Below are 72,089 nucleotides of genomic sequence, written 5' to 3'. Positions count from 1 at the left end.
TATAATGACACTAATATTAATATCAGTTACCACATCATTTTAATATCATTTCTTTAGCATTCACAGGTGCACTGTTGCCTAATCAATCCTTGCTCAAATGCACTGTTGCAACCATATAATTGTTCCTCTAAATATTTTCCATGGATGGATGCTTTCGGGTCAGTCGGCATCGAGAGAAATACAAGTTGTTGTTTTTTTAACTGTTGTATTTCAAAGTGTTGACGTACTTCCTTCATTCTCATCTTCCTCTTTATAAAGTTCAGATTCCCATAAACCTGCGTTTACGTGTAGGACGAAATCGAGAGCTAGTTTTGTTGGTCCTTTTCACATTTCTCGCTCACATGGACCCGTGATTTAAGTCGGAGCTTTTCCGTCAGCTGTCGGCGCCGCGCTCCGCAGAGCGAGATAAACGCCTTCATTTTTTATTCAGGAAACAACTTTGATGAAATGTGCTTTACTCAGTGGTGCTTGAATCAAAGTGCAAATCAGGGACACTGAGAAGCGGCTGCAGGTCGATGATGGAGATGATGGGAAAGACATCTGATCAAGAAAAATCTAAGTGTGGCTGCCTCGCCTCTCAGGAGGAGGAGAATCAATTCCTCTTGGCTCCTGATGATGATGATCTAAATATACCCTTTTTTTAGTAGAGAATAATCTGCATCCTCTGTGTTATATGACAAACACGCAACAGATTTGAAATACCTTTTTAAAAACGAACACGTCCTCCTTTCTTCCTCCTGTAGCTCTTCCTGTTGAGACGATCGCCATCCAACTCCAACAGGAAAAAGTTGAGATTTTGTCGCAGTCAGTTTGACTCCAGTAGCACTGACGAATGATCCTGTAGAAAACAGAAATATCAGTGAGTACTTTCTCTTAGACCCTCTTTCATTCCTTATTATTTACGATGAGGACTATGAGGAGAAACACAGACATTTTTATTTTATCCTACAACTTTTTACCTTCAGTATCCAGAACTGGCTCATGTAACTTCATGCATATACTTGCAAAAGGAAAGTTTACAGTGTGAGCCAGAACTTTTCTGGTGGAAAGGCAGCTTGAGGGACAGATTTGCTCCTCCTGTGAGGCTCCAGTTAAGGTTTGGGCACAAGTCTAAAGACTAATCAGTCTAAGGCTGGATCACCAACTGGGCAAACGGGCCACTGCTCAGGAGCCCAAGAGGCCTCTGGTCCATTTAGTTGATATAATTTGATTAAGTGCTCCAGTTCTTTTCTTTGATTAAAGTATTTAATACCCAGAGATATAGTAAGCTGCAATCAACACTTATTTTATTAATACGACTACTAATGTAGAAAAAAAAAGTCAGAAAATATTTAAAAGCATTGATTATTTCTCCCAGAATCCCAAATAAACATTCAAATGTCTCACCAACATGTAAAAAATGATTTTCTAGCATTTTGGCTAAACAAAACGACTTTGGGACAGTTAGTGGTTGGATTCTGGCTGTCTTAAGTGCTAATAATGGTCACTAAATGGAGCGAGGCTAAGTTATCCCAGCACCCCTCTGTTTGAACTGTCGAGTTAGCCAGGCAGGCTATTGTTAGCTTAACACCACGATGTGACGGGTTTAAACATGCTAACTTTGCTAACAACGTAACATTTCTGGTTACTTCAGCGTTTATAACGACATAAATCACATTATTAATTAAGAAAAAAAAAAAAACGGCATATGCATATCCTATTAATACATTGCGACCCAGTTTCAGTTACCTAAATGTTCGGAACGTGCGCTCCTGGTCACGTTCCGTACAGGTGAACGTTATTTTAACAACTTTTATTGAATTGTGACATTTAACCTGCAAATAAAACATCTAAAAACAAAAACTTTTTTTTTTTTTTTTTTTTTTTTCTTTTTTTTTTTTTTTTTTTTAATAAATTGTCTTATTTAAATCTATGAAGCGAACATAACAATATACTGTTGAGAGAGATTTTGCTCGAAGGTAGAATTTTTAGCCACTTGTGTTTTTTTTTAATTGAATATGGTTTTATTATTTGGAAGGTGCAGTCTAATGTTGGTTCTCTGTATTCACATTTCTCATCATGTGTTCTCTGTCAGCCCCGTTTTAAATGGAGATTTAGCCACTAGGCTCACAGGTACGAGAGACCCTTCAACATTACAGGGTCTGATTTAATATAGTTTTAATACCAATGAAGTAGAAATACTAGATTTTCCACAACAGAGTCAGAGAAAATCAAATCACCTCATCAGATTCTCTTTGAGTGAGTTCACTTTCAGACCAAAGCAGTCCGGTGTGAGGACGGGTGGAGGCCCCGTCTGAATCTGCCTCAGTCAGCTCCAATCAGCTGCTGGCTGACGGTTGTCAAAGCAACGGGTTGAAAAGGTGTTTGATGTGGGGAAACACAACAGTAAAGCTCCCCTCGCTTACCGGGCTGACCAATCGGCTGCTGCCCTCGCCGGTGACATGTGACAGCGCTTATGGCCCCGCCCGCCAAAAGCAGAGGCCTGTCCAAGTGTCACGAGACTGTTTAATCTGACCCAAAGAAAAAGAGAGAGAGAGACTGTAAATAGGAAGACAGACAGCATGAAAACAAGATGGAGGAGCTGAGGTAGGAAAAGGAGTGTTTCATGTAAACAGTGAGGAGAAGAAGTGGAAGAGGTCAGGTCCAGCGTCTGTAGCGCTGGGGTTTCATTTCCTATTGTTCAATCAGCTCCTTCAGTCAACACGTTCAACACTCTTTAACTTCAAGGTGAATTCTTCAAGTTTGTACAGAAGTTTTAGGCAGTTTAGATGTTTTAATTTTTTTAGACAGCAAAAAAAAAAGGCAAGTTTATTAACCTCGGGGCCATCTGACTGTCACAAATTTCATTCCACTGCAGGACAACAAGTTCAAACATCCACCTATAGAGTCATAAAGATCTGCAGTCACACAAAACCAAGATTTTAAAAGCAAGTCCGGAGCAGGTCTGAAACCAAATCAGGACCTGAACTGAGTCCAAATGAGTCCAACACCAAGACTCAAAACATCATAAGTCGGTCTGGATTTCATGAAGAGACAGAAGACACTGAAACAGACTGAGTCCATGCAGGAACTGCAGTAAGTTCTCAGAGAAGCTCCAAAAACATTGAGAAACAAAAGTTCTTGTTTGCAATTTGCCATTATATGTACAGACATCGATCACTGGATTACTTTGATACTGAAGAAAACAGACGTTCTGTGGAAGGAGTGTCTTTTGCTGTGTCATTTCAGCAGGTAAATGGATGGGTGTCCGTCCGTGTGTTCTTGACACAAACAGCAATCTGACAGTATTTTTTTTTTTTTTAAGTTTTAAATGATAAAACATGCATAGAATAGAAGTCAAATGTTTTAATAATTTGTTGAAAAACTACAAATGTTTACATTTAATTTTCAAACTGCACGAGAGAATAGGTCATGGGATCACCCAACTCTAAAGATTTTGTTTATGTGTACTGTGAATATTTGCTTAATATTACGCAGACATCTCAAATGGAATAAATATCACATATTGACTGGAGGTTTGTTGTCATATGTTTTATATCTGCAGGTTCTTTGGGGCCAAACGGGGCCAAACATGATTTGTTCTGTTGGCTTCTGGCACAAAACAAATCAACCCCAAATTAAACAAATAAATGTAATATTTTGTTCTTTATTGATGTCTGATCTTTACTGGAGCTAGTGACAAAATAGTTTGTGATTTAAAGCTTTATTGACTCATCTGCATCTATTTTCTTGTATCATTTTGCTCCCCGGTAATTCATATGTTCAAATACAGCAAATTGAAAGAAAACATATTCATGACTTCACATTTACTTATCGCCAGAAAGTTTAATTTTCTGCAGAATTACATGTTCACTATTTCTCATTTGAAAGCAAAACTTAATAAATACATGCATAATATTGTCAGTGGGATTTTAAGATACTCAAAGCAGCAGTCTGCAGTCTGGTGTAATTAGAGTCTAATTTCCACCAAGCACATTCTAATTGAGTGAGAATAGGAGGCTGCTGGCGTTTTAATGATTGTGTTGTTTTTCCTTCAGATGCTTTTTAAAGCCTAAATTTGTCTCTGAAATTACTTTTCAACATTATTTTCAGTTAAAGTGGAGAAACACTGAAATATTCAACAAAGTGCATTCAAACTTTTCTCAGAGAGAGGAGATTTGGCACTCAAAACCTACGTGTTTGTTTTTCTGTTGCAGCAGAACAACACTGTTTTCCTAAAATATATGTGTGAGAAGCAAAATAAAGAAAACGGATACATTTGAGAAAAGCAGGAGTACTGACACATTATGCCATCAGAACTTTTTTGGTCTGCATCAAACTACTTTGTTCAAACTTTCTCTTTTTACATGTGCACCAAGAGACACAACATGACAACAAAGAGGCACCAGACGACTGCAAATAGGTACAACATCCCCCCAAAGATGGATATAAAACAACCAGAAAGAGGTGCAAAGTTAAAATAGACATGTAAAATGACCTCAAAGTAGTGAAACACATTCACAACAAGACACAAAATGGCTGCAAAGAGGTGTAAAGCAACAAAGAAGCAGAAACAAAATAATGTAAAATAACTACAAAGACACAGAATCATCTGCTCTGACTAACTGATCCCAGAAATGACAGCAGAAATTTCAGTTCTTCCTCATGATAGAATCCTAGTTTAGATCTTAAGTGCATTCTTGCCAAAAAAAAAACATTTGTATGAATTTAACGAATATTTCAATGCCAGAAACATATTGGTATTTAAATGTCAGCATTAAGTGTGAAGCAGGTTTATAAGATTCTTATCTGTTCAGCTTCTTTTTGCTTCCACGGATAAAACTAAGTTTTCGGATCAAACACCAGCAGATCTAAATGACCCTCGAAGGATCCGAGCACTGTCCGACCTTACCGACAAAAAGAAAAGTCATTACTTTTTATGCAACTGAGATCAAACGGTGTGTAACAGTCATCTTTTAAAGCACACACACACAGCAACACGCAGACACCCAACATCATTCAAAATGTCAAAGCGCAGTCGAGCGAGGCGAGGCCACGGACGGCCACTGATCGGAGAAGTCGGTCCCGTTAATTTCCCTCCACAGATCAGCTCCTTGTCTGCGTGTTCTCCGTAAAGGTCACATCCAGTCGCTACAGTCTTTTGAATTATTTTTCACCCCAGCAGTCTCAGAAACACGGGGAGCGACAGAGAACTTTAATCATCCCCATCTGCTGTGAACTACCTTCGTGCCGCATGCAGCTAATTTGAAACTGTGATTTGCTGACAGTCATGTGAAGAAATTGGAACGTCGCACAAAAATTATGGTCTTTTCTTTCTTTTTACATATTTGGACGTGTAAACATTTGGTCCTATTTCAAACATTTATTCAATAAAATAGATAAATAAATGTAATATTTTTCTGTGGAAAAAGTTATTACATCCATAGCATCGAAGCTAGTATTGTCGCTTCTAGGCTTTGACCAGGTCACTTCATAACCCTCCATTTCTTCTTTTTGAGATCATTATCCTGTTGGTTGTTTCAATTTCAACTTTCAGACAGACGGCTTTACATTAAATACAAGCACTCTTTGACAAAATGCAGAAATTATTGCCGAAAAAAACCCACTTCCACCACCATGCCGTTTATCATGGCAAAGCGTGAAATAGACACGCCCGTCCATTACAGCGAAACGTGAGATAGCCACGCTTCGGGCTGTCTTGGTGTGACAGTTACGCATTTTCCTGTAGTGGATGAAAATGAAATGTGGTTGGGGTTAGTGACAAACAACACTGAGTTCCACACATACAAAACGTGTAACTTTCACGGCTAGACAGCCCAAAAGCGTGGCTATCTCAGGTTTTGCTGATGTGGATGGGCATGTCTATTTCACGCTTTGCTGTCGTTTTCAGGTAGTTGGGTCTGGTAGCAAGAAAATAAGCTTTTTTTTTCCCAATTTTAATCAAAGTCTAAAATTGAACATTCTTTAAAAGCAACATTCCTGTAACAGAACCTTGAGTATCAGCACTGTTGCTGTTTTTACATGCAGGTCAACACTGTATATACCTTCAGCTTTAGATTGATGGAGAAACTAACTAACAGAAGTGTACTTTAGTTGTCCAAATATAAAGAGCAACCTGCCAGCGAGGGTTAGGAACGACTATTTTCCACAGATGTGGGTACAAATTGAACCGTAAACATAATCCACAAAAATAGTTTAACTAATGAACACTAGTAGCACACGAAGATAATTCCCAGGAGAAAAGGTTACATTAGATTTCTAATTTAGCAACCGGCACCTCTGATTTGTCGGGGGAGCGGAGTCACCCGGAGAGACAGAGAGACAATGAGTGGTTTAATTCCCTCAGAGAAGGCCGGAGCTGCATGAGGAACCAATCCGAGAGCTATTATCTTCCCTTCTCTCATCAAATTGGAAGCAGGTCTGATTTGGCCTTAATCGAGCTAATCTCCCCTGCTGCTCCTTCACAAAACTGGCTGCGGCTCAAATCATTTCCCTGCCTGACGAAGAGTATTGGTCATTTTCTTTTAGCACCAGGATTCTTATTAAGAGCCATCTCTAATTTTCTCTCTGTCTCACTGAGGGGTTCATGGGATGAGGAGAAGGAGAAGGAGAAGGAGAAGGAGAAGGAGAAGGAGAAGGAGAAGGAGAAGGAGAAGGAGGAGGAGGAGGAGGAGGAGGAAGAGGAGGAGGGGGACCGGGCGTCGACACAGTGATTACAGTTACCTAGACAACGGTCCGGCGGTGCTCCCGGGATCACGGCCGGGCGGGGTGATGGAGAGCAGAGGGAGAGCTGAAATTGCATTCCATTAGTGCTAATATGGAGACATTAAGAGTCTGTCTGAAGCACGGCCGCTAACGATTACGGTCACTAATTCATCCAATGAGCTCGCGAGCAGACACTTCATGAAGTCATAACGACCTTCGCCGCCTCTCCTCACCGGCTATTACCCGTGTGATTGACAGCAGCCAACGCTTTGTTTTAAAAAGAGCGAGAGAGGAGAGAAAAGGCCAAGAGGAGAAACATCGCCGTCACTCCAAGAGAGAGTTTTCCTGTTTGATTTCTCCTCCTTGCAGACAGTTCCTTTAGATTAATCACCGTTTTCTTTATGCGTTAGCTCACTAACCATAACTACTGGTCGTTGTCCAAAATTTGTTTTTTAATTTAATGCAATGTAAACATTATACAAGTATGTAAAGGTAACCCCTTAACTCCCAGACAAAGAAGCTCTGTTTTGAATGACATCAACCAATACCGAAACCATTTTGAGAAATGATAGCTACATTGGTGGAAAGCACAAAGCTTAACAATTCAAAATAGTGTAAATCATTTTAAGCCACCGAAAACAATTTGTTTACTTTGTAGTAAAAGTGACTCCACGGCAAAATGTCAGTTTCTGATCTTTTTCTGATCTATAGGGGCACATACTTGTTGAATCATCGCAAGGGTCCAACAAACAATATGCTTCCAAGCTCTTAGTCTTTCGCAGTTAAAAAAAAAAAAGCATTAACCTCGTAAGCCATTGGTTATTTCTTTTTTTAAATTTACAACTGCAAGAAAATCCCCAAAAATGATGTGTTGTTTCTGCTCAAGTCACAAAACATCACAAACAAATGTGACAACAACACAAGTTCTGATGTTGTTTAAGTGATGTAACTTGACATACGTACTCACAAAGGTCATTGCTTACCCCAGTTCTGTGTACATCAGCGTGCTGCGCTGCATTCACACGCTACAGGAGCAGTCTATTTATAGTTTCCTCTATTTTAATAAAATAGTGTGTTGTATGTTTTGGAGCTGTCACTGACAGATTTAAAAACAATATCAAATTAGAATAAATTTCAAACCGGCATGTAACTCTGGTCTTGACTGTATATTTTCTTGAGTCTCATCACGCATTGTCTTTAAAATCTTGCTATATCATACGTCCTATCTTACCCATGATGGCCATTTTTGAGCTGCTGGCAGGAGTCCTGAGCATGAGTGTTTCAAGCAGTGAGCATCCTGACGCCGTTGTACAGCTGGCGTTACTCCACTCATCTCCAGGGCCTCCGCTGCCTCATTTGAATGGCAAACTAGTCTTCAGATTCATTATTGTTGCAAAGTCTTTTACCGTCTATTAATCTATTAGTAAATATACAAATCAGGAAGTAGTTTTCACCTGTTTCACCATCCACTCTCTGTGTCTGTCTCTGTCTCACACACACACACACACACACACACACACACACACACACACACACACACACACACACACACACACACACACACACACACACACACACACACACACACACACACACACACACACACACACCTACAGGTCTGCAGTGGAGTTGTTGTGGCGAGTAAACAGCGTAAACGGTTGGTCGATGTGTATTAAAAAAAAACAGCGAACTCCTTTCAAATCCTCCCTCGGGAGCAAAAAAACAGCAGCGGTGACACAAAATCGATGTGGCTGACAACATGAAAGAGTCGGACCGGGACAGAGAGAGGCCACATGTCAGTCGGACTCAAGAATTTTCGGCAGACAAACAGGAATAATCTGCTCAGAGAGGTCAATTTGGCTGCTGGGGGAAAAGAGAACTTGTGTATGTTTTGGAGGGGAACTTAAAGCCAAGTTTAGCCACATTTTTGGCCTCCATTTGCAAACAGTTGCATTCAGAGGCAAATTATGGACCGTGGGCCTCCAGAAAAAAAACGTTTGACCCCTCCAAAGCTGTTAGAGAGCCAAGTATAAGATACATTTTTACATTGTTGTTTTGCTAAAAACTTCCACATGCCTCTTTAATAAATCTGTAAATAGAAACGTAAATACAAGGCTCACAAAAATCTCAATAAATAAGATATTTTACCATCTAATACTGCCTACCTTCAAGTAAGTAATCTTGTTTTTTGCCAAAGAAATATTAACATGTGCTGCTATATCTCTGCCAGCCCACGGTAAAAATGGCATCTGCCCTCAAATACAATCTTAGAACCACCTGTTATGAATCAATATTATTGTTCAATGCATTAAAAGGAGTGAAAGTGAGGACAAAATTAAACAAACAGACATGTCTGCGTTGCCACTACGCTTGGAAAACGTTCCAGTGAACTATACTTAAAAAAAACTGGCCTGTGATTGCCTACTCCATGAAGATGTAGGAGCAGATGGTTTGGCGCCCCCGGTTCCTGCTGTAAAAAGTACCGTTTATTTTTCCCGTTAAAAAAAAAAGTAGTGAGTCATAGTTGGAGCTCCCCTGCGGCTTGGATCAAAGTGAAACTCTCCTGGTTCAATCATCAGTGCAAATGATTAACAAATTCATAAAAAAAACATTTGGGTGATCAATAAGAAGTGGCCTGTTAGCAAATGTACGGTTGATGCCGTTAGCTATGATCGCTTTTGAAGTCACTGCTGCCCATATTTGGAAGGTCCTGGCTCCAACCGGAAAAGATTGTGTCGACCATAAATCAGAATCAGATTTATTGCCAAGTAATTTGTCTCGGTGTGCTGGTCAACCCGGTATCACGGCAAAGGGTGAAGTAGCCACGCTTTGGCCTGTCTAGGCGTGGAAGTTACACGTTTTCCTGTCGTGGTCGAGAATGAAACCTACTGCATTCTTTGAGCTACGTGACTTTTTGCAACAAAAAAAAAAAAAAAACACGGTTGGGGTTAGGAAACAAAAAAAACAAGTAAAGAAAAACTTTGTCACCTCCCAGATTCGAACTTCATTGTCCTGCATGGCAACCTGTGACTAATGTCCTTTGTAGTTGGTCTCAAAAGCTCTTGCTAGACTCACATTATCCCTCGTCACATGACATTTACACGTGTGTAAGTAGTTTAACACTTACAAAATGTGTAACTTTCACGCCTAGACAACCCCCAGCGTGACTATGTCACGTTTTGTGGAAGTGGACAGGCGTGTCTATTTCACACTTTGCCGTGATACTGGTTTGTGCTGGTACTTACCAAAAATGAGCAACTACAATTAACACAAGACAGGTAATCAGCTCCACTGCAAACCTGTGGGTGACATCAATGCTTAGCACTTCCGTCTTTACAGTATATTCGAAAGTAAAAAAGTACATCTGATTGGTCCTACGCTTGTATTATGATGTAACGGCAGTACATGTCAAGGTTTAGGACGGTAAGCAAACAGACGACTCTTATCAGAGTAAAAAGTTGCCAAATGAGTCCAGAAAACTTAGTTGGAGCATCTCTGAAAATAAGAGGGTTGTTAGTAGCGGTGACGAGTACCCATCGACAGTTTTCAGAGGAGGGACCTTCCAGGAACTTCACACAGGGTGTGAGCAACAAATCGGACCAACTTACAGGACGGATGCCAGATATCACATGACACCTCCAGAGGTCTTGTAGAGTCCAGGCCTCAGTGGGTCGGAGCTGTTTTGGCAGCACAGCAAATCAGGCAGGTGGTCGTGTTTTGACTCACTGGCCCCCACAGAGCCCTGATCTCAACATCATGTGTTGGCTAAGACATTGCGGTGCGGACAGTCTGGAAACATTAAGGCACTTATCGACGCGAAATACAAGCACACACGAGGCTGAGACGGAAACACAGCATCGTCTTCATTTTCAGTTGTTTAGGGGGCAGATTGTTGCCTTTCGGCGTGCCCTGTCTTGTCTTGTTCTCCATCATTTTCTTTGTCTACCTGCGGCGATCGATAACGTTTCATTTCATCTCGGTGAAACAACAAACATCTGACGGGAGAAAGCCGCCGCGGATGAGAAAGACGAGACGGCAGCGGGGCGATAATTGTGAGGCTCGGTTCATTTGTTTTTACTTGTCTGTTGTCTTTGCTGGCGCCGTGTGTAATCAACATGCGAGCGAGCATGGCGGACAGACGGATGGATGAGGGAAGGACGGAGGGATGGATGGAGGGAGGAGAGGGAGTGGGGGGTGTTCATGTTGTCTTGTCTCATTTTGTTTCCTAACAGACACAACTAAATCACTTCGACGTGGGAAAACTGTTGTATTTGTATGTCGTCATTGGGTGATGTGGCTGGTGCCAACAGATAGAGGCTGAATGGAGGAGTTACTACGGCAACAAACCCATCATACCCCTGTCTGCCAGAGAGAGAGAGAGAGAGAGAGAGAGAGAGAGAGAGAATAGACAGTGACAAGGAACTGGAGATTCAGAGAGAGAGAGAGAGAAGTGAAAGACGGCGAGAGGATGAAGAGGAGGGAGAGAATAAAAGATGAAGACAAAGAGACAGTGGAAGAGAGAAATTGTGTGAGACAGCAACAAGGAATAAAAAACAGTGAAATGAAGAGGCTGAAAGGTGCTGAAAACTGAGATAAAGAGCCAGAGAGAAAACAGTTCTGTGCTGTTTTTTTTTTTCTTCCCTTCTCCCTTTGTACTGCAAATGTTTGTTTCTCTCAGAAAAAAACACGAGAAAACAATAAAAGTGCTGTTACAGACACTTTCTACAAAGTGCTTTCAGTCCTGAATTGTAAGGTATCACATACCATGCATGCACGTTTAGTTTGTTACATAGACGCACGAAAGGCGGCAGAACAATTGAATTACTGTTACTTTTGTATTTGTACAGATTTCAGGAAAGATTTTTCTTTAGTTTAGCATTCGTGGGAATCCACGATTCGCCTCAGGATTTTAAGTTCAACACCGATGGAGGAAAAATTTGGGGAAAGAGCGGAAAAATAAGAGGTAGTGAGAGAGTGTTACATGCTGCGGAGCAGGTCGCAGCAGCAGCAGCAGCAGCAGCAGCTTCAGTCTGGTTCCGTTTCTGGTTCTTGAGCCGTTACAAGGAGCTGAAGTGCCCACATCCTCACCAGTTTTGTAGCGGAGCATCTGCGTCACCCTAGCAACCATAAACAAACAGGTCAAGGAAAACCAAGCAAAATGGCGGGTTGTATTGCTTACCGGCAGCTTTTAGCTTTTTTTTGTAGCAAATATTTACTCACGCACTTTACGCAGACAAAAAAAAAGGACACGTTAAAAGAATTCTATGTAAATATATTTATTAGCATTATTTAATTGTTTATCCCTTTTAAATAGACACGTACCGTTTTATGGTTCCCAATTTTGACCGTTTTTTTTTTTCCGGAAACACGTGAAGAAGTTCAAATTTAGGTTCATGAACCGCTCAACACCGTATTAAATTTAAATTAAGCTAGATTTTGGCGACGCTCACAGACAAATGCACAACTACTGCAGTTAGCGTGTAGAAAAGAAGCTACACAAACGTGTTCAGGTGACGTTAGCGTAGCCGCTCCTCTAGCTCTTCCGTGTTCTTTGACTTTTTAAACATGTTTCACATCCCGACAGGATGTTAGATCTGTTCACCTGCAGGTTTGCTAAATGTATTAAGTTTTAGCAGGTTTGCACATCAGTTCCTCCGCGACCTCTGGTCAGCTGCAGCTGTCTACACCTCCTGTGTAGACAGTTGCATTTTTTTGTGTGCCTTTTTTAACCATATGAATAAACACAGATGTCAATCGAAAGTCGTTTTAAAAATGGTGACATTCGGTGATTAAAAAACTTTTACAGAACTTTCTAATATTGACATTCTGACTCCATTTTTTTGTTCTCGTGTGTGCGGTTCACCTCATTAGATCGAAGTGTTTATGACCTGCGTTCAGCGTTAAAGACGTTTCCTTCATAGCAGAGTTGCTTTAATTAAAAATAGTGTCTGCTGTGTGTACCACAGCCATGATGACAAACAAAGTGGGCAACTGCCTCAGACCCCGAGGGGTCCTAAAAGCCCTGGGTTCACCGCCTGTCAATCAGTTTTGGTAATTTGATTAATTGCAAACTTGTTAGGGAATTTACACCTCTTAAGCACTATATTAACACAGTGGGGTCATGCATTATTGGTTAATCTGGTGGCCTCGTGTCAGAATTAAGAGCTTTATTATTTTAAGTTCATATTCTGCATTGTAAACCAAATTATTATGTATTCACTTCAGTAGTTTGTTTGGGAGTATTTCCAGAAGCAGATTCATCTTTTTTTGTTGTTTTAGTGAGCTGTAGGTGAGACTGAGTCATGAAAATAGTAAAAAAAACAAAAAAAACAAAAACATTGATTGGGTACGCTCATGAGATTTTTTGACATGAAGAAAATGATCAAATTTCACCTATATTTTTCATTTTCGTTGGTTTATTTTGGTTATTATTCACCTAAATGTACAAGAAAATCCTGTTGTGTTTTAAAATTTGACAGTTAGACAACAAATACATTTTTTTTTAAAAAGAAAAAAGAGGGAAGACCGTAAGAGGGATCATGAAAGAGAGAAGGGAAAGGAAAGAGAGAGTAATGAAGCAAAAAAAAAACCAACAGAGAGTGAGCCAGAGACATATGGCGGCTGGTGGTTTGCAGACTTTTCTGCCTGGCGGCGTCGAGCTGACAAGTTGCCTCACCGCTCCGAACACAAACATGTAAAAATAGAAAAGAAAAGGTAGAGACAATGGAATCAGGCAGGAGCGACAAAGTAAAAGCAGCAGCAGCAGCAGCAAATGGAGATGACTACGGACCTGAGAGTGAACGTGCATACAGGGGTGTGTGTGTGTGTGTGTGTGTGTGTGTGTGTGTGTGTGTGTGTGTGTGTGTGTGTGTGTGTGTGTGTGTGTGTGTGTGTGCAGAAAATAATGTGACCAAAGGGAGGAATTTAATGAGCCACAAACTGGAACGCAAGAAAACACAGGAATGAAATTAGGATATTAATTTATTTCTTTTTATTAATTATATTTTAGCTTATAAATATACTCTGAACTGTAACCTGAAAAAACTGCAGATAAAATAAGTTTAATAGAATATTATAAGCGGGGAAAAAAAGGATTCAAATAAAGAGAATGAGGAGCTCAAACTGTAACAGGAAATAAAAAAATAAAAAAAGCACAGACTTCAGTTTACTCCATATAAATTTATAATGTCTAATAAAATCCTTCATTTACTTATGAGTTATTATTTTACACATACAAATGTATCCTATAGTCCAATAAAAAAATTATTGATAGGCTATGTCAATATATAAAAAGAAACTGATTTGAAATTATATATTAAAATTATTATTAATATTCATTCATCTCAATAATTTGTTAAGATTGAAGCTTATGAGTGCTTTAAAGGTGTCGCCAGACAAAAAACTGAACTAAAAGGAAAAGAAAATATGAATAATTATTGAAAATAATATTTTTAACATATATATATATATATATATATATATATCAATTTACATATAAGTACATTTCTATGTGCATATTAAGTTATTATAAAATGTTTAAATACAAAAACATGTGGTGTTGCATTTATCCATACTGACATACGTGACAATAAAAACAAAAAAGAAGAACATTTAAATTAAAAGCTAAAAAACAAAACGACACAAAGAATAACCAGGATGAATAAACCTGAACCATATATATTATTTTGTTAGTGTTTATTCATGTATTTAATTGAAACCTTTGAAATTGTGCAGTTCTTTTTCTTTTTGAATTTGATCTTTTTTTTGAGGAATTACAAATGATTCTACAACTATAAAATTCAAACAATGCATATAATAAATATGTTTTTCTTTTTGTGTTCAGTTTAAACTATTTTATTTTTATCATATTAAAACTGCAGAGATGCCTCTCGTCCAAGCTGCAGCTTCTCATGCCTGCAGCTTTAATTCCCTGTAGTGCATTCATGGTCCATGCTATAGAATAATTGATGAGGTGTTATATGTAGGTTTCTTTATGGCTTGCTTGCTGCCTCAGCAGGCGGACGCTTAACGAGTCTCAACACAAAGAATGTGTGTTTTTTTTTTTTTCTTTTTTCCTTCAGCCAAAAATGGACTGAAGCTTCTTTCTGCAGCAAGAAACCGATGAAACAAACTGCTCGACAGAACAAATCTCAGACATAAAAGAGATGCAGGAGAATCGAAGGAGGAGGAGGAGGACGGGGTGAAAATGTAGAAACAAAAGTCGAAAGAATGACACAAATTCAGAAAACAATAATACTGTCGGATTGAAAACCAAAAAAAACCAAAACGTATAGTTTATCAGGTGTTAAAGAACATCTAATTTCCAAATAAACCATGCTTTCATGATAATTATAATAATTCTCCTCATGATCTTAATAAACTCTTATTGATTTAATTCTCTGGACTTTTCCTATTTTATATATTTTGATTTGTTTCTGTTTGTTTTATTGTACAACATGACCCAATAAAAAACATATGAATAGATGTGGGGGGGGGTAAATTCAGATACCTTGATTTATTTTCATTATTTCAGTGGCCCAGACGTCGTCACATTTAAACATGTACAAACTAAAAATACTCCGATTATCTCATAAAACATCCACCATGTATAACAGGAGGATAAAGCTTTCAAATTTACAAAAAATAGGGCGAAATATAAATAAGAGTGAAGCATTATTTCCATAAGCTTATAATCTCTGCTATTTGTAGTGTTTTATTTTTAAGTCGCAACTGCAGCCAATGTGTATTTTAACATTTTTGTTTCATTATGAAATATGTATAAATTTCACATTGACATTACTAATCGTCACAATAATTGAACAAATAACAGATTATCACTCAAAAATACTAAGCACAAGTTTCTGTCTTAATATATGCAACAATTAAATGATGATTATTTATAATCATATATATTTTTTGGAATTATTATTATTATTTACATATTTGAAAATTAATTTCAAATATAGCAACATTTCTTGATGTTTAAATACCCCTTTATATAATGAATTAGTTTTGTATAACGTTTTGATAGCTACATATAATGAAAAATAACCGAATAATAATGCTTATATATGCTTTTAAATATAGTGTTTTAACATCTTTATAGAATGACAAATAATAATAATGAATAATGGTTATGATAAACAATTAATTCATCAAAAGTGTGTCTTCATGTAAAGTATAATGTATCTATAATATTAATGAAATATCTCTATAATCTAATATTCCATATATTGCATCATTTAAACCTACACATTGTCTGCATATGAATTATTATTAATCGGAGAATAATGTAAATAAATTATGATCAATCTATAGATTGAAACATGCAAAGTAATTTAATAACTGTCAAAACTTAGCAGTTTATACGTCTGAACTTGTGTTACTACATACAGTGTATATACACACTACACTAAATGTGTGTAAGATGGTGCTGTATTGTGTTTTAGTACTAACTGCCCCCCCCCACACACACACACACACTGTATCTGAAGACAAAGCGGATTCAGTTCAGTTTTCCTACAGCTGCTTTGACTCATTTACACACGTGACAGGTTTTCATAGTGTGTGTGTGTGTGTGTGTGTGTGTGTGTGTGTGTGTGTGTGTGTGTGTGTGTGTGTGTGTGTGTGTGTGTGTGTGTGTGTGTGTGTGTGTGTGTGTGTGTGTGAAAACATAGGCATCGATGTGTGTTTTGCTGCACAAAATAAAACAACTGCTCTTCGGATTTTGCACTTCGGTTAAAATCTTCCAGTTCCTCAGTTTGTTTGTCATTTTTTGCTTCAGATCTCAGAGTTGGAGGATTTCTGCCTGCTAATCGTTGTTTTTATTTAATCACTCGCTCAGTCTCTAAAATAATTCAGTTTTTGTCTCAAACCCGCCTCCCTCTCTCCCTCAGTCTCTGTGTTTTTTTAATTGGCATATAGGGAGGCTTGTTTGTTTTTGTTGTCTGCTGTTTCTTAAATGTGTGTGTTCGTGTTCATGTGGCCCCCGGTGTCCCAACAAGCACCGCGGTAGGTGTTGGGAGGCGCTTTCGGCGGCAACAAACACACAACAACAAAACACAGAAGACAGACACACACACACACACACACACACACACACACACACACACACACACACACACACACACACACACACACACACACACACACACACACACACACACGAGTACAAGAGACAAAATGCATGAAAAGGACAGAAATACATACATGCGCACACAGACACACATAGACAGACACACACCACTCAGACAGAGAACCTGCTAAAACACACAAAAACATAAAAACAACACAAGGATATGCACATCCTCATAGAATAAATGACACAGCACGTGCACGCAGATCAGTAAGAGGAGACAGGGAAACACACACTCTCCTGTTGCCTCTCATGGGGCGCCATCTAGTGGTGACAATAAAGCCAACAGACACCTGCAGAAATACTAAAGATCCTATTTTCTTGTTTTGTTATTTCTGTGTCAGTAACTGTGCAAAACTCAAAAATACAAAAGCAAAAAAAAGGAACTTCAAGCTGTAATGATGGGATTTTTGGTCTGTTTGCAAAGACAGAATCACAATCTCTATTTTATGACTACTGAAATGGAAGGACTGTGAAGAATTATATCAATAAAAAGTACAATTTCTTGCAGGCAAACATATCACAGCACCAAACAGCCTGCTATCTTTTACATTCATATGTTTAAGGATCATTTTTATTAATATTTCGCCTATAAAATGTCCCAAAAAAGTATTCACATTTAAAAATGTCTTGCCTCGTCCAAAACCTAAATATATTTATTTTACAATCATACATGAGAAAAGAAAAGCATCCAATCTTAATATTTGAGAAGCTGGAACCGGGAAATGTTGGTGTTTAAAATAAAATAAAATTAAAGTTAAAATAAAAGAAAGGATAAATGAATTAGAAGTGCATATCTAGATTATATGTGATTTTAGTGTGTTTTGCGTAGGAGTTTTATATTCATGGTGTGCAAGAAAAATGTCATTTGAGGGACGGTAAAGTTTAATCTGTAATATTAAAAAAAAAAACTAGTTTTAAAAGCATAGACTGTACATAAAGAATGATTAAATATCACGGCTTCCTCCTACATGCAAAATAAAATAAATAAAAAAAATAAAAAAATATTGGAAATAAAAAAAACATTCAGCTTAGCTGCTTATACTTAACTGGTATAGTGGTACTACTACTTCTGAAGTGAGACGCCAAAAATACAAACTACAAAGTCAAAACGATGTTTTGAGTTCAGGAAACTTAATTGTCTTACGCGGACAAAAAAAAGTGGCAGCTCCTGTGGTACGACGTGTAGCGCTAGAAGGAGTTTTTCACGTCGTATTTACTGCTTTTACTATTCCTGGAACAGCAGCAGTGACAGTCGCATTTAAAGCTGCAGCAGCATCGTTCTAGTACAAACACCAAGTAATCAAATACTGTCGTCTTTCCTTTTTAGTGCAGCAGCTACAGGAGCTGCAGCAAGCGGTACCATAAGATAGAAGCGGTAGTCACAGTCGCAGTAATACGACAGCGGTGGCGGTTGTCTTGTTGTATTTACAGCACAGCAGCAGCAGTCTTATTATGGGGTGAGAGTAGCGATGCTATACGAGGGCCTTGTAATAGTAGCAGTAATAGCAGCCCTCTGCCGGTGTGGCACCTTCAATAGAGGAAGTACTTAACACCAGCAGCACCAGCAAGAGTAGTAATATCCTCTCTGCTGTTCTGCGCTACCGTTTTAGCGCGTTCCTGCCTCGGGAAAGAGGAAGGAAACTCACCGGATCTAAATTTCTGTTCGAAAACGCACGTCGCAAGTTAAAGACGTGCCGTTTAAAGGACGCCGTTTTCACGCAGCGGCCGCCGTCGGGACTCGTGACTCCCGCTCTCTCCTCTCTGTGTGAGATCGGAGGGATTACTCGGTGTCAGTGTTGTTGACCCTCTCAACTTGTCTCTCTAAAGAGCCGCTTCCGCTCCATAGCCCCCCCCCCCCCCCCCGCCCTCCCTCACCACCGAGGCCTTCCCCCCTGCCACCGGCCATTACCGTCAAAACCCGAAACACGGGGGGGAATTCGGGGGAAAGACTGCGAAACCGCCGCTCGACAGGGAGCTCTGCTCCGGCAGGACGGTAAGACTTTCATCCGACATAGTGTCAGCGTTGGACGAGCCGTGGCGATAGTCTGCGGTTACGAAGGCAGGCTGCCGTCTGCGAAACGACGGTTAAAACTGCACATAAACTTAGTGGAAATGCGGTAAACACGGTGTGAAAACATGTCATTTGAGGCGTAGTTCAACATTTTCTGAAATGCAAAAGAAGAGATGTTAAGATGGATGACGACCTGTAACATCTGGAGTCTGCAGAAATAAGCCTACGGCAGCTATGGCTAGCCTAGGTAGCTGTTAAAAACATGTTTTTTTTGGTTTTGTTTTTTTTCAATCGCAAATCTGTCGCTGCACACTTTCAAATTTCACAGACTGCTTACATGTATTTTCTGTCCACTGCGATTCCCCCCCCCCCCCCATGATGGCAAATCTGTTTCCAAGAAATTAGCCACATCATACATAAAAGCGTTACTGGACGTTCGTCAAAAGTTTGAAAGCTTTTGACGTGTCCGTGAAAAAAAATTCCACTCAACACATCTCTTGAGTTGATTTTAAAATATCTTTAATTAACCGTGTCCGGAAGAAGAAAAGAAAGAAAGAAAAAAAATACATCTTTTCAAAGTTTCTGCAGCTATAGCAAACACTCTGTGAGCACTTCAGGCAGGTTGTTGGGAGTGCAGACGCCAGAGGAGTGAAGCCACATTAATAAACGGACAGCTGCTCGGCACATGGACACACACACACACACGTCAACAGCTCTGAGCCCGAAAGGGTTAGGGTTAGGGTTAGGGTTAGGGTTAGGGTTAGGGTTAGGGTTGCTGCCGAGCTGAAACGCGCAACGTTTCGGGTTGAGACGGATCACGCCGTCAAACCTGTAACTTTTCAGTAGTCGTAAATTTCATTTTTTTTTTTTTTTTTAAATCGCTACGTCTCCACTAATATCCACTGCTGGTGAAGAGCCGACTCCTTGAGGATTGTCTGTGACGTGAAAATAATCTGGTAAAGTAGAAGCAGACATTTTTGAAGACGAATATACGTTCAAATCGGGCCAAGTGCGTAAAAGCAGACGCTCCGCGTCCTTTCTTACCGAGCTAGATGAGGATGGGTACGGCTGTCGCATCTGGAGCCAGGAGTCGTTAAGGTTAGCTTAGCGCGTAGCGGCCGCCAACAGCCAGTGCGGCGCGCTTTGTGCAATAATTAAAAAGAGAAATAAGCTCGTTCAGCGATTGTAGCTACGTTTAAATTGTTGTTTTTCAGGGATTACGTGATGGACTTTCTGTTGGCCTTGACCACGATTTTTCAGCAGGAACCCTCAAATCTCTCTCAAATGTCAGATAAGAAGGTAGCCTGGTGAGTTTTATAGAAGCCCCCGTTGTTCCGATACCGCCACAGCATTTAAATCAAAAGGTGCAATCTTTTTCTTCTTTTTTTTTTTTTTTTTATAACCTAAAATGTCTTGCAAATGCAATGTGACAAAAATCTCATGTCCGTTGCCGCCAGACTGATGTGTCCCACGGTACGGTCGCGTTTATACGGCAGCACTGCCTTCGGTAGCTGTGTCTGCGTGCTTAAAGGATCTCACCACATGCTTCATAAAAAATTAAATCAAACATTGGCCGCGTAAATAATGACATTTGATTTCCGTGAACCGTAAAATAACACGTCTATCTGTAAATCTGGCTTTGGTTTCCTGAGTTCAGCTCCCAAAATTCAAAACTCCCAGGGACACAAGTTCCAACGCATGTGCTTAGTGTTGAGAGGTTGAATATCTGAGGGAATATTAATACTGTTACCTGGTCGTCTTTCTCTTTAATAGTCCTTACTTCTTGTGTACACTGTCCGTAGCTGCCCGGAGTCAATAACCCGGAGCTCTCGCTACTCGTACTTCGGCTCAACTACAGATTCTTTACAGTACATAAAACACATTTGCACCATTTGTACACACAATTATGAAACGAGAAGTTCAGCGAACGCTTTGAGCAGTCAACCCTTTACAGAGAGACATCAGAGACGGACGACATTTTAATTCCAGGTGAAGCTGAAATGTCCGTTTCGGAGAAGACAGAAGCGAGAGGGAGGCACAAAGAAGACGAGGCCATGAAGGCTTGAAAGAAACAGCCCTTGTTTGTTTTTTTTTTTTTTTTTTTTTTATATGGCAGTATCATGATAAATATACAGTATAATAACCAATACACATGCTGCTTGTCTTTGTCTTTGAATTCAAAATATGGCAGGTCGGCTTTGCCGTGCTTATCGGTAACCCGAAACCACTGCTGTCCGCTCGGCAGCAGTTTATTTCAACCGGGCGTATTTGTTCTATTAATATGTCTATTGTGTCTCCGTGTGTCATTCTAACGTTGCACTCTCTGCTTGCGTTGTACAGATTCGGAAAAAAAAAACAAGGAGCAAAAGTCTCGTACTCCCTGGAGCTTTTCCCTGATGTTAGGTATCCTCTAGATAAGAGATCCTTTATGCAATTATCAAAATGGTCTTTCCGGGTGGCAAATTACTGCAATTACCTTCAGTCAGACTCAAAAACAAACGTTTAAAATGATCTATGTAGGAATCACATTTTTCAAAAATCAATAGCCTCATTATGGGGGAAATTAGCCAGGCTGAAATAAACCAGTTATCTTTTCTATAGTTCGAAGGTTGCCACAGCCAATTCCCCCCCTCCCCCCTCCCCCGATTACTGGTGTGTAATGTGTCTATACATTTTTCATGGGTGTGCATCCAAACAAAACAAAAAAAACGTTCCAGTCCTGTGCATCTATTTATAGAAAAAGTCTGCAAACATCAGGCCTGACATATTTGGTATCTTTGAAAAGTTTGGGATCTGCACTCGAATTCAAAACTTTGGTCTGAACAAGGTTTGGCTGCACAATGTCCGACCACGCAACAAGTGACCGAACTATCTCAAGCAAAAATGTATTTGTAGATCCTTCAAAAACAGCTTCGCGATGTCGCTAGCAAGCTAACACACTAGCAGGCCGGTAACATACTGGCGCAAAAATGCTAGCACAGCCAAACTTGCTAATGTACAATATGTTTAATGCCGTGGTTTCATAAACTCGTCTCCTAGCTGTATAAAATCTCGAAAAATAGCGTATAAAAATCTGATGACGAGACAGTTTCTGAATTTACCACACGTCCGAGGATCTGCTGAAATCTTAACAGCCTCCCAGACGTTGCATTGATTGTCTTTCACAATGATGCAACAAAATGTCCGCAGGGTCAAGCCCCCCATTAGAGCTAAACTTGCAAGTTGGTGTGTACAAAGTGTTTGCAAAAAGATTCTCGGTCTTTCAGGTTACATTCAAACCAAGTGTTATCCAGAGGTACATTCGAAGGCAAACAAAACAAGTTTTCAGATATTAGGTTTGTGCCGTGCGCTTAGTCGTAAGTGAGGCAACAGTGGACTGTCAGGGTATTAGACCTTGATCATGATATGAGGCTTTAATTAAAAAAAAAAAAAATTAAAAAAATGCTATCCAGCTAGCATGAGCTAGCTGCCAGCATATGCTCAAATTTAAGATGAACATGCAACACATTTTGGCCTTAAAGGGTGTCCACCACACAAACGACGTGTAAATGGGCTTTATGTTTTTGCTGAGAAACTAATGTTCACACTCCATTCAGGTGTGTTAAAACTTAAAACTTAAAATGCCAGAAACAACGTTTCTGTTCATGCTGGAAAGCTGTGGACGTTAGGAAAGATTGTAGCAGAAAAATAGTGACGAAAAATATCTATCTCTTTTAGTTTTTGGTATTTTATTGGCACTGTGATTTAGAGCAATTGCATTAATTAATTAATTAATGAATGAATTATGTATTCACTGTAAACATTTAGTCTGCGTAAGATAAACGCTAGAATAAAGTTGCAGTGAAATTAACATAAATTTAAGCCCCCTTGGACACCACAGAAATGGCTAAAATCCGACTTTACTAATCTGATAACCGTGGACATTTCTTCACAGACTATAAATTTTGATAATAATCTTCCATCTTGTTTTGTAAAGTGCTTCGGTTTAATCTTCAGAAAAAAAAAAACTGGCATATTTCCACAGATTTACAGTGATCTGTGCGAAGTCTCACTAAAAGGGAAGTAAAGATTACATGAGAGGCACGAACTGGAAAGTTTCATGTTTTCAAAATGTGAATGAAATCTTATTTTGTCATTGCCACTTGAGTTTTCTGATGTGCAGCTTTTGGCCTTTCCTATAAATAACTATGGATCAAGGTGAAACAGAATAGAAGTGCATTGCAATCACTACAATTTTTTTTTTTTAAATTTTTTTTAATCATGACGGATAATCTGTATCGTATAATTGAAAGCTATATATTTACAAATTACATCCTGGTTTCACTATTAAAAAGTAGGGATGTAACAATTATTATGTTATTTATATGTAATATTAAAAGAGAAGAATTTAGTGCACAAATCTTAATTCATTTTGGGTTTTCTGAAATCTATACAGGGTCCAAATTATCTCAGAATTAAAAGATAAAATATATACAAGAGGTGCTTCTTACTTTGTGATTATATGAGTACTTTATAATTATGACATCTCTTATTTTGTGATAACGAAACTGTAATTATGACATCCTTGCCTTGAAATCACAGAAATTTCAATGTCAATAAGACAAAATAAGGATGTCATAACGAGTCGCAGATCTTGTTCGGCGCCTGGCACAGGCGACTTGCAGAGATAAAGTAACTACGTGATGTTGAGCCCTAAATTTGTATTTTTTTCATAGAAACAAGGTGGATTTCGGCAGAAGCAAATTGAAATTATCCTCCGTCTTTAAAATGTGTGTTGATGTTCCCTTAGAAAGAATTTGAACTTAACTGATCTTTGAAATGGCTCCTGGTTTGTTGTCATTTTGTGCTTTCTATAATTTAGTTCCGGCCGTCGTAGCTAAACTGCTCCCGTGGCCCCCGTCCTCAGAGTTCACTGACCCTCTCACTGAGGGTCTCCAGCTCCTCCTCGCGCTCCGGGTAACGCTCCATCCCCTGCCCGACGCCGTCGCCGCGGGGGCCGTTGCCGAGGTGCGTCGGGTAGTCGAGGCCGCTGAGCTGGGCGTGGTGATGCCAGCGCAGGTCGTCGCTCTCGTGGGTGATGTAGCGCTCGTTCATCCGGGACTCCAGGTTCCTCAGGTCCAGCCACATCTGGTAATCCTGGTGGAGAAAAGAAAATACATTTTTCACCTGATGAATGAATCTGAATTTGATGACACTCGTGGCAAAAAAACAGAAAAATTGTTCCTCCTGGCTGACTCAGTTTGACTGCAGTTTCCCTTCTAGTATGAATGTGGGACACAACTTGCTATCTTTCCCCATAAATCACTATGTTTTAGTGTGATTTCATTTCCATAATCCTAATAATGATGACACTCGAGCACTGAGGAAGAAAAGTGGTTTATCCTGGTTCAAATAACAACTTTCCCGTTTAAGAAATGTTGCTATCGCTCATTCAGCTTTAAATTTGACTTCTTAATCTTAAATTTTAAATACTCTCATCAAAAACAAAATGTGTTTCAAAGGCGTTTACACCCCTCGTAGAACCACATTAGAATCAGTTTGGTAGAAACTTCCTGAGTGTTTGCACAAGAAATACACACATTAAAGCACCAAGTTAGTCAGAACTGCTTTATATTCATTAATCTTGCACCGTTATTCGTTGCAAAATATTCAGGACCGGCTCCTGTAACTCAGTTGAACTGGAATGTTGTGAACCGATGCACCGCCAATGAGTCTTTAACTTTACACTTCATGTGGTTGAAAGAGAAAGATCTCCCGTCACAAACAATGTTGTTGTTGGTTTTTACACTTCCTGATGTCTCACCTGTAACCAGAGGTGACTGAGGGTCTTGTCCACACTGAACCTCTTCCTCATCTTCACCTGCAGCAGGTTGTTAATCAGGTCGATCGCTACAAGGAAGGAAAGGAAAAGAGAAATACGAGGGAAGAAGAGAAGAACCGAGGTAAAGCGAGGGGTGGAGAGTCCGTCGGAGGGACCGATGAAGAGGAAGAGGAGGAGGAGGAGGATATAGGGTCGGCCCACCCCTGTTGTGAAGGGCCAGTCAGGGCTAATGAGCAAAGCTAACATGATGTTAACATTTCTTCAGGGGTCAGCGGTCTGAACAGCTCTGGGACCCCCGGCCCCCCTCAGGTCTACCGGGGCCTCCATCACTTGGTATTATGCACATGAATGGTCGACCACATGAATAGATAGACCCCCCCCCCCCAACCCCCTTCTCCGAAAGTCCAACCCTCTTTCCAAGAACTGCCTGGGATCGCACCGCTTCTCTCTCGCTCTCTCACACATATTTTCCTCCTCCTCCTCCACCTCCCTCACTTCTCCCAGAATCCGCTCATGCCACTTTTCACAGGGCACGTCACATGACCCTTTAATCTGCAAAAATCCAACCCTCCTTTTTTTTTTTCTTTCTTTTTTTTAGCTGAGGGGGCCAAAGGATGGCGATGTCAGTCTGCACAATCCCGGAGCTCAGAGCACGATATCTACAACAGCAAAGTTTTCCAGTGTCGACAAACATTTTTCAAAGGGCAGGTCTTGTCGTGGACTGGTATTTTTCCTGATTTCCTGTCAAGGAAAATAATTGTAAATGGTGTTTTCTTATCATTTTAGGGTTTTTTTTTGTGATTATTTGGTCATTTTTTTGTTGCATGGCCAAATTAACCATGTTGGAGGGTGGGGAGTGGGAGGAGCGGGGGGGGGGGGCAAACTTTGGCTGCTGGACTCTGTTGACCCCAACTATACCTGACAGTTTCATTCTTTCATTACGTACCCAGAAGCCAACCAGTACTCTGCAATGCTGGGCAGCGTTACAGTAATGTGATTAATTTCTTCAGTGATGATTTGATATTGTGTAACTGCATCACAGCAATGCTGCATGACTTTCACATTTTGTTTGCCGTCTTACCGGCCCGACTCCGAGTTCAGTTGACAGACGTACCAATCACGTAAGGGTCTTAGCTAGTTTGCTTTCATTAGCTACTGGTATGTTGACATTCAGGAGTAACATGGTTTCATTAAGTGCTGAAGTTGTATGTGAACCTGCGGCTAAGATCAGTAACTCTGGAAAGCTGTGTGCAATCCCTGAGGCCAATGCTAAGCTAGCTACTGGATCCAACCAAATTTACTTGGGCACGGTTACGATCGGGTTTTCCTGTTTACGGAGTCAATTTTAGAAACCGGGAAAACACCTTGTCCTCGTTTTGAAAAATCTGAATATGCTAAGTAGAGTGCTGTGAAAGAAATCGGGATGCTGCTGCATTCAGCTTACCCAGGTTTCTGAATGCTGTCTGCTACCTGCACAGGTGCAGCCAAGTGATGCAGCAGAACCACAAACAGCGGATGAAATGAAAGCGTCTCACTTTTGGAGGGATGGAGAAACAGTGAACTATAAGCTCATTTAGTTGGGAGAAAAAATAGAGAGGCTGACAGTGGAACAGAGGCTAGCCTGGATGTGATATTGTGACTTCAGCTGAAAAACACAAACCACAAAAACTCCCAATTTCCTCCACCTATACTGGTTTCAAGTGCAATCTGCCAAATCATACAGAATCATTTGGTCCTATATCGTCTTTCCAGTTTTAGTTGAGAGTAGAAGAAGCCTTGAGCAGCCTGATTGAATGTTAATGGCTCATGTTAATTACTCATTTAATCAGGTTTTCCTTTGATAAAATCTGAAGTGCACATGAATACAAACAAAGGTTGACTGTATTTACTCAAACTGTTGTAATAGTGATGGAAGCTGCATACGATTCTGTCTGTATGATTATAAAAAGGTGGATTTGCTAAATTTCTGAATTTATTATTGCTTTATTATCTTTTTATTATGATTTAAAAACTTGAATCGTGTTTGCTTTGTGGGCAGGAGAGTCTCCTTTTAAACTGATCTTTGGAAAAACGCAGACTTGTTGACGCACTCAGAGTTTCATTGCCTGACATTTAATCCTCCTGTGACTGAAAGAAAATGACTTGAATTCACTTCAGAAGTGCAGCTAAAGTCGCTGCGGTGGGATGAGGAGGTGGAGGGAGGGGCCGAGAGCGCTCCGGGATCCGGCCAAGGAACGAGTGAGTCAGGCTGATCTCGTCTCGTAGTCAACAGGGACAATTCCAGCCAACACACACGGCGGACGCATTTAGAGACAATGACGGCAACAATATGAGTCATGCGGCAGCGGAGAACGTCTCAAATTGACTTCGAGAGTTATTATACCGCAACAGGAAAAAATAATCAAAAGTATGTTGAAGGACCAAAAAGAACCGCCCAGCCAGACGGAAAAAGGTGAAACTTGCCCTTCCTCTTTGATTATACAATCGCTGCAAACAGGGTCCTTCAGACGTGAAACTCTCCTGGCTGAATCATCAGCAAACTCTATGAGTGCATTAATATGTGCCCAGTTAGAGTCAAATTGAGGACGTGTGTTGCTGTATTCATGAGTCTTGATTTCCTGAATGACTAAGCCACTTATTTTAACAACAGAACAGAACATTTTGAGGTAGATTTTCAGGTGTACTGTGGGTCTCTGTTTTGAGAGATTCAGCAGTGATGCATACCTTCCTGGGAGACTTTCTTCCACGGGTGAGGAGGGTACATGAAGGCAGCATTCTGGATCTGATCGTTGATATCTTCGTCTTCATTGAAAGGAAACGTCCCACTAAGACTACAAAGACAGACAAGTCTATTACTTGTTGAAATATTCACTGTACTTGTAACCTATAATTTGGTATAATTGGTTAAACATGGAATAATATATATTTCATCAGTTCAAATGCATACTACACAATCCTGTTTCAAAAAACGTTTGGAGGCTGTGTAAAATGTAAATAAAAACAATGTGATGATTTACAAATCATATAAACCCATATTTAATTGAAAATAGACCAAAGACAAAATGTCAAATAAGTAAGAAAAACAATATTGAATGGTTGTGCTCTTCGGGCCTTCGGGCAGCACTGCTTTAAAAACAGACGATTCTGTCGTGGAAATCACTGTATGGGCTCTGAAACACTTTCAAAAACCATTGTCTGAACACAGTTCGTCGCTGCATCCACAAATGCTGGTTAAAGCTCTAATACGCAAAGAAGAAACCATATATAAACATGATCAAGAAGCGTCGGCTTCTTCCTGGGGCCCGAGTTCATTTAAGATAGACTGAGGCGAAGTGGAAAACGGACCTGGGGTCTGATGAATCAAAATTTGAAATTCTTTTTGGAAACCACGGACGCTGCAGCCTTCAGGCTAAAGCGGAGAGGGACCATCCAGGGACAACATTTCACTTTCAAAACTCTAGCAACTAGTCTCTTCAGTTCCCAAATGTTTCCCAGAGACGTGTTACTGACATCAAATTCGAAATGAGCATATATATTTCCAAAAAAACAATAACATTTCTCAGTTTCAACATTTGATATGTTGTCTTTGGTCTATTTTCAATTAAATATGGGTTTATGTGATTTGCAAATCATTAAAATACTGTTTTTATTTATTTACATTTGACAGTGTTTTACACAGGGGTTTGTTGTTATGATGGATTTTCTATTCACAAGGAAATTTAAAAAAGAAAGGAAGGAGAGAAGGCAAAACAAAAATGAAAAAAGCCTCCAACCCAAAAAAGGTTGAAAACAAATGTATTTGGACAAAATGTATCCATCCCGTCTGCTCCTACCTGACGTAAATGATGACTCCAACCGACCACATGTCCAGAGAGCGGTTGTAGCCTTTGTTCCTCAGGACCTCGGGAGCGAGATACGCCGGCGTGCCCACCACTGACCGCCTGAACGACTTCTCGCCGATGATTCGAGCGAATCCGAAGTCACACAGCTTCACCTGCAGAAGAAAGGCGATATCGGGGTTTTTTTTTTTTCGATCACTTTTTATCCCAGCATTTAAATTTGACTTTTTTTCCTTGCTTTATTTTTGTCCCCAGTTTTCACCCTACGCTAAGCTAAGCTAAACCCATCCTGTACGTGTCACTGTGCAGGACACGCAGAGATGACACCGATATCCATTATCTCATCTGACTATGGAGGAAAAAACACACCAAGAAGATTTTACAAAAAAATAAAACAAAACAAAAATGTCAATGCTCCTTAAAATGGTTTTATGAGCTGACATTTCATTTCTGTGTGACTCGCTAATGTGGATGCATCAATTCTGAACTGCCTCTTGACGACATTTGCATTTTGTTTGTTTCCTGATATGTCAGAGTGGCAGGCTGTGCAGAAGACATGCAGTAAGTGAAGTGTGTGAGGAATCCGGAGCCCAAACAGCCGGCCTGCTGCATCATTAGTTAACAGTTAGTCTGTCTGACACTAACAGCTATTTGTGGAAGCTGAAAACTGCAGGAAGCTGCTAATAGTTACACTGACAGTTAATGGACTGTGTCAATCTTTGTTTGCTCGTCTGTATTTTCTTGTTTCACCTCTTCACCCCTCGACGAATATATGTTTTTATAACCGTGTGCGTGGTCTTCCTGTTTGCATCACCGCCCAGCATCACTCCTGCTGTATTTTGGAGATCCAGACCCATGAGCATAATGTTTGAAGTTTGTTTTTTACATGCTCAGGATTTACATTTTATGTTGGATTTTAAATATGCATAAAAAAGCAAGGGGATGGAAATGCACCCATTACATCCAACAATAAATGCAGCCCTAATAAATGGCAAAGAGAAACTGGCTATTTGTTCATCAAAACAGAGAACTTAGTAAAAAAAAACAATATTTGGAGTTAGAAAATATTCCTGCATTACCTTCATAAGCTGCAATGTGTTACTGGTTAGAAGCGTTTAAGTCATTGTTGATAAAAAAAAAAAGTGCTACAGACTTCAACTGTCTCATACATGTGTGAAAATGACTTTTAATGCTGTCATATACCGAATACAACCAATATATATATATATACAGTATATATGCACACGCACATATGCAGAAATATACACACTGTACCTGTGGAAAAGAATCTGCAGAAGCCAGCAGGACATTTTCAGGTTTCAGATCACAGTGGACGATGTTCTTGAAGTGCAGATGGCGCAGAGCCACGAGGATCTGATGGTGAAGTGGAAAAAGACAAATACAGAGCAAATAATCCACTATTGGACCTAAACGAGAGCGCTCTCATCTAAGCACCAATGCTGATTACATGAATCACAAAGACAAATCTATGATGTACTGAGGATGCCAACCAAAAGACTACAATATGGGGTTCATGGAAATCTGTTCAATATCTATGTTTCTTGGATGCTTAAGTTTTGGACCATTCTTAGTTTATGCCATCCAAACAATATGACTTTCATACACCAGAAAATTAAGCTTCAGAATTAATTAATTCAGATTTAAAGTGACTTTAACCCTGATAGGGTATTATCATCAGGATCTAATCGTCTTTTTCTGTTATTAGCAGCTAAGTTCTTGTTTTTGTCCATAAGATCATGAGACCGTGTCCCCTCAAAAAATGTGAATGCACAAGGCCCTTGATTATTAGTTATGTTTGTGTTGTGTGGAAGGCAAATCAATGCAGGCGAAGTGTCACCTGTGTGACGAGGAACTTGGTGACCCTCTCAGGCAGTCGGCCTTTCTCACTGGACAGGATCATCTCCAGCATGTCTCCGTGGAGCTTCTCCATCACCACAAACACTCGCTCAGGTGTCTCAAACATGCAGTCCAGGTTCACCACGCCCGGGTGGTGCAGGCTCTGGAAGGACAAGAGGGGGGTAAAAACAGTCAGAGGAAAAACTTGTTTTATTGTAGATACGAGCAGTGCCTTTAGTTTCTTAGATAGTTTCATTTGGATTATTTTCGGGGGATATATCTGGTATATAATTCACAAAAAGAAAAAAAAAAAACATCTTTAATTTAAAACCAGGGCCTGTATTTATCAAACTTGTAGAAATGATGTTACAAAGAGTACCGGCTTAAAAGTGCAATGAACACATTGAAGAAATGAACTAAAATTAAAGAATGTGCACTTTTTTATGATGTTGAAATGCTAAATGAAAACTATTATCAACTATTATCTTTAAAAACCTCCTCACTTAAAAAGGTTTGCATCTTACAGACATTAAAATAAAATTAAAAAAAATCAGAGGTGACGAAATCTGTTTTACGTGCAGGTGTGTGTTCGGGTGTCGCACCCCTACAGTGTTGCCACCGTAATGGAGTCGTGCACAACAGGAAGTTCCAATTCCTGCCAAAAGGCTCCCGAGCAGTGTGTGCGTGTGTGTGTGTGTGTAAGTTTACCTGCAGGATCGCCACCTCGTTGCGCAGCTGACTCTCCTGTTTGGTGGGAAAGCGGAGTTTATCGATGATCTTGATGGCGACGTCTCGGCCGGACTTCCTGTGTTTACCTGCATGCAGTGACACACAAACACACACAAATGTGCATCATAAACACACTCAGCTGCTAAAATGTTAACTGCACTTGATTAGAGCTTAGTTTCCCGATTTTAACAATAAAATCTCAGCCATGTAGATCAGACACGTTTATTATTTCATATGAAAGATTAAGACTGATTTTTAAATGTAAACATCAGTGATCGTTTATAGACACTGTTTAAAAATGGCACTAATAGCCCTTGTCCCTTGTGTCATCCATTAATCATAGAATATTGTCGGGTGTCAAACCTGGAACACGTGAAGATACATTTTACGATCGTCTTTGAGGCTATTAAAAACTAGACGGATAAAGTTCTTCCCGAGTTAAAAGTTTCAGACATTTCTTGCTTCTAGAAATTAAAACAAAACACATTTTGGCAATTTCACTCAAGCTGCTAGCTTAAGTTAGTGGATGTGTCTCCTTTAAGGCGATCATGTTGCACAGCAGAATAGAATGATAGAAGTCTGAAGATACTTTGTCACGTCTTAGAAACTCCAGAAACGTTTTGTGTTGGACATAGAAAAGGCTTTACACGGTGCATAATGAGGATTTGTGTCTGACTGCAGGAGTGTTTTACCTCCATACACGATGCCAAACTGTCCTGATCCGAGAACCTCGTCGGGGAAGATCTGATACACCGAGTTGATGTCCTGGAAAACACGACAGGACAGTCTGAGGTAGAAGTTCAGCAATCATTGGATGCGGTTCAAGTGAAGGGTGAAATGAAAAAAAAAAAAGAAATGACAAAAATCAGTTAAGAAGGGCATGAAAGCCTTTCAGAGGCCGGTGGATGAAGTGTGAGGATCGTTTGGTTACACCTTGATTCTCTGAGTGAAGCGATAGTCTCGAGACGATAGAGAACTTAACATATGGAGGGGCGTGACGAATAAACGACACAAAAATACAAAAAAAATGAAGAGAAATACTTGAAATGAGATTGATATCAATCTCATGTCACGCTCAGGAAAAAAACAACAACAGATGTCTTTTATTGAATTATTTCTTTAACAAAGAAGTGAGAAAAGTGCATACATGAAAGAGCGGCCGCACTTTTAAGAACTGGTGTATGAACATGTCGAAAAAGAGGCGGTAAATAAAAAAAAATGAAACAATATGAGATTCCGGTAAGGAAGTGTGGTCTGGGAACAATTTGCAAACCTGTGACATAATTTCATACGCTCAGCACTTTTTTGAGACACCGAACTCGTCATATTTGCAAATCTCAGTTTTGAGAAAAGACTGGAAATGCACCTAAAGTTTCGGTGGTGAAAGTTTCAGGTCACAAGTCTCTCTGGTGGAGAAGTGCAGCGGAGGAAGGCAAGGCAGGTTGACAGAAAGTAGCTTCAACAAAAAAAAGAAAACGTGTATTGCATCGATTCATCACCTGGCGGAAGAGCTTTCAGGATTTTTAATTTTTTTTTCCCCGACCGTGCGCCGTCCGTCACTTTAACCGCACGGCGTCAGCGAACTGCCACAGCTTTGACACCAAAACCGCAAAATATTTTCTCCCTCGTTTGTCTGCGATCACGTCTCCCCTCTTCTCCCCTGTTAGCTGACAGCCTAATATCACACCTCGAGCAAAGAGGACAAGAAATACAATATTATAAACCTCCTCCTCCCACCCCCCGGAGCTCGCTGCCTAATTACCATCGTCGCCGTGGCAACCGCTCGGCTGAGTGAGTAATCACAGTAATCTCCATTTTGAGGTGCTCGAAGACGTGCTCACCTTGGAGACGGCGAGGTGCGCGTCTGCATGGAAATAGGACTCGATGTTCTCCGCGTTTGGGATTTGCATGCATGAATAGAGTTTGCAGACATTCGAGGATCACGCAAATCTTTATGATGTAAATGCACAGAGCGTTTCAAACATGTTGGGGGGAAGGAGGGGTGGCAACTCTGACACGACCCCGAGGTCTTCAAATGCAAATTCACCGAGAGCTGGATGGAGAGGATGGGAGTGGAAACAGGATGTTGTTGTCTGGTACAAGTCAAAGATGAGTTGTTGGTTTTTTTAAGTGTCCTGTTTTTTTTTTTTAAAGTGTGCGCATGCAAACATCACTTCCTGATTTCAGAGACCTGGATCAGCTGAAACGCTGTGAATGAAAGCATGAAAACATCTGATTCAGGATTCTAAATGCAGCCGACTACCTGCACAGGTGACTCTACGGCCCGAGTGACGCAGCAGAAACACAAACAGTGGCAGCAGAGAGAGAGAGTCTCAATTAAGGAGCTATGAATAAAGTTAATTTAGCCTTCGTGTTAAGAGTGAAATGCACTATTATTAGTCATCGGAAAACAGCTTCTAAATAAGGTAAAAGACGCGTAATGGGTTTAATTTATTTTACTTAAAGTGTATTTGCTGTATTTGGCCTGATTTGTTCATTTTGTTAACTGTTCTTCATTGATTTACTGTAATACTTTGTGCTTTCTGATTTGTTGATTAGAAATGTCAGGAATTCAAGAAAAATGTTAGCCTCCCGACATGAGCTGAAGGTTTCCTTTTCCGTGCACTTTGAAATCAAAACATTTGCATGATTTACATTTTCCTACTTTCTATCCCAATAGTCACTGTCAAGCTGATGGCTGGAGGGAAAGTGAAGACTTGATATTAAAGTTGTGATTTTCACTGAAATTTAAAATTAAGTTTTGGGGGTTTGAACAAAATTTAGGTGCCAAAAATTAGTTTGTAAAGGCCGAAGTTGAAGTCATAATCTTCCAAATATGCATATATCTAACATGCAGGTTGCAAAGCCAACTCATGGAGCGAACTTGATCATGTTGATTGATCCAACTCCTGTGATGAGGCGGGATGAAAACCGAAAAGGGCATGCAAATCAATCCATTTTAAGAAATCTACTGTGTAAATTGTAAAAAGCCCACATTCAAAATGTGTACAATTTATACAGCCAATAGTTGGACAAAAATAGTTGGACAAAAGTAGTGGAAAGACCAACATTTAAGGACGTTTGATGGGTTAGTTGACCACTTGTGTTTCTGCTTTGTTGGGTTGAGATGTCACTGTGTCCTCATAACAGAACTCAGTTAAAAACTACATTAATTAAACAAAATAATGCCACACTGCATATTTTCTCCAAGACAATGATAACGTGTGTGTGTGTGTGTGTGTGTGTGTGTGTGTGTGTGTGTGTGTGTGTGTGTGTGTGTGTGTGTGTGTGTGTGTGTGTGTGTGTGTGTGTGTGTGTGTGTGTGTGAGAGAGAGAGAGAGAGTGTGTGTTTGCATTTTCTCACCACATTCTCCTGGATTTGGCAGTTGGAGACAGAAATACTGATAGAAATTTCCTCTGTTGATGAGACACAAACATGATATGACTAAAAACTGGAGGAAAAAAAAATGCCACAGTGAAGCATGATTAAAGAAAAGATACAGTCCACAGCTGGGCCAATTAATGTCATTGATAATAAAAAAGTATCTTTCATCAGCGTCGGATTAGAGAAAAATCTCTCAGTGGATCAAAAATCAAGGAAATAGTGCAAATTAATGGAAGAATTAACTTGTGTCTTCACTTTAAGCAACATTTTGTGTGTCTACTGATGGATTTGTTATAAATTCAAAGCCTGCAGCCCTCTGTGAGCTGAGAGACATTATTCTATTCAGAAAAGGCAATACGGCCGCAGCCAAGCATTAGTCATGATCGGTTTGACGTCAGAGAGGGCCTGAAATATCTCTGGTAGGTTTTGTGTGGGCGCTATCGGCCCTGAGGGGCTCTGAGAGTCTACAGGAGAATTCAACATGAACAGTGATTCCTCAGCTGGAAATGTGTGAGGAGTCCTTTCACAAAGGAAACAGACATTTACATTTCTGTACTTTCAATCCCAATAGAGTCACTGCCACACTGATGGCTGGAGGGAAAGTGAAAACTTTATATTAAAGGCTTCATATTAAAGTTGGGATTCTAACTTGAATTTAAAATGAAGTTTTGTGGGTTTGAACAATGGTTAGCTGCCAAATATGAGTTTTTAAAGACTGAGTTCAAAGTGATAATCTTCCAAAGATTCATATATCTAACTTGTAGGTCACAAAGCCAACTCATGGTCCGAATTTGATCCTGTTCAAAAGTGAAAAATTTATAAAAATAAACAACCATAGAACATTTTCAATACAGCTACGCATATAAAACTGGGTGTTGTCAGCATAGTAGTTACATGTTGCTTTCACCAACGATGACCCATCACACTATCATAAAAACACTGAAAAGTAGTGCATCCCGAATTGAGCTTTGTTGGACTCCATAATGAATATTTTTTTCTAACTGCGACTTTGATTAAAGCGTTTTATTAAGACGTTTTTTTTTTTCAGATTTTAAAACAATTTAAGAGATCCAAGAAATGTAAAAAATGTTACAATCTTTCAAAACAAGAAAAGTTGCATTTAAAAGTGTGATGTGTAGGATTTCGAGGCATCTATTGGCAGGAAGGGAAACAAATATTCATAATTCTGTTTTCTTTACTGAGAAATGACCTGCCATGATAAGATCTTAATGAAACTTAATTTAATTTATAGATGAAGAACCATATTAAAAGGCAAATATTGCCGATGATATTAACATATGTGCTGTTTCCAGCTGTAATGTGGTTCGGTGTCTTACTGTGCCCACTGCGGTGGGAGCTGTGACAAATTCCTGTAGAGACAGCCGGCATCAGAGCATGCTGGATGGCCATCTCCCACATCCGAGCTACATCCTGCCCCACACCGCTGACCTGAAACCGGTCCGCAAAAACAGTGAGTACAGCACAGTTGACCTGAAGAGACATGGAGGTCATATTAAACTGTATTTTTTTCAAGTGGGATGATGCCAGGGATTTCATTTGAGTAAAAGAAGACTTTTTTTCTTGAAACATTGACGTGCACGTTTTTTAAATTTTTTTTATTTTTTTTTTTAATTTTTTTTTATTGTAGTATCTGGACCAGTTTAAGTTACTGGAGCATTACTCTTGATTTTTTTTTTTTTTTAAGTATTAAAGCAACATTATGCAACTAGGGTTGATACCACAAAATACACATATACGCTTTACGTATAAGTCATGGTCATACATCAGGAAAGATCAAGTGAGAGCAGCTCCACTCATATAATCGATCAGAGGGATGACGACGCAACCAGATAAAACGGGGTAGACAAGCTTTCTCGTGTCGCGTCACACCAAAAAAAGCTGCGTCTCACCAGAATACTGCTGCCTGTCAAAGTCGAATCGGCCCTCTGCAGATTCTCTCCGATGTAATAAACCAGCGACGCCGTGGCGATCTCAAAGCAGTGAGGATTGGCTCCATCGGGAAGCAGAGAGAAGGTCTGAGCCGGCTCCAGTGACAAAATCTCCGACAGAGGGATCTCCTGCAAGACAGAAGAGGGAAGTGCAGAATGAGTGCAGACACAACTGGACAGATGTTTTCTGACACCTGCTACACACCAGTCACAATGGGCCATTTGTTTCCAAGCATCTCTCTTCTTGTCAACATGTTTAAGACATGTCGTAGAGAATTGAGAGATCAGAGACGGCAACAATCAACTTTTCACCCCATATTGTTTAAAGTTGTTTTATGTTTTGAAGCAGTAAAAAACTCTCGGCTGATGATCACTATTTGCTCTTGACACTCGCAATGCATCGGGGTGTGCAGGATATTTTCATTTCTCAAAGTGAGGTTTAATTCACGGTAAATAGCAGCTTTTTGAATCCAAATGTATCAACTGTCTGTAAGTCCACACTAAGCTCACTAAATTCATGAACCCCATTTTGGCTCCCCATTAAGACAAAAACAACATTTATCATCCTGAAAATGCGTTTTTTTGTTTTTTCAAAATGGGCTCTGGAGTGTGTAAATTTGAAAAAAGACTGGCTTTGGTGTTGAAGCACATTTGAGGAGAACCAAGCTCTGTAGAAATGTTGTCATATCGACAACAGATGGTGGCAACAGCATCGCAATTTCATTGTTTTTCTTGAACTAAACCCAAAGGGAGTTTCAAAAGGAGACAGTTGAGGTGCATCTGATCAGGATCCTCCTTCCACTGCAGGTTATCCAACCCAGAACACGTTGAAAAGATTATATAGTTCATCTGGTCTCCTGATTCTCCAGGAGGAGCCGGGAAAATGTTGCTGCCGCTTCCCAATTCTAAATGATAGGCAGACAATTGATGAATGAATAAAAAGACAGAGTTTCTCCTGCTGTCCGAAAATTAACGTATTTGCTTTGCCACGGTTTAAGCAGCAGCAAAGAATCCCCGCAGAAGGAGGTGGTCTTACCTTGTAGTATTTACTTCCTGAGTCGTTCTGAAACAGCGTGATGCATTTACTGTCCAGCCGCCAGTAATGTCTCTTCCTCTGAAACATAGAGACGGAAAGGAAGAAGGAAAAGAGACAGTTGATGAGACGGACGGAAAGACAGGTACGAGAAAAAAGTCAGAAAAGTGTCCAGAAATGGAAAAAGGAGGACGGACGGAGGAGAGGACGAGTCAGCATGAAGCACAGAGTCACTGACAACCTGCAAATCACTGTCAACTTGTTTCAACCTTCAACACAGAGCTGAACGATGCAGAGCAGCAACACCTCGTCACACTTAAGGAAGTGACAAACATTGTTTTATTGCACTTTTTCTAAAACAAATACCACAAAAAGTTGTCAAAAAGTATTTTCTGGAATCATTTTAGGGTTTTAATCTGGTTTATATTACCAGAATAGGGAATTTTCATGCCAAATCCAAATCTAGTCATGAGCACATTTTTTTCTCTCTCATTTTCTGTTACGTAATTCTTGTCTTTCTTTTAGCTGTTTTTATTCCACATATTTAAACTGTAAACAGGCCAAAACATTGTTTTTTAAAAATGGTTTAAGCAACTCAAACTAAACTAAAAACTCACGTGAATTTTTTTTTTGGCAGTAAGTGTATATTAAGTTATTAAAGATGTGTCAAACAAACTGAGCAGCTGCAGTTCAGTTCTAGTTGAGAAATATCTGCGGTGAATGTCAGTGAAAGCAGTTGAACTGGGTTCGGGACATTCTGTCCCGTTTCTGACCCAGGTCATCCGTAACGGATGGATGAGCAGTTTTGGGGCCTCCCCAAACGGACTCAGTGGACCGACGTCACCGATGTCTCCCCGACTGCTGCAGGGTCTGTCCTATCAGCTGAATTTTGAGGGAATGAAACGGATCAAAAACTTAAGAACACATCCTAAGTAAAAAAAAAGGTAAACAATAAACCAATGGAGGGATTGTTTAATGGGGTCAGAGAGCTGCTGTTACCCATCATGCTTGTCAGAGGTAGGTCCCGGTAAAGGGTTAACTATTTCCAAACCCTCTACATTTTACAAATTCTGCATTTAACTATTTAACCGTGTCTGAGGAGAATTAGAAAAACGGCACATTGTGATTCAACAAGCTGTCAGATCACAGTTTGGTTTTGCTCAACCTTCACAATCGAAGTGAGGTAAACAGACATGTAACCGTGTCAATAAAGATGTACCAGAGTGTCCTTGCTGGTGTAGTGTACCATCCAGCCCTCCTTCATCACGTTGCTGGTCTTCCTCTTCGTGTGTTTGACGGACTGAACGACTCGCATCAGAGGGATGTTGTTGCTGGTGGACGGGCTGTGGGGAGGCGGGGCGGGACAAAGCACAGTCTCAGGCCTGTGTGCGCGCGCGTGTGTGTGTGTGTGTGTGTGTGTGTGTGTGTGTGTGTGTGTGTGTGTGTGTGTGTGTGTGTGTGTGTGTGTGTGTGTGTGTGTGTGTGTGTGTGTGTGTGTGTGTGCGCGTGTGTGTGTGTGTGTGTGTACCTGATGGCGCGGTTAGACTCGTCCAGGTCGGGGTCGTGCAGGTCACAGAGGTCGCTCGGTCCTGCGTCCAGCAGCAGACCTCCCTCTGATGTCAGCGCCTCGTCCATGTCGTCCAGCAGGCCGCCGCCTCTGTCCATGTCATGGTCGTCAAGGCAACCCTCTACCATGACGATGTCTGACTCTGCCCCCGGGCTAAGGAGCTCTACATGAACACAAGAAAAGAGTTTGTGTTGTGTTGTGTTTATGTAGACTGTATATAGTGATGGCCGATCGATCCAAAATATCTGCATCACCCCCTGGTGGCTGGTTGCAGTATAAATCATAAGCCCTGCCACCTCCAGACTGTTCCTTTAATAATTCCTATGATTGATCATCTGTTTCCAACCACTAAATGTGTCGTTCTGGTTCAAAGGTTAAAGTTTAGGTTAGGATTGGTTTTATGCATGTAGTAGTAGTAGTAGTAGTAGTGTGTTTGCGTGTCGACACTTGCCTCCATTTTTGGAAACTTCTCCCAGGCAGTTGTTTGGCACTTTTGTGGCACATCGTTTATGACAATTAAATTTACAATCTGAGAAAGAAACATGACAGGAGAAAGTTAGACAGAGGAAAATCTTAAAAGTTTTGACAATTTAGAGCAGTGAGTCCAAAACCGTGGTACGTGTACAACTAGTGATACGCAAGAGTCTTCCTGAAAGGCCTATCAACTGCACTTCAACTGGCCCAAGTCCAATAAAGACTACGAATGACTGCATGGGACATAAATCTCGAAAAAACTCCAGCTCCCTTTAGCTTTCCAAAAAAAACCTGATTTTATGATGTAATTGATTTCATAGCGGTGAAAGAAAATGTTCAAACAGTACTTAAGGTGCTCACCTTTGCACTGCAGGCCCTGTCTGAAGAGGCCTTTCAGCAGCTTTTTGCAGTGCTGGCAGACGGTCGGTCGGGTGTACGAGTGGATCAGGAAGGTGTGGGGAACTTTGACCTTCGACAGTAAGATCTTGTCCAGCTCGATGGGACGGCCGATGTACGACTGGGAGCTGGAACGACGCTCTCTACCGGGGAAGTAATCCAACTGGTTCTTCTGCCAGGAGAAACAAGCAAGAAATTACATCTTCAAAAAATTTCTAACAGGCTCAGTGTTGGTTGTTAACTGGGGATAACTGGCTGTTAGTTATTAGTAATATTCCACGATTAATTACAGATAAAATGGTAAACTTGAATATAGACATCTTTTCTGAGATGTATGAAAGAAAAACGTATCTTACACATTACAAAACAATAAAATTATTATCAGCCTTCAAACCAAAATTTGTCCAAAATAAAAATGCTTAAATTTCTGTTATAATCTTATCTCTTTAATTTTGGATTTTACTGTGAAATAAATATAAGAACTTTGAAAAGATGAACACATTGTTGTGCTAAGAAAGATTAATTAATAAAAATACAACATTAGAATCGGAAATCAATTCAAGATTTAAAATCACACCCGGTTAATTAATTAAAAAGCATAAATGCACCACAAGTGTAATTCAGGGGAAAAACCCTAACCTCATTTAGGTATTAAAGGATTTTTAAGGATAAGCACTTACCTCTATACCAGGACTGACTGGAGACTGGACAATAAGAAAGAAAAAAAAGATACAGTTAAGTCTCTAAAAAAAAAACCTCCAGTGTCCAGGTGTTATGACAGACAGTGAACACACCACAGACCCATGTTCAGGATGTATGTTTGGTGCACTGACCAGTAAAGCATCATCGGTGTAGTGGGGGGGCGACGGCTCGGCGGAGAGAGGGCGACCCAGGTTGACGATCCCGCCGGTCAGCGACACGTTGGACGGGCGACGCCTCCTCACGCCACTGCAGTTGTTGGGGATCTTAAAGGCACAGCGCTTGTGATAGTTTAGACCACAACCTGGAGCAAAAAAGACAGCATCTCAATGAAAATCCTCTTTTACTTCCCATCACTGCTAAAATGTTCTCATTTAAGGCCAAAAAAACAACAACTTTACCTTCGCATTTGAGTCCTTGTCGTACAAGACCCCACAGCATCTCCCCGCAGTGGTCGCAGAAGGCTGGCGCTCGGTACGAGTGGACGAACAGGCAGTGCGGACGGATCTGGAAGTCCTCCACTGTGGCGGAAGCTGCAGAAAATCACAAGATATATTAGATAAATTCAACATTTAGTTTTTTCTGTTGAAGCACTTAAAAGGAGTCGAAGTTAAATGGTCTGTACTTGTCCAGCGCTTTATCACCTTTTGGTCTCAAAGCGTTTTAACATGGTTTTTCCATTCACCCATTCACACACTAATGAGACAGATCACCGTGCAGGGTGCTGCCATCAGGAGCACATTCACACACCGATGGTACACCATCGGGAGCAACTTAGGGTTCAGTGTCTTGCTCAAGGACACTTTGGCATGTGGACAGGAGGAGCTGGGGATTGAGCCACCAACCTTCTGATTAGTGTGCAACCCACTCTACCGTCTGAGCCACAGCCTCCCCCAAAAGTTGCACCTATGAGGAACTGAAAGGACTTCAAGTGGCGGCAAATGATCTGAGAGGAGATGAAATGTCAGTGGTGCCACAAGAAATTAAAATGTAGACTGTTTCGCAAATATTTTCTTCGATATTTAGTGATGCATTTATGTACTCAGATCTCCCTTTTAAATCTCTGTCATTGGCACTTACCTAATTAAATTCATTATGTACAATAAGTGTAACCTAAAAGCTAAAAGCAGTTGAAGTATCATTTTTAACTTCAGTCCTGAAAGGAATATGAACCACCAGTCAATGAGTTAAGCGATGAGGCCATTTTCATACATGTTGCTTAACCAAAACATTACATTTTCATGCTTTGAGATTCAAGTGCAAACAGTCGCCAAAACGTTCCATAAAATGTAATAAGCAATTTTCCACCTCAACACTTCATTAAAAGTGAAAGATAATGATTTGATTCCAGCTAAACAACAATACAGCATCAAAAACTTTCAAGGAGCGCCAACAGAGCGATTTGTGGCACCTTCGCTTCTTCATGTCACTCCTCACCATGTTTTCCTGTGCTTTTAAGTCTGCTCAGAGGCGAGCAGCTGCTGATCAGGGGTGACTGGGCCGGCGGCTACAGCGAGCCATCTGAGCCCAAACATCCACCAGCTGTTTTCACAAAAACCCAGTCGGGTGCTCTGGCAGCACCGATAACTCCTGCCGAGAAACTCATAACGCCGAAGGAGGAATTCAACTGGCTATTTTTACAATAATGTATGAAATATAAAACAGAAACAGTGTGGCGCTGTGAATGGTGTTTCTGTTTTTGGTTCACTCTCACAGTGTTGTTATCAGTCAAAGCAGGCTACTGTTCCCGGTCCAAAACCTCTAAAAAGCTATACTGTACCTGCAACAAACAGTAATGGCACAGAGAACAGCTGGTTACCACAGTGGAGTATTTATAGTTACTAGCTATAGTTACTAGTTACTAACTAGCTCAACATATTAACATGGATTTTACCTACTTTTTCTTAGAGATAGAGGACGAAAAATGATCTGACTTATGCTAAGAAAACTCTTCCTGCCACCGGTTTAATGATCAGTTTGGGATCAGTCGGGTTTTTTTCTCCATGAAGAGTTGTAAATTGACAGCTGAGTTTATCAGAATTATGTGTCAGATCGATTTTGTTTTGAATGGGATAATGAATGGTTTTCAGCTTCAGAGTTTAGTGCTGATAAAATTTTACTATTACCATTTAAAAAAAAATTTTGCTATAAAAACATCCATTATATTTGAGAAATTTGACAAGAAAAAACTAATTTCCTAAACGCTGAATGTTGCTTGTTGATGACAGATCTTCTTGTCCTCCTCTGAGTACCGAGTTGGTGTCTAAAAGCTGTGCTTGATTAACATTTCCCCTCACACCTGGTAGGGCGGGAGAACTTGCACCATTATCTCTTATTAACGCCTGCGTGGGTGTGCACGGCCTTCGAACGCAAGCGACCGTACGAGAGCTTGGTAAAGTGAAGTATACAACTAAAACATCAAAACGAGTGAACGCAGTGATACATCTGACCAGTGGGACAGCATTTGTTTTTTAGATAAGAAAACTGTGAAATGCATTTATTGGGGACTAATTTCAACGCTGCGTTTAATCTGCATTTGTTGCTGCAGTGAGCATTTTGGGTAGCAGGACAGAGCTGAGTCGAGATAATGAGGTCAGACAGAGCAACAGTGTGGCTCATCGATGTATTTTTAGACAACAATAGAGCTCAGAGGAAGAAGATATATCAGGCTCTGATGGTACTTGTTAGAAGATCCTTTCGGTGTTGGCTCGGAGCTTCGTGTGGGATTTGCTGATGAAAATAAAGATGTAGAATATCACAAGAGTTTCCCTTCAACCAGCCGGAGATGGACCGGGAGAGAGAGGAGGGCATGGAGATAAACAGGACAACACAGACAAAGAGTAATGAATGAGTTGTTAGCGGGTATTTTGTAAATGTTTTGGAGGTACGAGAGGCTCTTAGCGGGCGCAGATGGACTGTGTGTTTTTTCAGTTGGCCAGCAGGCTTGGCAAGGCATGATGGGTAGTTTGGGACGTGATATTCGCTCCCTTCCTCTGTGTCCCCCCGCCTGTCCCTCTCTCTTTTGCATGTATTCCTAATCGCTCTCGTCGTTTCGTTTCCTTCGACGCACACACACTCGCCCCGTGTTGTGGTCCTCCAGTAGAATACGGCTCTGATTAGACATTCTGCAACAGGAAATTACCTCCATTTATTCAAATTATTGTTTATGCCTTTTGTTTGGAGGGCCAACATACGTTTGGAAGTCTGAACAAGCTTCCAAACTGTTATTATATGCTTCAGAAAATGACGTGTGTGTGTGTGTGTGTGTGTGTGTGTGTGTGTGTGTGTGTGTGTGTGTGTGTGTGTGTGTGTGTGTGTGTGTGTGTGTGTGTGTGTGTGTGTGTGTGTGTGTGTGTGTGTGTGTGTGTGTGTGTGAGGACTTCCTAGGTAGTCCTTGTATGAATATAAATGCCTGTGTTTATGCGTGTGTGGTGGAATTAGGAGTGCTTGCTGCTAACTTGCGAACCCACAGACAGAAAACAAACACTGCGGGTGAAGAAACTGTAAACCAGCGGTGGTGGAGCAGACGCACTGTTTACCTCAATAAATACCGCTCGTGCGAGAACCGAATAAACTAAAACTTGAAAAACCAAACACAGATGTTGGAGTCTGCTCCGGAGTTTTCATAAATCTTTGTCACAACTAACACATAAGCTTAGAGAAGATCCTTTATACTCCTCTTGTGGTCACAAAACCAATAATATTTTAAAGCTGTAAACTTGCACTTAATTTTTTTTTAATGATTAGTATAATTTTTTAGCATGAATTCTTTATAATAAAATAGTGACAACAGCAGATTCTGTCTTATTCTTTGGCAGAATCCAATCACTAATATTAGGATGCCGATAGGCTAATCAAAGTTAAAGTTTTTGTGTAACATGAACCAATCTGTCTTGCTTTCTCACCAACCCAGTATCACAGCAAAGCGTGAAATAAACACGCCCATCCACTGGAGCAAAACGTAAGATAGCCATGCATTCGGCTGTCTAGGTGTGAAAGTTACACGTTTCGTAAGCGTGAAACATAAATGCACGTAAATGTCAGGTGACGCGAGATCATGTGACCAAGGTCATGCAACCGAGGTTTTCAGACCAAACAAAGGACATTTTTTGCAGACTGACAGGTGGGACAAAGAGGTTTTTAATCCAGGAGGTGACAATGCTTTTCTTGAGGGTTTTTTTTTTTCTTTTTTTTTTCTTAACTCCAACCATGTGTTTTTACAATGTTTAATTTTCCTGTAAATCACAGCTCAAAGCATGCAGCAGGTTTCATTTTTGTCCACTACAGAAAAACGTGTAAATTTCACGCCTAGACAGCGCCAAGTGTGGCTATCGTTTTGCTGTAGTGGACGAGCGTGTCTATGTCACGCTTTGCATTGATACCGAGTTGTTCTCTCTCACTTGGTTAGTAATTAATTGAATCTATAGAACTTGCTATGAATGCTCGGTAAATAAAGACCAATTTAATTCAGTGACTGTAACCATAAATGACCGATCATCAGGTGCCACTAGTTGTTATGATGGAAACAGTGGTTGGGGTGTAAGAATATCATGCAGTGAGTGTATGACATCACATCCATTCAATTTTAATTTCTCTCTGTATATTTATGTTTTGATCTGCTTACAATTGAATTTTAGTGTTTGCCTTCACAACTGAATTGCATGTCTCATTGAAAGGGGTTTATTGTAAACAACATCAATCAACATGTACGCTGATTAAAAACAATGAGAGGAAACACTTTGTTAACTATCTCTCCGGTTCCAATCACAGCCAATAAAATCTGCCTTGCAGAAATTATCAGGTTGTTTTACAGGTCATTTATAACCAATCAGCCTGCCTGGCTGGAGCTTGTTGTTACACCATACAAAGTTAATTTCCTGTTTGTTTCCTCCACACTTCGAGTTGTCGCTGGGACTGGCAGAGAGCCATAAACTAAAGTGTTTTTTATCTGTCAGCATCCTGATGAAGGAGGATGAGGGAAGAGAAAAGGTAGAGGAAGGGAGGAGGAAGAGGGGAGGAAGGATTCGTCAAAGATAGAGGTGGTGGAGGATGTAAACAAGTTGGAAAATAACCACGAGGGAGGTGTAGAGGAGGAAAGAATTGCAATTATAATTAGGAACATGGTTAGAAAAGAACAACAGAAGAAGACTCTTCAGTTTTTGACATTTTTGTTAAAAAAAAAAAAAAAGATTCTCCTGACACAGAACTTCTTTTCACAAAATTATTTGTAAAATAAGACTCTTCAACTCCTTTCAGCACAATCACTGTTACAAATAACAGTGACAGTTCAATATTTTCAACTGCTTAAAATTCATCCCACATAATTTTGCTTTGGATATTTTGTTTTATTTTCCACTGCTCACCTTTTAACTGCTACTTCAATTCCTTTCAGTTTTTTCTATTTAATTGGCCACTGTTTTTCTGACAGAGGTCGAATTTCAATCGTCAAAGTTTTGTTTTTTTGTTTTTTAATCCAGCCCACTTCAACTATCACAATCTTTTGGCAATAAAACTTCACACCTCACCTGAATTTCTTTCATTGTTTTTCTCCCGCTGCAACTAGACTGAGTGCTTCAGATTCAGTGCTACTCTTTAAATCTGCACTTCTTTCAGTGTTTAGATTACTTACTTACTTTAAGTTTTCTCAGCATTTCTTGTATCATCTGCCACTTCAAGTCCTTTCGGGGCCTTAGATCCGTTTCTGAGCTTCTGTTTTACTGCTGCTTCAAAATTATCTCTGGATTTCAAACTTCTCCTTCACTGCACTCCTCCCTGTTTCATGTAAACTTCTTTTGGTGCTCAAATTTCATTACTAATTTAAAAAAAAAAAAAAAAAAAAAAAAATCTGTTTCTTTGCCATTTCAAGTCCTGACAGAGGTTTACATTCTTTGCTGTTCTTCGTGTGAATCCGTAACTCCGGTGCTAAAAATTCCTACTGTCACTTTTATATCTTTTTGTGCTTTAAATGCAGCTACAACGTCACTCGATACTCTCCCGAAAAACCTTTTTTAGGTGCCAAAGATCCGAACACACATCACAGATAGGTACATATAACTGATATGTGCACACAGAGGGAAAAATGGTAACACGTTAATTAAAACAAACACACAAGTGCAGACAAACAATATGCAAATGTTCACTAACGCACACACAGTGCCGGGTGTGTGACAGACAGACAGGAAATTGGGGAGCAGCAGCTGTCAGGCCGTTAGCGTATAGCGCCACGTGAACACCTGAGTCCCGAGCTGGACGACAGCCAGGAAGAACAGTCTGGCAAGAGACGACTGCAACCGGAGATCAGAATTATGCACATGTGGACACTTTAATGGGTGCGCCAAAAAATGTTTTAGAGTGTAAATTTGAAGTTTTGCTTCAGCATTGTTAAACAAATAAACCAGCAGGTGTGTAAATCTTCAGGTTTGCTCAAGTTGATCAGGCCAGGGACGGGTTTTGGTAAACTGAATGCTACAGCTACATGGCAATGGATGAATGAATTTCCTCCCAGCTCTGACGTCATCGGCCCCCCTCTCACCTGACAGCACGGCCTCCACCAGGTCTCCCTCCTGGATCTGTGAAGCAGAGCGCAGCAGCTGCAGCATGTTGTCCGACGTCTGGTCATGACGGAACAGCAAGATCTTCTCATACATCCCATAGAAACCGCACTCGGGTAACTGGCAGAGACAGAGATGCAGACAATCTGAGCAAAGTCTGTGTCTGTTTAAAGAACAAGGGATGACAATAAATCAAAATCTGTAACAAAATTTAACTTGTAAACCAAACATTTGGCACTTTCAGAGCAAAAGTAAATGAAGTGTTTAACTGGGGTAAAATCCAACAGCCATGGGAGAAACAAAATATATCAGAGCCTGAGAGAAAACCAGCAGAAATAAAACTGTACCCGGCTCCTTTGAAAAATGACGCTTTTCTTCTGAGGTTCATAGATTTTGACAAAGTCACAAAGTGGTGCAAATTTTGTGGACAATTTATAGTGATTGTGTTACCTTTTATGGTTGTTTTACATCTTTGCATTCATTAACTTGCTTTTTGTAGTAATTATTTTTTTTTTTTTTTTAACTCTGTGGTCATTTTATGAGGCGATTAGGCATCTCTGTCAACATTTCTGCTATGAATTGGTGGAAATGGTTCCTGGTTCCACCCCAAAAGTTGTATTTGTGGTCCTTCTGTGTCTTTCTGTTTCTCCATGTGGTTGTTTTGAACCTCCTTGTGGTTGTTTTGCTTGCAGGTTTCATACCGTAAAGTCATTAAAACTGTGAACATCATCTGGGAAACAAAACAACTATAAAACAAAATAATTCAGTGTTGGAAGTATTTTTTTTTCTCCAGATGGTTAGAAGAGTCTTGGATTCTAGAGATGCCTTTAGAACAACAGTGGGCTTTGTGTTTTCTACTCAGACATTGCATGCTAATTAACATTTAGGAAGTGTGGCATTTGAGTATTGTACTTTATCACACACATCCGTGGATATTTCCTTATATTGAGTCTAAACTGACTAATGTATGTGCAGCAGACCTTTAGTTTTATGGTTAAGTTCTTCAAAGTTTTCGCCGTAAACAGGTGTCAATCAGCCAATCACAAGAGCTGTGCCAAGTGGCCTCCAGTAGTCAGAGGCGTCCTCATACTTGCCTACATAGAAAACCTCACAAAGCCACTTTCCACTATTTTTGCCAAATGATTTAACAAATTTCCGCTTTTTCTTTTCTTTTGTTTTTTTGTCTGGCTCAATGTCATTTACTTCTACTAATAAAAACTTGTCAATTAACTGTACTAATAAAGCTATTTAAATGGGTGAGAGGATGACAAGAAAACAAAAAGAAAGAGTCGTGATACAGAGATCGATGTGAGCTTTGATTTTCATCGGCAGATGAATAAATCATTCAGATTCTCATCAAGAGGTTGTGGACAGACAAATCTTACAGAATAAATTCATACAAAAATACTTCTGTAGTAAATTTACAGAGGGAACAAAATGAAAAATGTTCTTTTGTTCTTAAATTTAGCTTCAACTTCACACTGCAACGGTTCAGTCAAATTAATCCAATATTAACAAAGGCAGCCTGAGAGTCTCATCATTATCTGGCAATTCATTAAATTCACGTCATGTCCCCTCTTGAATATCCGACAAAGACACAAAGACAGACGTATGAGAGCTCACACACACACACACACACACACACACACACACACACACACACACACACACACACACACACACACACACACACACACACACACACACACACACACACACACAAAGTGAAGTGAAACCACTGGAAGTTAAAGGTGCAGTTCGCCGTTATGTTGAAGATCAATGAGTCATCGCTGAAATGAGCAACACATCGACCAACCGCAGAGCACCGCTGAGACTGCTATCGACCACAAATGTACACAGAAATACACACACATTTCACCCACAGACACACACACACACACACACACACACACACACACACACACACACAGAAACCAGTTTTTTTATTTTATTTCTGGCTTCCAATTCGTCACGTGCCGTTCCTGGTTCCCACGTTTCTGGAAGGCAACATGATTGACAGGTCACTCGCAAATCTACAATTAACAGCAGCTCAGGTTAGAGTCCACATCGATGCTTCAAGGTGGAGCTGCTGCAAAGAAACCGCGACTGAGGAAATAGAGGAGAACTTCTCTGACGAAGAAACACAAGGGATGGACATCAGAGCGGAGATGTTTGATTACAACCGCCACATCTTTGTGACATTCAGAGAAGGTATCTGCATGCGTGTTTCTCACATGCAGGAAAACAAAGCAAAAAAAATGAGGAAGAAGAGGGAACTACGCAATGAAGAGGAGCCTCTTCATCCACAAGGCCTTCACCTGTCTCTCGATCAGATCCTTCACAATATACTTCACAGATACATCAAGAGCGTGTCTCTGTGTGTGGTGTTGCCATAGCAGCGGTGCCGCTCTTGTTGTCACGGCAACAAGAACTCAAGGCTCTCCGTCTCCTCCACCTCTGTTTATTCAATTCAGCTCAGTTGAGGACTTTCTGTGCCGAACACACAGCGGAACAGCTCCCTGACCCCACCACCCCCATCCTGCCCCTGCAAGGCATCGTGGGTACTGGAGTCCAAGTATCATAGGACAGCAGAGGGTCAGCTGACTGTTTTTAAAAAATCTGAACATGATAATGTGTTGCTGTGTTCGGATAATTCTCTCGTCCAATCAATCAGAATATGATGCATACTACATAAGACACATTCAGGGATGAGGGCAGACACATTCCCAACCACATGTCTGAGGCCATGGACACCAATGCTATCATATTTGGACAACTTCATAGTGGGATTTACATTCGAGGGGCGATCAAATGCACACAGCAGGCGTGAACTACTCGTCTCGTCAGTAGGTAATTCAGAGTTACATAATTTTTTGTAACCACTGGTATTCGTACACGTCTGCAATTTCACCATAAATGTGAACCATGAGCCGAGAGCGCACATCAAACGATGGCTAAGCTGCTGCTATGACAAAAAAATATCTACTGTAGCTGGAAGGTGAATGTATAAAACAGGATTTTTATTTTTATTTACAGAGTCCTCTGACTGCAGCTGAAACATTAAAAATCAATCCAAACTGGAGTTTTAATGTTACAACAGCAGCAATGTGCTGGTCTTCGCCAACAACACCTAATGAGGAGGAGAGAGGGGCTGTCACCATGACGACAGGACATGCAGCATGATGTCATTTGTAATAGCGTGTGATAGTGTTTGTTATGGGGACTTAACCGTGTGCACACATTGTGGTGACTTTAACTCAAATCCCCATAATGTAAAAACATTAACAGTAAGTTTATTTTTTAAAGATTTGGTTTGAGGCTGGAATGAGGTCAGGTTATGGGATTTTGGTCCTCAATAGTGTGTATACAGACTTAAGTACAGACAACATATACAACAAGTAAACACAGCTTTTAAACATCTTTATGGCTCCTTAATCTGTTGTCTTTGTATTGAAAATGTTTGAGCTTTGACCAAAGATATCTTCGATTTTACGTTGGACTGGGCGCAATTTAAAATCAAAATATGTGAAACTGAATTGGTCCACCAGAACTATCAGTTCAGGATAGGAAGGAAAAAAGAGATGCTTGGTGATAGAGCGAGAGAGAGAGAGGGAGGGAGGGAAAATGAGATGACGAGAAAAGATGAATAAAGAGGTATGAATGGATGAAAAAAAAAGTGAGGAGATGAAAGAGAGAGCGAGAGAGAGGACAATGAGAAGGACAAAACACACACACACACACACACACACACACACACACACACACACACACACACACACACACACACACACACACACACACACACACACACTGTTCATCTTCTGCTTCATTCAGAGTGTGTGTGTCTCATAATGGCCCTCAGAAGGACACTTCACAGCCGCAATCATCATCAGTTGCCAGGCAACAAGGAGAAACAGCTACCGACAGAAACGCAGCGCACACGGCTTCATTATTACTGTTACAGAGTGGCAGAGGTGTGTGTGTGTGTGTGTGTGTGTGTGTGTGTGGGAGGGGCTGGGGGTGTGTGTGTGTGTGTCTATCTGTGAAGTGGTAAGAAAACGATGCTCAGTGAAACCCAAAGCGTTGTCGCAGTCATGATTTCACCACATGTAAAGAAACTGGGGGCATTTACATTAACCACATATTACGTCACACAACAACGCTTCTCAGCTCAGGAGCGTTTCACCTCAGAGTGTCTCACGAAACCAAAATCGGTCAAAGACGATTGAATCTATGATGACCAAGTGCATTTACAGTGACATGGAAGTTAATCAGTAAAAAAAAGCTCCAGGCTTTTATGGATAAAAATAATGTTAACTTAGTTTTTAAGCATCCTTCACAGTCTGGACCAAGTGTTGTGTGGAATAACGTTCAGTTTAGAGATTCAGTTGCCGTTTGTTTCCTTAAACATTCAAACTTAATGATTTCTTGCATTTTAGTCAGAAGAAATTCACCTGACATTAAAAGTCGAAGAGGTTTAAAAGTGGATTTTGGGCCAGTAAAGTTAAAAGAGACATCATAGTTTCACAGCTCACCATTTGTTGGCTGATTCCACCGTCTTTAAAGATACTGAATCACATGGAGGTCAGACCACTAAAAACAGACATTTTAATGGATTAGAGGCTTGGAGCTTTTACTTCCTGCTGGAACAGCTGATAAAAACACAGAACACCACAAGATTTTTTTGCAAAGTGTATATCCTTTATAAATTATAGCCTTTAAATATAAATTATAGCGCCTGCTACTGTCAGAGGTTTCTTTCCTCTTTTGGAGGTTTTTCTCCCTTACAGGGTCATTTTTCCCTACTAGCTTACATTGAAATTGTTGAATTGTTGAATTGCTGGGTTTCTGTGTATAATGTTGTGAAGTTATATTGCACTTAGATGTGTTCAGTGCCATGAAATCACCTGTGTTGTGATTTGGCCCTACATAAATAAAATTTAATTGAATTAAATTTAAGCATGGAATCTCCTGAACAAAATTCTTGGTAACGACTCTCGAAGAATGAGATCCTTGTAAAGGCATCCCAGTTATAAACACTGTATATATACTGGATTACAAGTGAGGTTCCATCACAGTAACTGAGCCTATGATACAAAAAAAAGAGCTGCTGCACCTCTGTCCCACCTGAACACAGACGTCAATCTCTCAGTCTCTGCGAACCGAACCAGAACAACCAATCAGCACGCAGCTGAAGGACCCAAACGCTTCATCTTTGGCAACTTTGATCTTTGCCGGGAAACAGTTAAGTAGCGTTTCTGTAAACATTAACGAACAAGAAATTAAAAAAGCCATGTTTCTCTCTCTCTCTCTCTCTCTCTCTCTCTCTCTCTCTCTCTCTCTCTCTCTCTCTCTCTCTCTCTCTTCTCTCACACACACCTCTTGTTAATCAGTTCATTTGGTGCCATTTGAGGTGTTAAGTGTTGCATGTTGCGAGGGATGTCACACAGGTTTGGTGCGTGAACAGGTGTCGAGGTAACCTGCTGTACTATATATTCCTCTATAGAATACACATAAACTAATGAACACTTTGATCAACAACCTGAGTGTGTGTGTATGTTTGTGTGTCAAGCCGTTAGCATCCTGGTTCTCAGGTTTCAGGTATGTGTGAGTGTCACATTCAGGTGTAAAAGTGCCACGGTGGTGAAATGGGGTGATTCTCACCAGAAATTGGATTATTAGCTAATTTGAACAGATATAACGGACAGAACATGGCCATTTGTATGTGTGCGCATAGGAGAGAAATGTCCATGTGAGTAAATGTGCCTTTTTTTATCTCTATTGTTAGCTTGCATTCACACTAAACAGGTGTTTTCCACCATTGTCTTACTTGTTTTCTAGAGCAAGTAAATCAGAAAATGCTGGTTTCATGTTGTGGTGATGACTCCACCACAGGACCACAGGAAGAGGGAATGTAAACAGTTACATGGATCTAAAATGTTCTTTCCAAATCCTGATTGAATTATTCTTATTTCCAAATATACAAAGAAGAATAAAATAAGAATGTTTGCACTCTGCACCAAAGAAAATAAGAAAGAAATATGTTGATTTTCATCACTCGGTTAGTAATCCTGTTCCAATCTTCATCTCTTTTTGATTGCATCTCGAATCTAAATCCTGTCTCCCAAATCTTTTGTGATACTGTTCCAATAAAGTTGAACCAAAATCTCATCCTAGTACCCTCCTAATCTGATTAAAATCCAAAATCCTTTTACAAATCCTGATCCCATCTACATGAAAACCTGACTTTGTTCCCTTCAAACTCCCTCCTGACCCAGTCCCAAATAAAACTGGATCCTAGTCTCAACCTAGTTCCCTCTTGTTTCCTTCCCCAACCCATCACAATCCTGTTGAAATCCTGATCCCAAACCAACAGTCCCAGCCATAATCCCACCATAATCTCAGGGGATCCTTTCTTGTTCCCATCCCGACCCTGTACCAACCCAAAACTCATCCTGATGTCAAACCCCCTTTTTATACCCTCCAGATCCAATCCCAATAAAACTCGATCCCAGTCCAATCCAAATCAGGTTCCATCATCATCCCTCACTCATCGTGTCGGGATTGACTCCTGATATTCCCTTTCTGTCCTAATCCCATTCTAAAAGCATCCTGGTCAGGCCTCAATCTCCACCCCATTTCAAAGAAAAAAATATTTATAAATCAATGAATAGGCATTCCGACCATATTGACGTTGAAGTTGTTGGATGTCTCACATTTTGGTTTTTGGACTGGATTTTGGGTCGATTTGGTTTTGGGACAAAAGAGAAAGAAAAAAAACATTTAACAACAATGTTGTTATTTGTGTAAATGAGAGAAACAAAACACGCTCACATTCATAAACTCCTCAGGGATCTTTCTGCGCTCGTCTAAGTGAGAAAGAGGACATCTATCACATTCATAAGGACACTGACACTGTCTGTGTGTGTGTCTGTGTAGTTTAATTGTGAGCGCTTGGTAACAGTTTTGCAGTTCAATTCAGCTCATAAAGTAAAAGCCAGAAAAACAGAGAAACCCCTGCAGAGCGAGCGAACAAAGGCAGAAATCCATCATGTTTCCGATGAGAAACCAACGAGCCCCCGAGTGAGTCACTACACTGACTGAATAAATGTTGCTTTCCAGACTCACACACTGTACACCTTGCACTTAGAGAGAAATACTGCTGAACACACTGCATGCCATCGGAGGAATGTTGTGTGTTCATGCGTCATGCTGTTCTGCGGTAAAAGCTTAGCCCTTCAAATCTCCTACTAACAGCAACTAATGGTAGGAACATTATCTGGATCAACCAACAGTGACATCATCCGTTGGTTTGTGACATCCGTTGTGGGGCTTCGAGGTCGGATTTTGGCTGGCAACATCTTGCTAGTTCGGTGCGGTTTGGAGCAGGAAGTGACCATATTTGGACGAGCTGGGGGCAGAGCTAGCGGTGGATCTGACTTGATCTGATTTGGAAACCCGACGATACTACGTCCCGCCAACCGAAAGCTGTAACCTGACTGCACCACATGCCTGTCAATCAAACAGACCCTCCCTCCCAATAACACATATTTTTTTAGGCTGGATTATTTTTAGAAGAAGAAGGACTGATTTTAGCTCGCAAAAACCAAAAACACTTGTGGAAAAGATTTATTGACTTTCAATTTTATGCGACTAGTTAAATGGGAGTCTGGGGAGCCGGAAACTTTTTGGAGTCAGCCTTTAGTGGCACTTGGTGGTATTGCAGCTGAAGGCACTTCTGCATCGGTCTCATTTTTCAGACCCGGAAGCTACGTCCACTTTTATATAGAGCCTAGGATCTGGATATCTGAACAGATGATATTACGAAGCATTAAATCTATTACGGCTGCCATGTGATCACACCCCAAAGCAATTTAGATCGACACAACTCGTAAAACTTGTCAAAGTAAAGGTCAGGTGACACAGTGACTTCTAGAAGCTTTAGGCTAACGCTACTTAAAGCAAGACAATGTAACTTCTGTTAAGCAGCCTGTGGAGTCAAATTATGGTCCAGCAGGGCACAGAGGTTAAAGTGGTGACATTGACTGGTCTCCTGCTATAGGCGGGATTTCCCTATGGCGCTGTGGATTGTCTATACATATTATTGAATATCCCTCTCACCATGTCACAGCCGTCTCTCGTCCCATCGTGTCCTGTCACGATGGAAAAAGCCTCTCTTTGCTGTGCAGCTGGGACTATCCTGCCATTGCGAACAATTTCCTTTAAACACAGATTCTTTAAGTCCAAATGGTAGAAAGCTGTGGTGCTAACTATCATCATGCTGACACGGGACAAAAGGAGAAATCAGACAGGGATTTCACAGCTTCAGGCCTAATGCAATAAACTGCTTCATCAGGTCTAATTATACTGCAGCTTTTTTCCCCCCCCAGAGCTTTAAACCACATCTCCAGTCTTCATCATCAAAGACAAGTTCGCTCAGTTTTCATCACATGGTTTGGTGGTTGCGTTGATGTGGGAGGGCATCATAACCATGGGGTGAGAATGTGGTCATGTGATACGTGACATGTGATGACAATTTAGCTATCTCCATGACAACTAGGCAAACTCTACTTGCTGATGAAGACTGTGACAAGCAGTTAATCGCTATTAAGTGAACTTTGAGTAATATATGTATATATAAACTATATTTTTAAGATCACAAACGAATTTTCAACATCGATAATAATTAATACAAATATATTTGAGGGTAAGCACGATAACGACTGACATCATTGGGAACTCAATGTGGCAATAATGGATGCTTTTATAATAGCAATGCGGGGAATGACAGAGTGAAAAACATGTTTAAAACATATAAAAGGAAAATTTATAAATAAATTAATTGGGGGAAATTTAAAGAGAAACTAGTATATAAATAAAATAAAAAATGAATAAATTGACATTGACATTTTATCAATTTATTAATAGCAATATTATTTTCAGGGCACATTTATTTTTCATTTTGGCAGTCTTGCTCCCTCATAACCTGCTCATAGTGTTTCTTTTTATATGTACTTACTGTTTTAAGCTTTAGTAAATCAATAGCTGGTGTTGTGCTATGCTACATTATATTGAAAGGTGTTTCTAATACCTCTTTTATCATTATGTCCAGCAACAACCATGTTCCTATGGGTGGTTTGCCCCAATGAAATAACACTTTTATGATGTGCCAGAGCTACTTTGAAGGTTTAGGCACAAAGACAACTCAAAGAAAAAAAGAAAAGACAAGAAAAAAAAAGAAAAAACAAAGTACTTTGTTCAGGTTCAGAGGACGTGGGAACATGTCTGTGGGTTTCATAATTTGCACCAATGCACCAATCTGCCAGTGAAAGCTTCATTTGACACCTGTAACTTTTCACACTTTTTTCGCTTTCTGCACATTATGACAACTCTTCCAGAACTCAGAGGGTTCGAGGACTCGGTTTTAAACTCTCGGTTACCTTCTGGTCCACGATGGAGCACGCCACCTCCCGGACCTGACTGAGGCTGAGCTCCGCAGCGTCCAGCAGCACCGGCTCCCGGCTCAGACCGATCTGGATGTGGAAGGAGATCACACTACCACCTCCACCACCACCACTACCACCATCACCACCTCCTCCTCCTCCCCCGGTGCCGGTGTTGGTGTTGTTTGTCCCCCCAGAGAACGGGAGCGGGCTGGGCGCACGGATCAGCGGAGGCGCACTCATATGAGCCTTTTCCCCCGTGGTTTCCAACTCTGCCAAGAAACAATTAGAAGTCACGACGAGGAAAGAAATGACCGCACGGTTGGTGGAATATGGGAGAAATTAACAACGGGGTCCAGGTGGAGCAGCCAGAGAAGGGATTTTGAACCGTGGAGACGTTGCGGGATGCTCGGACGCGCAGAACTCCCCAAAGCGTCAGAAAAGCGCAAAAACAAACAGTTTCCGACAGAAACGACGACCGATTAACTACAAGAAAACTAAGTGAAAACGCGCAGAGGAGCCGCAAAGAGACAGTCAGAGGAAGGGTGTGAACACAGTGGGAATTAGAAAAGCCATAATGACTACATGACTGGACCAGAGAGCAGCGTGGAAACCGGTGATGCGGGTGACAGAGCCATGGACGTCAACAGTGGCTGGAGAGGAAGAGGAGGAGGGGAGGAGAGAGGGAAACCTCCTGGACTGATGGATGGTGGATGAGTGACGGTTGGAGAGATTCAGGCTTCAGTAGCTGAGGCACAGTTGGTTTCATTTGCCGTCTTGATTCCTATTTTTAAAGCGTGAGTTTCACTTTCACATGTAAATTCTGATGGTTTTAGATTAAAGACGGTTTGAAGAATGTTTGGAATGGATTGCAGCTCTACAAACTCTTAAAAAAGATATTAAAAGAGTCCTTTGGGTAAAATTGTCATTTTTAAGGGTTTCGTTGAAGGGAAAGTGAGAGATTTAGGTTTATAACAATTTAAAATCTACTTAAAAATACTCCAAACAGTTTCCAAAAAACCTGCAGACAACCAGAAGTCACTTTAAAAAAAAGTCTTAACATTTTATTAATTAGCTTTCCTATTTTCTATGGGTTTTATTTAAAATGGTACAGTTCATTTGAGAAAATTCCCTCCACTTTAAAACTCAGAACATTGCCTCTATTATAACAATATTTATAATAAATAATACCAGATTTAAAAATGTGAGTAGATTAGTAATCATTATCTGTTTGTATCCCAACAATAAATACAATTACGGTGGAGAAAATGTAAATTTGTTTTGTTGGCTATAGTCTAAAATTAGTCAGAGAAGCCTTAACAAAATTACCTCCTAAAATGTTATTTCCTGACATCAATGGCGGCTGAATGACGATGATCTCGATGGATGCAGTAAAAGAGGGTTCATTATCCACCCAAAAACTTTAAAAAAAGATTGAAATAGTAAAAAGAAAAAATTAGCTGAATACATATTCCCTCCATTTGAGACAACCGACCAATCAGAGCACTGGAGCGTTTTTGACACCATATTTGAACATCTTCTGGCTTTAGTTAAGAGCATTTTGTATCCAGTTTGTCTCCTACTTTGGTTTATTTTCCCTTCAATTTGATCGAAAGTGCTTTAATTCAGGCAAGTGTTGGGCCATCAGGTAATTGTTTAGTCCAGGCATTTTGCTGCTGATCAATTAATCCCCTGTTGGTTTTTTTTTTTGTTTTCCAATAAGGGGTTAGTCGTGTAAATGCTTAGTGTCTGCAGGTGTTTTTTTTTTTTTTTTTTTAGGGGGGGGGGGGGGGGGCTGTCCAGGATTTAACTTGAGCTTGCAATAAAGTTGATTGGAAAAGTGAGGGGGAAAAAAGTTGTGATTACCTTCCAACACTTCCTTCCCCGTCATCAATGGCAGCTCCGACTCCAACCTACACGGGTGGATAAAAAGAAGATGGATCAAACAGACATTCAGTGCTCAATATACAACTTCAGAAAAAAAACATTGCAAACAGTCATAACACAAATTAAGATCTTCATCACTGCGACAACGCGCGCACAGCATTTAGAAAACTTGCTGCAAATTCAGTACTGTCCTGCGAAAAAATATCCACTGACGTTACGTTTTAAAGTTAAGCAACCTCTAGTGGTCGTGTAAATGTCGACCATCTTGTGTCCCAGAGAATTGACCCACTTCTATAAAGTGAGTTCTGACACAGAAAATGGTCGTCTGCTGTGCTCTGGAAACAAAAACTTTAAAGTTACGACTTATTCATGTTGGGTTATTAAGAAAACACTAACAAGCACTACGTTGCTGCAGGACGTTTCATTGTGCACCTGTTGCATCTGTAGAGCGACGCTGCTGTCGGCTCGACGCAGACATGGAGTGAAGGGTGCCGGTTGCTGGGAGACACACACAATATACATATTGTATATGTACACACAAAGACTCACTTCAGGCAGCCCTCCCACACTTCAACCTTTCCTCCATTTACTTCCATTTATTACCAAGGATGATGCCAGAATTGTGGCATATGGTGTGTGTGTGTGTGTGTGTGTGTGTGTGTGTGTGTGTGTGTGTGTGTGTGTGTGTGTGTGTGTGTGTGTGTGTGTGTGTGTGTGTGTGTGTTGTTACAAGTATCTTCGTGAGGACAGATTTCAGATTTGACCGTGGGTTGGAGGATATTTTTGGAAATAGTGAGGATGTTTTGGACGGTCTTAGCTTAAGGAGAGCTTCAAATGGCTGTTTGAGGGTTGAGACTAGGTTTAAGGTTCAGGTTTAGGTTCAGATTGTGATGGTTTAGGTTTGGACAAAGTGTACAAAACTGTTACTAAGTGTCAGAATAACTAAATATAAATACATATAATTAACTTTTCAATAAATTAGTTAATGCAAAAGACAAGATTTATGTCTGGGTGACCTTCCCTGGTAATAATTACAGCTGATTCTATCTACGGACTTTCACTGAACTTGGAAAGAATTGTCTTTATTTAATCCGCATTTTATCAACTCAGTGTGAGAGTCAGCTGTTGTTTTGAAAACGGAGGAAGTCAAAAACTGTTTTTTTGCCAGTCAGATGGAAACAAGATTACATGTTCTGATTCTTCAGGAGACGCTAAGGCAGGAAAGGAGACCGAACTGCAGACCTGACCGAGATGCAGATCGAGAATGACGACGAGACATGGGGACAAGTGGGAGTCACATGACAGAAACCAGGAGGAAAGTCTGAGGACATGTGGTGGGAGGTCAAGGAAACTCCCAACTTTCAGATTTCAAAATACCAAAATCGACAACATGCCTGGAGGTAGAATCAAAAATGAACATGGGACGTGCCGCCAAAGTGAATATCTGGAGTCAGGAGGGATAAAATGAATGTGTTCTTGTTTTGCTGACAGTCGTCATAGTGAGCAGCAACTATGATGAGTTGTAACCATGGAAATAGTTCTGCCTCCTGCCTGAGACAAACGGCTGAGTGACGTTCGGTTTGATCAAATTTTGCTCTGCGGACCATGTGAGGGGTTTCGACGCACGCTGACGACGTGTGACGTCCGCAGCGATCTGAGCTTTCCTGACACGAGTTTAATACTCAATCGGAGCAGAGCAGAACCTGGAGAAAGGGATTCAATTTTCAGTCAGAGGGAGAGAGAGAGGACGTGACGTCCGTTGACTATCCCGTCACAAGTGCTGCAAAACGCCGTGTGCGATATCGAATAATGTTCCTGCTTCGTCTGCCAGTTGTGCTTATAAATCTCCCCCCCCCCCCCCAAAAAAAAAAAAATCAGACTTTTGTTTTCCTCTTTAGCTGCAGTGATTCACTCGCTGACAGAGTTCAGCTTCCCTGCGGGTCCGCCGGGGCTTGAAACTGTGCAGCGTAGTAGTTGTCCTTATTTATAGAGCTGTTTGCTAAAACAGGACGATGACGATGAGTCAGAGCAGCTGATGCTTTGGCAATAAAACTTCACGATGGAGGAACTTTATTTGCGAGCAGGACAAGAAGAGATTCCTCGTTGGACGGCACAGAACCTTTGGCTCAAAGTTTTCTTTTCCTGATAAATGACTTGTATGTATGTAAGTAATTCAGCAAGAACTTAAGGGATTTGTTTGGGTTCAAAATAACGCAAAACTGAATTAAACGTGATAAATTTAACAATCTGTAACATTTTCTTTTGACCTGCGGAAATCAGTTTCACGTGTGCTGTATGCAGTATGTCCATTGAGCACGCTTAGTATGCATTCATCTGGCAAGAGAGGGAATGTCTCACCAGACAGTAGATTTAAAAACTCCGTAAATACAGAGATTGATCTGGTGGCAACTGGTAGTAGTTCGGACCCAGCGATCTGATTGGTCGACTGTACATTTGGAAGGTGCTCAAATCACCATAAAGCATCACACCCTGCTCATCACGAGAAATATCCCTCCGCCTTCTCAATGGGAATATATAATTGTAATTGCATATAATATGCAATATAATGTTGTTTTTACTTGTTATAGGCCAACTAATTGTGACCCGTTTGGCAAAATCTGGTCTCTTTTGGTCCTTTTTTGTCACTCCGTCGATATCTTTTTTCAGCGGATTTATTACTTACAAGACTGAGCAAGCTAAGCTGTTTACTGTTTCTATGTGACGTATTTATTCAGTTTGAGAAACGATCTCTGGAAAGCAATAAAACGGACTAGAGTTTGTCTCTGTTGCTACGTCGTTGCCAAAGTCGGACTATTTCCTGGAGTAGTAAACATTGCATACATTAATTTCGCTTCTACTCAGGCCACTGATTGTTTTCCAGTTGTTAGTCATACCCCATGTGTTGCCATGGAAACGGAGCTCCCGCTAACAAAAAGTTTTATATTTTGAGGGCGAATTGCCCCACAATATGAATACACTTTGATTACATATTTTATTTAGTTGGCAACTTGGTGCATAATAGCAATATTACACTCGAGGGTGTGCTTTAACATGATTATTAGCACTTCAGTGGTGCGGTCAGGACAGAGGCGGTTGCGTGTAATATTGCTTAATTGCGTGAAATTGTTTGGTTTGGCTGTAACGGATGTTCATTTGTATTTAAAAGTTCTGCACGACATAGGTTTAAAGTAAAAGCACGAAAACAAGTCTGTCAAACCACTTAGGTAAAAGTATATAAGTAAAAACTGTGAGAGCATAATGAATAAAATGTGTGAAGACAAATAAGAGAATATCTTTAGCCGAGTCATTTCTTGATATGAGGTGAGTCAGCAAGCTCAACAGTCTGCTTTCAGGAAATCCTCCCACTCTGAGCCCGACAGCTCTTCCTGAACACTTACCTTCGTTGACCTTTTTCTCTATGTGTGACGAAAATAACACATCCAGGACCGCAGTGAAAGCAGAATGACATCAGTCTGGATGTATCAGCAAACCCCATCTCCTTCAAATGACCTTCATATCCTGCTAAATTTGCTATTTGCTATCTGCTTTCTCAAGTACATTTTAAATAGATATCCTTTCATTTCAGTTCAATTTTTTTTCCTCTACTTTTTTTCTTAACTTAATGTATTCTCTTTGTTTGGTCAAAGCGATGCCTCAACCGAGTGATGATGAAAGCGGCCTTCATGAAGAGGGACGACGCAGCGGGGACACAAAAGTCCAGCTGCGACGAGGGTGGACATGTTTGCGCTACTGAAAATGCCTTTACCAAAATGACAAAACAAAAATTGATGCAAAATGACTGCAAACAGATAAATACAACCAAAAAGTAAGTCAAAGATTTATAAAAAAAAAAAAAAAAAAAAAAAAAAATTACCACAAATACACGCAGAATAGGTTTTAAAAGAGACTACCAAGAAGCCAAACAACTATAAGGAGACGTATGGCTACAACAAAGATGCAGAGACACAAAATGGCCATGAGGAAATACAAAACAACCAGATATGTACCAGTTATCACCTACTAAACAGCTAATTACCAACTCAATCAGTCAATCAGGCGTCCTGTCACTCAACCAATCAGAGAAAGACAGCCAATCGGTTTGTGACTCCACCCTCTTAGATTTACAGTATTTTTCAATAATACCATATTCGTAATGTGTGTTTAACACTTTTATTTGATCTTCATTGGTTCATCTGTGGCATCCAGAAACTGAACCAGGACCTGAAACCGACTGCTGATGACCAGTGTGAAAACCGACTGAGAGGAACTGGACCGTAGGGACGTAACAATCAAATTCACTTTAAACTGGGTCAGAATCAGAAACTGGGACAAACCAGGACACAGACAGGACCTCTGTCTCAGCTTCAGGCATTTTCCAGCACTAAACTTCAGTGATGTCATAGAGGAGTTGACCTTTGACTTTTTTGTTATTAAAATGGCATGACTTAATTTCATTCTAATAGACATTAGTGTGAAATTTTGTCATAATAAACGTGTAGCTGACGCTGCTCAGAGCGGGATGTAAACGTTGCTATGACAACATCGTGCTTGTTAACCTACTCGGGTTTGCTCGATTATTTTGTATTGTCGACTATTTTTCTCTTTGACGTGGTTAAAGTAAATTTTTCTTGGTGTCATTTCGGGTTCGCGAAGTAAACTCATTGTTATGTTGCCTTGTTATATTCAGGAAGTTGAAAAAGTTGCATTTTAATTCACGTGACAATATAACCCAGATGTTTTCTACAAGACGCCAGAAAATGCGAGACGACGGGCAAAACAGCAGACTTTTATGATCCCGTCGGATATGTTACCTCAGCAATAAAACTCGAATATAGACATCAGTGCGAAGCGTGGACTCTTTCATGACCAGAGAAGTAACGAAACGTATAAATTCTTCAGTTGTGGTATTTCAGTTGAGATTCTCCACCTGTGTTACCATTATTAAAAATCCCTGTTGCTATGGGAAACAACACCAACAACCACCTCTGAGAAGCAACATATATACTGACTAATGTTTTGACAAAGATTTGGATCTTTTTGGGGGGATTTTTACGAACTGCATTCAGGATCTTAGTCCAGCAATAGTTTCTGTCTGACCTAATCATCGACATATTTATCCACACATATTGGGTTTAACCAGTACTAACTTTTTTAATGTTATTTTTCAAATGCTTTGAGGGTTTTGGTCGGTTGGGATCAACAGTGCGAGCGTTTCTCCGGAGAAGGAACCCGAACTGGGTCGACTCTAATCTGTTATTGTGTTCAGCGTTTGGACAAGAATGGAGCAGAAAGACAGAATTTATCTTGTCCCACTGTGACGAGAATCGCCTGCTCTGGAGGGGGTGAAGAGCTATAAAGCAAGCGGTGCCAGTTCCATTTTTGATCTGGAAAATGTTGGTAAAATATTTGAATTCGTTAAAACTCTGCAGCCAAAACAAAACCCTTTGTCAAATAATTTAGTCACAAGTGCTGGGCCTCTCTTTCTCCTGACACCTCAGGCCTCCTTTTGCAAAGAAAATCCTAAGACTAATGACATGAATAAATGTGTGATAACCCAACAAAACCATGTCAACTATGCAGGTAAGCTAACACCTAATAAATCATCTGTAAATATAATTGTAAAAAAAAAAAAAAAAACTTCTCACAGCGACTCCTCTGTCCCCTCCAACATGGTGGTCTGCCTCGCTACAGGGAGCACGCTCAGGATGATCAGACTTTCAGCAACACCTCAAAACTGCAAAACACACACACACACACACACACACACACACACACACACACACACACACACACACACACACACACACACACACACACACACACACACACACACGCCACTCGGTTACTCTCAGTTATTCACACACCATTGTGGCAAAAAAAACGAACGCACACTGTTCATTCACACTCCTGAGCGCACGCACTCGCTGTCAGTACGAACACACTCCACTCTTGACAGATTTGACACCCACCACCCGTCGTTACATTTCTGCACCCTCACCCCCACCCCCCTCCCTCCAATGGGTGCTATTCCCGTCACCGTGGGGTGTGCGCGAGAGGCGGCAAAGTGCTAAAAAAGCCACCGTCTCCTTCCCAGCAAACCTAGTGGCGTTTGTTTGCATGTTGTTGTGCAAATGTTTTGAGGGGAAGTTTGCCGACGGCGGCGCAGCGGCGAGGTACAACAGTAGTCAGAGGGCAGCGGTGGGAGGGGGGGAGTGTGTGTGTGTGTGTGTGGAGGGGGGGGGCAGGGAAGCGCAGCAGGAAACGGCAGACGTGTCGTTCTGCGGGGTCACAGGTCACGCCTCCCGCATGTTAGTTTTGTCTTAATTACTTTTCACATTTGCGGAGATTTTACCTCACTTTCACAAAAACATAAAAGAACCCCACAGAAAACAAACATTCTTCAGATGCCGTGTGTGTGTGTGTGTGTGTGTGTGTGTGTGTGTGTGTGTGTGTGTGTGTGTGTGTGTGTGTGTGTGTGTGTGTGTGTGTGTGTGTGTGTGTGTTGTTGTTTTTCTTGTCTCCGAGACAGACAATATATGTGATTCTTCCTCTCCCGTCCAATCAGGAGCTGCCAGTAGTTACTCGACTGCTCGTACAGCTCAACAAGTCTTTCTGTGCAAACTTTGTTTTGGACATGATGCTGAGTCATTTAATAATTCAATTTTAAACGGTAGAATTAGATACTAAAATGTACCAACATGTTGATTAAACATGTACCCGACACGCTACATGCCGATGGAAGCTAATAAACGTCGATATAAGAAAGTTCAAGCGGAAGAAACTGAGGGAGAGAAGATGTCTCCATCTGTTGCAGTTGTTTAATTACCGTTCATTTGCGACAGCTGATATGAGCTCCCACCTCCCACGTTTGTCATTTTTAACCCCTGAAAAAAAAAAAATCCATTCAGTCAAGTCACAGCTCCACAACTGCGAGGCCAAAATTAACAACTTTGAGCTCCATGGATGACACACAGACACACACTTTGGAGAATCTTGGGAAACATCAAGTCTCTGCGTCTCCATCAACAGTCAGAGTGAAAGCTGAAAACTTCAGCAAAAATGTACATTTCAATCAAACCTAATCAAAAGCTGTAAATTGCAGCGGGTCGGTCACACTGATCTTATTGAAGCGGTTGTCAAACTACTGAATTCCATTCAAAAACCATCAACTTCTCTCATGACATACAAAGTGAGTAAATGTTTTCCACAGGTCACTATGATGTCTTTAAACTCACATTCATCTGATCAGTGTTGTCCATCTGAAAATAATTCCATTATTAATCAGATATTCAGGCCTCAAAGGGAGGTATGTTTGGGGCGTGTCTGGTTTGATTGACATGCCTGGGGTCATGAAGTTGTTTTGCTTTTACTTTTGCTTTTCTGGTTCAAAAATAAATTTGAATGTTTTTCCTACTCAAAAACATACAAAGTTCTGTCTTCCAAAAGTATTCCTTTATAATATTTTCATTGTTAAGGTAATGTAGCTAAAAATCAGATTCTGGATTCACCTCAGTTTCAAACACGTGTAGTTACTGTGTTTTGTCAGCATCTCTATATCATAACTTATTAAAAATGTGCATCTCTTCTTTGAAGCAGGGGCAAATGTTTTTTTTATGGCTGACAGACAGCAGGACAGAACTGCAACAATAAAACTAGAATTTATGCGCAGATGTGTCAAGAGGCAATTTCATCCACAGAAACATGATTCTACAGTGTGTGTGTGTGTGTGTGTGTGTGTGTGTGTGTGTGTGTGTGTGTGTGTGTGTGTGTGTGTGTGTGTGTGTGTGTGTGTGTGTGTGTGCAAGTGTATCAGTGGATTTGTGTACATGCAGATGCACACAAAGTGCTGTTTACCCAACATACTGCTGCTGTTGGGTTTGCTCGTGTGTGAGGTTTGATGTGTACGTGCATGTGTTTGGTGTGACTCTGCTACCAGTGTGTGTGTGTGTGCGTGTGCGTGTGCGTGTGTGTGTGCGTGCGTGTGTGTGTGTGTGTGTGTGTTGAAACCTGTTTGTCTGTAAATGAAGCTGAAAGCCTCCTAATAAACATCTTATTTAGTTGCAGGTTGTGTGATGCGACAGCGCCCCCCTCGGCTCACTGCCGAAACTGCCTCCTCTCACACACACACACACACACACACACACACACACACACACACACACACACACACACACACACACACACACACACACACACACACACACACACGATGAAAATCTCTTCCTTAACCTCCAACCTGATCAAAGCCCACTTTAAGCTAAGCTGCCCAAAAGTATGCGGACACCTGAACAACCTGAACATATTTGACAGTGTAATATGAGACACTATTAACATTAATGCACATGTTGAACCTGTGACAACCAGTTACCATCCAAATGTAGCACAAAATCTAACCAAAATATTCGAAGAACAACAAGCAAAAATGTGAATTACTGTGTTTCTGTTCACTGATGTTGTGTGACTATTAATCCATTGGTTGACAGAGCAGTTGGTGGTGCCAATTCTTCTATTGAACACATGGAAGAACTATCGAATCCATGTGGGTCAAACTAACAAAGGGCTTGGGAGTTCTTCAAAAAAAGATTTAAAATGACCATGAAAAGCCAGAACAAGCACAGAGAGTAAGAAACTCAAGGAGATGCAAAACAACTTTTTAAAAGTACAGTATAAACACATAAAAGGACAACCAAGTGACACAAAATGACCACAAAGAAGTACGAAATGACTTCGACACGAGACTTCCCTTCTCTAAAAGACCTCACGTGATATCTCTCTACTCACTCTCAATCAAATATCAACGCTGTACTCACCAGGTGAAGATACAAAACAGGTGAACAAAAACACAAAGGCAGGATCCAAAATTGCATGTATGACCAGGCGTGGCCAAGAAAAGAGAAGCCAAAACCATGATAATTAAAAAGAGGAGATGACAACAGAAGGAGGGAAAACACGGACTAAGTACAATAGGGAGAGGAGAACAACAAGCGACAGCTGAAACTTATTAGGGCGTAGTGGCCAATTACACAAGCAGGAAACACACAAGGGCAGAAAATGAAGTATACCAAGGTTGTGTTCGAACTGTACACTTTTTCACTTTACAGTCCACTACACAGTGCATAAGCCACTTAGTAGTGCAGTTCGAAATCTTAAGGGTAAATTTGAATCACTATATAATTGCTCTACAAAATTGCGAGTTACACCAAAATGTGGTGTCCAGTAGGTGTACGCTGCATCCATCTATGCAGACCATCATGCATCGTAGCCGTCTTCCGACTTGTGTTGGCAACTAAAAAAAAAAGCAGGCTAGGTGTTAATGTTAGCTGCAAGCTAATGTGATTTTTTTGTTGTTTTGTTTTTGTTTTTGGTCCTGGTATGTCCTGATGGCCAGTGTGGAGCACTTGAGGACAGTAATTTCATACGGAAGAACCGGAACAAGTACAGTTTGCCACAATTCTAAATCTATCCAGACATATGAAGTGTTTGCGGTTGCAGATTTGCATCATAGCGAGTGGACGTCTCTCTAAGTGTGCTCTCCTCGTTTGCAACAATCTGCTCTTGCAAGGGTCTGAAAAGATTAACTTACTGTCTGTTCTGTCAAAACACGTTCTGCAAATGAACATATTTCATCAAATTTGCACCATTTTAAACAAACTAATTGAGTCCAACTAGGCACATAATGTATATCACAATGTTTTACTTTGGCTACATGTGGAAATGATAACCTGTTAATTTAATTTGAATTTCAATCTTTGTCATTTTAATAGAGAAAATGGATAATTAATCGTGTTCAGGAGCCGTTTCCATGATCAATAAAGTGCTGCGCGGTTGTGAGCTGCTTCATTAGTTTTTCCAAAAGGCAAGTCCTGAAGTTTCACAATTTTCAACCATAACCCAGGGGCATGCAAACACACACGCACACACAAAGACACTCATCATTGTGAATATCAGGGTGACAATGACACCCACTCTTCCTCGCTAGCTGTTTCCCTGGTGAGTTTAATATAAATATTGACGAGCGCCTATGCCTGCAGCTGAGCTGCAGTGCAGAAACTGTCAGCTTTCATGTTTCATTTCCTTTGACATATGTTGATGAGCGACAGGATGAAAGTGACACTGCAAAAGGTGACAAGCCCTGCGAGTGATTTTAACTTCAGCTGGTTGACTGAAACACGAGAAGCCTCTGTTCATCATTTTGTTTCTCTATTATTTTGCAGTTTGACTGCAGGCGTCCTCAACCCGATGTCACAATTAAATGCGAGAAATATCATGATAGGGCTGGTACACTTGTGCTTTTACTGGAAATGAAATGTTTTGGGGGTATAGGACTGTTGGTCAGACAATACAAGACACATTCACAGCAAAACTGGAATCACCAATTGTCTGCTCTTTGGAATTTGATAGATTAAACAATTTATCTATGAATGAAAAATTGATGAATTCATGATGCAAAATGTGTCATTGGCTGCACTTTTCATATAAATCTGTTTATCTTTAAATGGTGTATTAAACTTAACCTACAGTCAATTAAATTAAATGTAAAAAAGTGCTCAAGAGACAAAAAACAATCCCAAAGAGATGCAAAATGACCAGAAGAACTCCCCCATTAAACAATTCTGAAGCCACCCCTGATTTTTAGTCCAAAATTTAATAAAACATTTTTTATTGCATAGATGAGCTGTTTTCAACATATTTTACAGACAATTTTCAGCTAATGTGGATCTACAGAGAATACACTGGTTATTTTACAATATACTCAAATGCCTCACCAAAGAGACTTAAAATATATATAAATGAATGGAAATGGAGCAAAACAATTATTTTAATTGATAAATAATTTATGTATAAAAGGCGCCATCATGAGCTCCTGGAGTCAAACAGTCAAAATAACCAATGGTCTGAAAATAAAACAAATCATTGTTTTGGTAAACCTGGTTGGGAATGGGTACATGATCCACAATTCATTTATAATTTTTTTCAAGGAAACATTCAAACAGTAAAGAACATTTTCCAGATGTCACCAGATGTGACATGACAGAGGATCTCATTGTCAGCAGGGGAACTTAAACCATCCCTGTCCCGTCACCTTTTACAGCGCAGGTTCGGGGATGCGGTGCTGTGACCGACAGCACGAAGAGGCGACAATCTCAGAGATGATTAAATAAAGACTGTTTGGTAATTTATTCCAAAGTGTTGCAGTGGAACATATGCCATGAGAAAAAAATGGTGTTTCTCCTGAGGAGGCCTTTTGTTACAGACTCGTTAATATACTTTTAAAATAACAAGTGAGGACGAGTGTGCACAAATCACTGCCTTTCAGTCCTCAACTGCCCGCGTTTGCGAGTAAAATTATTGAAAAAGATTTCTGTACAGATTTGGAATTTCTGGCATAACAACAGAACGTATTCTTTCATTTTAAAAACAGCTTCTTTGGAACGGATTTTATATCTGTACATGTCGACCTCGGTTTAAGTCGTTCCTGAAGAATGAAATAATTGAAGTGTAATTGATCCGTACTCTTTAATTCTCTGTAATTATGGCACTTAGTCATTGTAGCTAATCATTTTGTTCTGCATTTTTCATAAAACCTTTTTTTCACATTTACAATGACCGTACTCAAAAGGCATTCATGTCAAAATTATATTCAACAAGTTACCGTCTAAGATCGGGAACACTAGAAACAAGCCAGCAGCATTTGAACGTTTCCTACTTTAAACCTGCATTTACTGATTGTTTTAGCCATTTGTGGTCAGCAGAAAAAAAAACACTGACATATCATCATCTTTTAAGTTAATATTGTAAAGTTGTTAGCAAAGAATTCCTTATTTCTACATCTAGAAAATTTGGACTCATGTTTGTGTCCACATGAGAATTCCAACTCCATTTTTCACTCTCTTTTAGATCTGTGTTTGGTCTCCACCAGCTCCTGAGGGAAATAGCTGGTATTTCAGCAGTTTTTTTGGCCTAATATGTTCATAAACTGGTGTCTAACGGTGTCTTTCTGCTGTTTCCTGAAAAGCAGACTTTTTTCTTTTTATAAAGACAGCAGCCTTTCATGGCTGAAAACGATGCTAAGAGAGTGAGTCAGAATCAACTACAACGCGATGTTCTCCAATAAAAAAAACAACCAGAAAGGTCATTTCTGCAAGCGGCTTATCATATTTTATTCTTCAGCGATCTCTAGCGGCATTGTCCTCTAGTGTTGGGAGGAGGAGGTTGGGGTTGATGGATGGGTCAACGAAACATTTGACTTTAACATAGATTAATTATTACGATTACATACTAGTCTACGACCACTAACTTGAACAAAGTACTTATTCTAACACAGACACTGATCTTTCCTTGAAACTTAACTTACAAACTTTGGGTTTGTAACTTGACACTTAAAAGCAATTTCAAATAAAGTTAGTTACATATTTTTCAGTCGGCATTTTTAAGGGTGTATCTCTTGCTCCCCAAATAAATCAGAGGGTGGCGACAAACTTGTTGTTTAGGATGGAGAATGTTTTGAAAGCTCTCGTTTGAAATATTATTACTAAACAATGCAAATAAATTGTTATTATTTATAATAATATATATGCATTTTAGCAGATTATATCCTCTGCCATTAAGTTCTTTATGTGGCCTTTTTCCTGTAAATATTAAAGTGGCATAACTGCAGTCACAGCTGTGGCTGAAGGAGGAGATTTCTGCACTTTTTGCACTTTTCTTTAATTACTATTTTCCCACTCGTTCAGAAAACATTGCAAATATAAAGAGAAAAGCCCGCTATCAGTGCACAAACCTTCACATATTCAACATAAACTCATCAATATTAGCACAACAGTGCTGCATCCCGCTGTCAGAGTGCCGACAAGAGGCTTCTAAAAAAGTGTAAAGTGCGCAGATCCTGTATGATTCATGTACACATCACTCCACAAACATAAATCTGCAGAGGATCCTGCTGCGTCTGCTGCAGACTGTGATCCATCCTGCTGTGAATCATTTATCAATTTACAAACAACGATACACATTTCATATCTCATAAATACACAAAGCCCGGGGCTCCAACAAGCGACGGGATTGAAGATGAAGATTGTATTCAAAATAAAAATTAAACTTTACGTGATATCGCGGCAAAACAAAAGACAGACTGCAAGGTTTTTTTGCACAATAAGATTTCCTGCTGTGATTGTAGCACTGTTAAATTATGCTTCTTTTTTGTACACAATGAATATTTAACATTTTCACACAACGACAATAAAAGAAGTTGTGGAGGTGATGCTTTAATCAGCCTGTTATGAATGTTACAGTGATTGTGTTGTACTTAAAAAAAGAACAACAAAAAAAATACACCTCCCACTGGAGACACACATCCCTGCAGAGGTCCTTACATGGACTTACATTCATTTCTTGGAGACGTATTCTAACCACAGTTATCAATTATCAAACCTTAAACCGAGACCTCACTATAAAATTCACTGATTTACATTATGGGGACTAGATTTTTGCCACCATTGGTTAAATCCACACAATGTGCCAGCGTGAACAGATTAATATGCCCACAACATGAGTAAAACAGATGCACACACACACTGCTAGTTTACAGACAAACATTTGAGGAAAACA

General features: G+C 40.4%; 1 protein-coding gene across 1 annotated transcript; it reads right to left on the bottom strand.

Moving 5' to 3' along the window:
* Positions 1 to 21,493: 21,493 nt before the first annotated feature.
* On the bottom strand, positions 21,494 to 57,393 carry prkd1 (protein kinase D1). The gene is made up of 21 exons (XM_069715450.1): positions 56,595 to 57,393; positions 47,136 to 47,274; positions 41,005 to 41,136; positions 40,738 to 40,907; positions 40,585 to 40,608; positions 39,869 to 40,076; positions 39,486 to 39,563; positions 38,996 to 39,197; positions 38,687 to 38,810; positions 37,471 to 37,548; positions 36,396 to 36,563; positions 35,823 to 35,934; positions 34,465 to 34,517; positions 31,793 to 31,865; positions 31,080 to 31,186; positions 30,373 to 30,534; positions 29,790 to 29,888; positions 28,509 to 28,669; positions 27,400 to 27,506; positions 24,658 to 24,743; positions 21,494 to 23,990 (listed from the first exon to the last, which is right to left on the bottom strand). Exons 1-21 carry the CDS (start codon positions 56,838 to 56,840, stop codon positions 23,757 to 23,759), a joined length of 2,763 nt encoding a protein of 920 aa, XP_069571551.1. The 5' UTR covers positions 56,841 to 57,393; the 3' UTR covers positions 21,494 to 23,756.
* Between the last annotated feature and the right edge of the window lie 14,696 nt (positions 57,394 to 72,089).

This window comes from Brachyistius frenatus, unplaced genomic scaffold (assembly GCF_029030835.1).
Source record: "Brachyistius frenatus isolate BFR_SWC_R1_liver_20210118 unplaced genomic scaffold, ASM2903083v1 Contig_143, whole genome shotgun sequence".
Taxonomy (NCBI): domain Eukaryota; kingdom Metazoa; phylum Chordata; class Actinopteri; family Embiotocidae; genus Brachyistius; species Brachyistius frenatus.
Note: the sequence above shows the minus strand (reverse complement) of the source record. Positions and strands in the feature narration are given on the sequence as shown.

Bases quoted from the DNA above. Each gene is read 5' to 3' on its own strand.
- prkd1 (XM_069715450.1), bottom strand. From the start codon at position 56,840: ATGAGTGCGCCTCCGCTGATCCGTGCGCCCAGCCCGCTCCCGTTCTCT. The intron at 37,549-38,686 runs GTACATCTTTAT...TCTATGTTTCAG, and splicing joins ACACCAGCAAGGACACTCTG to AGGAAGAGACATTACTGGCG. The intron at 34,518-35,822 runs GTAAGACACCGA...TCTCATCAACAG, and splicing joins CTCCCACCGCAGTGGGCACA to AGGAAATTTCTATCAGTATT.